The following is a 72089-nucleotide window of genomic DNA, read 5'->3' on the forward strand; positions in this document are numbered from 1 at the left end:
TGTTTCACACGTAATGTATAATATGTAGCCTACGGCAGGTGATCCAATGTCTCGTTATTATAATTTTTCTTATTGTATGTTTGTTTATATAATTATTATTATTTGTTTTGTTGTTACGCTCGTCTGTTACTGTCACTTTGTCCTATCGTTGTCTAATATCTTTTCACTTTTGTTTTGAATGTTCTTAATTGGAAAATGCAAAAATAAAATATATATATATTTTTTAAAGAGTATGGTCTACAGGCAAACTTAAAGAAGTGTGAGTTCTTCAAAGACAAGATTGTCTTCTGTGGACATGAGATTTACTGAAATGGATTGCACAAAACACAGGACAAAATCGAGGCAGTGGTACAGGCACCACGACCACACAATATCACAGAAGTGAGATCTTTCACGGGACTGATCAATTACTACAGAAGATTCCTCCCAAACCTTTCAGCAGTACTCCAGCTGCTAAATCAGCTCCCGGAAAAGAATAGGACATGGCGGTGGACAGAGCAGTGTGAAAATGCATTTCTGGAGGCAAAACGGCTCATAACATCTGAATAGGTCCTGATGCATTACGACCCTGAAATGCCAGTGAAGTTGGCTTGTGATGCGTCCCCTTATGGATTAGGGGCCGTCCTTTCACACACACTGAAAGATGGGTCAGAGAGGCCAGTTGCATTTGCGTCACGAACAATGAATGATGCAGAGAGAAACTACTCACAAATCGACAAAGAAGCACTGGCACTAGTGTGGGGCGTCAAGAAATTCCATGCATACCTATATGGCAAGCGTTTCACACTGGTTACAGATCACCAGCCGTTGCTTTCCATTTTCAGTCCAAAGAAAGGCATTCCGGCAATGACAGCAGCCAGGTTACAGCGATACGCCCTGTTCCTTGCCAGTCATATGTATGACATTGAGTTTAAGCCTTCATCCTTCCACACAAATGCAGATGGATTATCCAGACTGCCGTGTACAAGAGAAAGACAAAGGAGGGTGGATGCAGTGGACATGTTCCATACCGCTCAGCTCGAGGCACTACCGGTCACAAGCACAGTTATCAAACATGAGACAAGGAAAGATGTGACCTTGTCAAAAGTGTACACCTACACCATGTCAGGATGGCCAGCTACTGGCAGAAAGGAGCTGACTCCGTATTTCCAGCGGAGAAACTAAATTACAACGTACCAAGGATGTTTGATGTGGGGAATGAGAGTCATGATACCCCAGAAATGCCAACATCTAGTCTTGCAGCAACTACATGAAGGTCATGTTGGAATTGTCAAAATGAAGCTGCTCGCAAGGAGCCACTTCTGGTGGCCAGGTCTGGACCAACAGATAGAAAATATGGCAAAGAACTGTAGCGGATGTTTGGAAACCCTTCACATGCCTGCTCCTGACCCAGTCCACCCATGGGAATGGCCCGCAGAGCCATGGCAGAGAATTCATGTGGACTACGCTGGTCCCTTTGAAAAGCACATGTTTCTGGTTATAGTTGATGCCCATTCCAAATGGCCAGAGGTGTTTTGCACTGACTCCTCCACCTCAGCTCAGACGATAGAGTGTCTCAGAACAACGTTTGCACGCTTTGGTTTGCCACTGCAGCTGGTAAGTGACAACGCGCAAGCTGTTGTAAGTGACGAGTTTACAAGATTCATGTCAGTAAATGGAATCAAACACTCAACCTCGGCTCCGTACCACCCTGCCACCAATGGGCTGGCAGAACACTTTGTGCAAACCCTAAAGCAAGGACTCTGTGCAGCAAAACGAGACGAAGGGACTTTGCAAACAAAACTGGCCAAGTTCCTGGCCTCCTACCGAAACACCCCACATGCCACGACAAATGAAAGCCCAGCCGCACTGATGTTCGGGAAGCCTCTCCGCACACAGCTGGACAATCATGAAGCCAAACCGGCGTAATGAAGTGCTGAACAAACAAGCCAAGATGCTCTCCGGTGGCCGGGAGCGCCATCTCCAAACAGGACAGGAAGTGATGGTGCGAGACTACAGAAGAGGAGGGAAATGGACAAGAGGGACCATACACACACAAATGGGACCCAGAACTTACCAGGTTCAAGTGAGCCCAGACATAATGTGGCGGCGTCACATTAACCAAATGCATTCCACGGAAAACAGCACAATAATAGAGAGAGAACAGGCACAGAGAGATCCTGAGAGTGACACACAGGGAACTGTAGAGGACGGTGGGGCAGTAAAGAGACCCCAGGCTGAAAGAAGGGAACGTGTTGATGAAGGTGCTGCTATAGCGGAAGCTATAATGGAACAAGCACACACTGAGGATGTTCAAGAGCCTCCAGACAATCCGAGGCGCTACCCAGAACGAAGACACCGTCCACCAGACAGACTAGACTTATAAACAAACAAAAACTAACTGTTCAAGTTCAAATTAAAAGAGCCAAAATAACTACAACAAGTTCTGGGAAATGTTTCAGTTGTGGTTTGGTAAAAGTAACTGATTGTATAAGAGAAGGAATGTTATGTTCTGTTAATTACTGATGTCCCCTTTAAGGATGGAGCACCCTTGGGCATGCGCAGTGTTGTTCTATGTTATTCTGGTACTAACTCGTTTGAGTAAATGTGAAGCTCCAGTTCAATTGCTTGTATTCAGAGTCTTTATTATTACATAAATAAGTACTAAGTGTTAAGACACTACATTTGGCATGTTATCCTACTCAGAAACGGCAAATGCACTAGGTGTCACCATTTCTCCATCTGGCCAATGTAATTATTGTCCTTACTAATTCCTGTTAATTTAATTATTGTTATTATGTTTCCTCAGCATGGCAGCTGCACCAAGTTACATTCCATTAACTCCCACACAGCCTGGATTCAAACCAGGGACTGTAATGACTCCTCTTGCATTGAGATGCAGTGCCTTAGACCGCTGTGTCCATGTGTGTGTGTTAACTATTTAAGTGTACTAGAATGCTTAAAAGGCCGCAACAAATCTTTATATCGCTTACCGGTGTAGTTCGGTATCGGCCAGAAATGTCATATCGGTGCATCAGTAGTTTCCACCACGATTCCATTAAACTCTGCTGCATGTAGCATGGCCAGACACAGACCTTTGGGGATGCAGGTTCTCAAAATGAAAAATGCAGCCAGAAAATTCACAACTCAAAATTCTTAATTTACAAACTGTTTCTGTATCAAGTTGTTTTTTTGTTTTGTTGCAATGACCTACTTATTTCATGCCACAACACACTCTTGCCAGTGACTCCTAGTAGGGTAATAACTAAAGACGTCCCACTGGGCACAGACGTCAATTCAACGTCTATTCCACATTAGTTCTGTCACGTTCTGACCTTTATTTCCTGTGTTCTGTATTTAGTTAGTATGGTCAGGGCGTGAGTTGGGTGGGCAGTCTATGTTTGATTTTCTATGATTTGGGGTTTTCTATGTTTCGGCCTAGTATGGTTCTCAATCAGAGGCAGGTGTCATTAGTTGTCTCTGATTGAGAATCATACTTAGGTAGCCTGGGTGTCACTGTGTGTTTGTGGGTGATTGTTCCTGTCTTTGTGTTTGCACCAGATGGGACTGTTTTAGGTTTTCTCACATTTGTTGTTTTTGTTAGTTATCTCATGTGTAGTTTCTTTATAAATTAAAGAATATGAATAACCACCACGCTGCGCTTTGGTCCACCTCTCTTTCAGATGAAGAAAAACATTACAAGTTCAAAATAATTTCATTCAAATTACGTGTAAACAATGTTATTTGAACCACTGTGTGCCCAGTGGGATAAAGAGTGACATTGGGAAAAAAGGCTATCAGCTGATCATAGCGAATTATGATGTAAATCTGCTAGTTAGCTAGCTAGTCAGCTATGCTGTCAAACCTAACTATTTTTTACTTGATTTGAGTTTGCATCTGCTGCTTACTAACAAACAAGTGAATTGCCCCCTTCTCTGTTCATAACAGTACGAGACATACATGACAGGTCCAACTCAAAAGTAACCTACCAGTATTCAAACTCCCCACCGGTAGCCAATTACTGTACATCACACTAAATGCAGATGTCAGGCAAGTGCGCACTTGAGGTGGGAGTGTGGGGGAGGAGATATTTTTCAAGATTCACGAATATTAAATGCGATGGTTTGTGCAATTCGTTACATATAAAATCTATATTTTTAAAGACACTATAAAGTAATTAATCAACAACAAAAAAATGTACGAGCTGAGGGCAAAAGGCTTGAGCAAGGTGGAGCCCTATCTGTGCACATGTCTGGCATGTAGAGATCATGGATGTCAGACAAGGATGTCCCCTGTCTCTCCTGCTGTATACTTTGATATCGGAATCCCTGGCCCAGATGATAAGAGAGGACCATAGCTCTGGTCGCTGCTTCACACCGCTCAACCTAGATTCTAGAACCAGTCACTTTCTACTTTGTGACACTCACACACAAAAAAACTGAAACAGAAGGTTTTGATGCTTGCAGTTTACTAATGAGCTACTATTGAAAAGGAAATTTTTTACAACAGACCTGGGTTCAAATACATGTTTATTAAAGTATTTACATTTTAAATATGTATTTTCTGCGTATTTTCTAATAATTTTCTATACATTATATTTTAAACTATTTTCAATTACTTGTTTCCAAATCATTTACAAATACCCCTGTGTTCAAACAGACCTGGTTTCAAATGCATAGAGTACTTAAATATTTCAAATAAATATTTCAAATACAGATTCAACATCTTGTATCTTCAAGGAAGAGTTGACTAAATACTTCGAAATATATTTGAAAATAATTTAAAGGCCTGGTAAAGAATAAAACCACAAAGTAATTCACAATCAATACCAAAATCTTGTCATTTTAAATCACTTCCAGCTGCATCTCAAGTAAGGACTTTGGCTCAAAAGGGAACTGAAGAGAAAGGGAAGACAGAGCGAGAGGCGGATATGGACTGTAAAACAGACAGTGTTTCATGGTGACCTAGGACTCAGCAGAAGCCTGTCTGTCTGAGGTTATAGTCTCGTTGATGAAGTCCATGTAGCGTTTCACACGGGTGTAGACTCCAGGGAAGCCTTTCAAAGCACAGCCATTGGTATTCCCAAAACTCACGATTCCCACCTGGACAAACTCACCAGATGAGCGACAAACCAACGGCCCACCAGAGTCCCCCTGTAGAACAAAAGAAAAACAACACAAACATACAACACATACATTTACAACATTCAAGTAAGTGTGTGTGTGTACGTGAGAGAGAACGATAGAGAGAGAGAAAGAGTGTGTGTGTGTGTGTCAGTGATGTGGGTCAGCTGTTTGTTCACCTGCACCCACCCACAATTGCTAATAACCCATCCACAACCAGCTGATTATGTGATAAAGCGAAAAATCTAAGACCCTTACCTGAATCTTACCCAAAAATATAGAGAATGCTCTGTACAGTTCCTTTCTTTCCCTCTTGAACATTTGTTGAATAATTAACAATATTTCATGACCCTAAACCCGCCCGCCTCACGGGGACTGGCGCATCACTAGTGTGTGTGCCCACGTGTGTGTGAGTGAGAGAGAGAGGGAGGGTCTGTGTTTGTATAAAACATGTATACATACCAATCAGGAGACCAGGAAAGAAGACTCACCTGACAGGAGTCTTTCCCTTTTTTCATGGAGCCAGCACACAGCATGTTGTTAGTGAGGCCCGAAAACTTTTTCTTACAGATGCTCCGTTTCACGATGGGCAACTTCAGCTCCTGGAGGGTCCTATTACCAGACAATTCCACTGGAGGGAGGGAAAAAGAAGAAGAGTAAAATGTAGGATAGAAACGGGTGGGGGAGGAAGTGAACGGGCAGGGAGCGGGAGAATTTTAAGGGAGAAATACTCACTAACTACAAACAGAAGCTGGATGAAAACAAAATACATTGTGTAAAGTGCACAAAATACAGTATATCTTATTATAATCTGGCATTCTGATTTAATTTTGAAATCTTTCTTTAACAATGTGCAAATGTTTTAATTGATTATTATAACTTGTTTTTATCTTTTTTGTTGTTGTATTGATTGTGTTTTTGGGGGGTCCTCAGGGCACCATTGTAAATGAGAAACTGGTCTCAATTGGGTTCCTCTGAGTAAATAAAAGTTTATAAATCACACTGCCAGATTATAATTAAGCAATAAAGCACGAAGGGGTGTGAAATATGGCCAATATACCCCGGCCATGCACAACGTGGAGTGCTGGGATACAGCCATTAGATGTGGTATATTAGCCATATACCTCAAACCCCAGAGGTGCCTTATTGCTATTATAAACTGGTTACCAACATAATTAGAAAGGTAAAACATTTTGGGGGGTCACATCCAATCAGCATTTCAGCCAGTCAGCATTCAATGCTGGAACCACCAGCTTTATAATGAGGTGTGTGGTAAATCATTTTACACTACTAAAATGTCGCCCACAGAATTGAATGCTGACATTCAGTCAAGACCAAACCAACCAAAGCTATGCTTTAGAACCTGGCACTGTGAGTCTTTGTATAATCGGTGTTGCTGTGTGTTTGCTCACCATTGTTCCCGACATCGCCCCAGCCAGCGATGAAGCACTTCGACCTTGGGCCAAAGGCATCACTCGGTTTGGGCAGGGACATGGGCTCCACCAGGGAGGAAAAGGACACCTTTTTACTCATCTTCACCAAAGCGATGTCGTGCAGCACGGCCAAACGCTGTTTCTGGTACTGTGGGTGACTGACGATGCGTGAGATGGTTCGATAAAACACTGATGGCTCATTCAGGCTGTGTGTCCCCAGACGAATGAAGGAACGGTCTGGAATAGGGTTGTCATTCCTAATACACATGCAGACAGGTAAAAGAGCCTGGTCTCTTAGACTAGGTGTAACATAGTACATTTAAATCCAGGACACTGAAATTAGAATATGTTACATTTGATATGGTTACATAAGATATGTTACTTAAGGCAAAAAACTAAAGTAGGATGGTTGTAATGTGAATGTCTATTAACCCAAAGGTTGCGTGTTTGAATCTTATCACGGACAACTTTTGCATTTTATCTTATTAGCAACTAGTTACTACTTTTTTAGCTACCTTGCTACTAAACATTTAGAAAATTCATAACATATTGTAGGACTTGCAATTTGTAACATATTGTACGAAATGGATGATGGACATCCACAAATGAATAGATACCATACGAAACGTAACATCATACTAATCGGCATGGTTCAGATTTACGTTTACTCTGTTATGTCTACCCCTGAGTCCAGGTTGGATAGAAACATTACACAGACATTGATATATTTCATACAAACACACACAGATCTTTCGGTTCTATTCCAGCAAGCAAATTTGGCCTTTGAAATTATAATGATGTCATTCTAGTTGGTAAACTGGTTTTCTGCTTGTAGACACGTTAAGAAAATTACAACCATGGAAAAAACGTCATTTTGGTTGCAGACACGATAATGAGTTCAACATGCAAACCTTCACACACAAACACACTTACGGGTCAACACAGTGTGCAGCGGTGAGCACCCATTCCTCAGTAAGGAGGGATCCGCCACAGCTAAAGAAGCCTGTATCATCCGTGATTAAAAGGTAGACTATCCACGGCCAGCTGCCCTTTTGAGCATCCTTTCCCCCCACAATAGAGCTCCGAGCCTGGGGCACAAACGATTCTAGAGAGGGAGGTGATGGAGGGTGGAAAGAATGCCAGACTGTGACACTGTTTCATGTACAAACACTGATATCACAATTACAGTTTTAAACATGTTTTGAGGCTATATAATGTTTGTTTACATTTACTTTGCAAAACATTGGAGTAAAATAAGCTTTGGGTTCTGATGGGTTACAAACTCACCTCATGAGGCATTTATTAAGTGATATTCTTCAAGAATCAGCTTAATTTATAAGTCCTAATTGGATGTAGCAACTGCAGATTTCCCCTTTAAGAGGATATAGTGGTGATATGTATTTATATGTAGTGGTGATATTCGTAGCGCTGAAGAGCTGCACAAAAGTGCAATACATTTTAAGGTAATGTTCCCGCGTTAGCAGAAGCTGCATTCATGCCACGGTAAATGCTACATATGTCGTCTCAGTTGGAAATTACATTTACATTTAAATCTGAGCTATAAATATGGTTTGAATCGAGCCCTTAGTGGTCACTAATGCCAAAACAGAGAGATATGCTTGAAGTTCTTTGTTCTAGTGGATGGCAAAACAATTATGTACATGCCCAAATATGTAGGCTAATGATGCTCAAATTAAAACACCAGTAAAAAAAATGTCACTATCTGATGAATGTAATAGTTACTGTGGACCAAGCAAGCTAAAAACGATTTGATGCTCTTTTAATTAATAAATGTATGTTGACCTCACCTGCAGCATCTTGGACCAGCAAAATTACAGACAGTAGTACCCAAAAACCCATAGCTTTTCCTGTCAGTATCCAACCAACCAGACGGCTGTTTGATGGATAGACACTGACTGACTGATGTCCAGCTTTATAGATGTCCATGCTTAGATTACATCAATGTTACACATGTGCAATCTGATTAACAGTTCCAATGATAGCAGGCTGCTCATCTGGGTTTGCTGATAAAATCATGTTCTATTTTATTTTCAGAATGCAAATTCTCAAAAAGAGAGATGAGGTGATATTTCTATCTCAAGCTATTCAATTAAAGAAACAGTGTCCACTGACATTTCTAGTTTTCAACCAGAGTTTGTGTTTACTATATAGAGGAACCAGGCAAGGCTGAAATTACCTTTAAATGGCTCAGCGCTCCATGGACTGAATCCCGGCCTAAGAACAATTAACCTGCATGATTGCAATATGTACATTATCAGTCAAAAGTTTGGACACACCTACTCATTCCAGGGTTTTTCTTTATGTTTTACTATTTACTATAATAGTGAAGACATCATAACTGTGATATAACACAAAAAAACACAAAAAAAGTGTTAAACAAATCAAATACATTTTATTGTTGTAGATTCTTCAAAGTAGCCACCCTTTACATTGATGACAGCTTTGCAAACTCATTCTCTCAACCAGCTTCATGAGGTTGTCACCTGGAATGCATATCCATTAACAGGTGTGCCTTGTTAAAAGTTCAGTTGTGGAATTTATTTCCTTCTTAATGCATTTGAGCCAATCAGTTGTGTTGTGACAAGGTAGGGGTGGTATACAGAAGATAGCCCTATTTGGTAAAAGACCAAGTCCATGGCAAGAACAGCTCAAATAAGCAAAGGGAAACGACAGTCCATCATTACTTGAAGACATGAAGGTCAGTCAGTCTGGATTTCAAGAACTTTGAACGTTTCTTCAAGTGCTATGATGAAACTGGCTCTCATGAGGACCGCCACAGGAAAGGAAGACCCAGAGTTACCTCTACGGCAGAGGATAAGTTCATTAGAGTTACCAGCCGCAGAATTTGCAGCCCAAATAAATGCTTCACAGAGTCAAGTAACATACACATCTCAACATCAGCTGTCCAGAGGACACTGTGAATCAGGGCTTCATGGTCAAATGTAACCTTTATTTCAACTAGGCAAGTCAGTTGAGAACAAATTCTTATTTACAATGACGGCCCACACTAGCCATACCCGGACGACACTGGGCCAATTGTGCGCCTCCCTATGGGACTCCCAATCACGGCTAGTTGTGACAGCCTGGATTCGAACCTGGGTGTCTGTAGTGACACCTCTTGGACTGAGATGCAGTGCCTTAGACCGCTGCACCACTTGGGAGCCTTATTTGCTGAAATGAAACCACTACTAAACGAAGCCAATAAGAAGAAGAGACTTGCTTGGGCCAAGAAACACAAGCAATGGACATTAGACCAGTGGAAATCTGTCCTTTGGTCTGATGAGTCCAAATTTGAGCTTTTTTGGTTCCAACCGCCGTGTCTTTGTGAGACGCAGAGTAGGTGAATGGATGATCTCCGCATGTGTAGTTCCCACCGTGAAGCATGGAGGAGGAGGTGTTTTGGTGTGGGGGTGCTTTGCTGGTGACACTGTCTGTGATGTATTTAGAGTTCAAGGCACACTTAACCAGCATGGCTACCACAACAGTCTGCAGCTCTACGCCATCCAATCTGGTTGAAAAACAAATGATAGGACAATGAACCAACACACCTCCAGGCTGTGTACGGGCTATTTGACCAAGAATGGGAGAGATGGAGTGCTGTATCAGATGACCTGGTTGAGATCGTTTGGGATTAGTTGGACCGCAGAGTGAAGGAAAAGCAACCAACAAGTGCTCAGCATATGTGGGAAATCCTTCAATACAGTTGGAAAAGCCTTCTAGGTGAAGCTGGTTGAGAGAATGCCAAGTGTGTGCAAAGCTGTCGTCAAGGCAAAGGGTGGCTACTTTTAAGAATCTCAAATATTGTCAGGCTTCGAAGAGTGATGGGTGTGGAGTCAGGCGCAGAGAGCAGAGGATTCTGAAAAACCATTTATTCCGGAACAATCACAGCGAACAAAAGAGGGTAACGCCGAACACAGGCGTAAAACACTCCAAAATGTACAACACCGGTACATACGCCGAACAGCGGAAAATCAATGACAGGACACTCCTGAACCAAAAACAGCAAACAAGCCCGCACGAACACAGGCGGGCTAACTGAACTTAAATAACCCCAACCCAAAACCCCAAACAAGGAACAGGTGAAACCAATTAAACCAAACAAAACGAAAAGGGGACAAGGGATCGGTAGCAGCTAGTAGACCAGTGACGACGACCGAGTGCCACCCGAACGGGAAGGGGAGCCACCTTCAGTGATAGTCGTGACAAATATAAAATATATTTTGATTTGTATAACACGTTTTAGGTTACTACATTATTCCATGTGTTATATCATAGTTTTGATGTCTTCACTATTATCCTACAATTTAGAAAATAGTACAAATAAAGAAAAACCTTTGAATGAGTAGGTGTGTATGAACTTTTGACTGGTACTGTAAGTCAAAATAATGATTTATTATCTTTTGATAAATAATGTTCTGACCTCACCTGCAGCCTCACGGACCAGCAGAACTACAGACAGTAGTCACCAACAACCCATAGCTCTTCCAGTTACCATCCAACCAAATGACAGACACAATGACTTGTGTGTAGCTTACAATATGCACACACACACACACACACACACACACACACACACTATTCTTTTCCCCTCCATTTTGTATGTTAATGGTTGCTTTAGGTGGAGGCCAGTGGCTAATAATCGCTAGATGGGCAAATTAGAAAGGACCAAATCAAAATGTGACTACCGTCAGACTTCACTCAATTCAATACTGTACATTTGAACTGCATTTCCTTAAGCAATTCTCACATGTATTTAACAATGTAATTTATTTAATTTAGTCCTAGAAAGTGGGCTGTTGTTGTGTTTTGTGTCGATTTTGATTGATGAAGGAATGTAACTTTGAGCCGGATGGAGGAAGTTGACATGGTGGAATCAGAAGTGTTATTTGAAGCTGAAAGCACGTCACCTACAGTTAGTGAGAAAGATGAGTGAACAGTGAAGTCCAAGAATGAAACAAAAAGTGCTCAAATTGAAGTTCCTTTGGGAAACCCTTTTGAAGTCACTAGGTAAAGAAGGCGCTGGGAGAAGTGGATGCAGTCAAAGTAACCAGGAGCGGTTTGGTGTTAATATAGCAAAAGGAGCGTGCATTATGGCTCACAAAATTATCAACGCATGAATTGAACAGCTGTGATTTTCGGAGCAAAAGATATTTCTGGAATCCCGGTGGACATTGAAAATCAATATCTTAGGCAAAACAATCCAGGGGTAGTTAATGCACATCGCTTGACCTGTGTGGAGAATGAGAAAAAGTAGCAATTTTATTGATGTTCGATGTAGAGTATCTACCAACCTATGTAAAGTTGGATATACAGTGCATTCGGAAAGTATTCAGACCGCTATAGTGACAAAGAAAAAACAGGTTTTTAGAAATCTTTGCTAAAAAGTAAATAATAGAAATGGAAATCTCATTTAGAATAGTATTCAGACCCTATACTCAGCACTTTGTTGAAGCACCTTTGGCAGCGATTACAGCCTTGAGTCTTCTTGGGTATGACGCTATAAGCTTGGCACACCTGTATTTGGGGAGTTTCTCCCGTTCTTCTCTGCAGATCCTCTCAAGCTCTGTCAGGTTGGAAGAGAAGCATTGCAGCACAGCTATTTTCAGGTCTCCCAAGAGATGTTCAATCGGGTTCAAGTTAGGGCTCTGGCTGGGCCAATCAAGGACATTCAAAGACTTGACCCAAAGCCACTGCTTTGTCTTGGTTGTGTGCTTAGGGTCATTGTCCTATTGCAGGTTTTCATCAAGTAACTCTGTACTTTGCCCCGTTCATATTCCCCTTGATCCAGACTAGTCTCCCAGTTCCTTCCACTGAAAAACATCTACACAGGATGATGCTGCCACCACCATGCTTCACCATAGGGATGGTGCCAGGTTTCCTCCAGACGTCACGGTTGGCATTCAGGCTAAAGAGTTCAATCTTGGTTTCATCAGACCAGAGAATCGTATTTATGATAGTCTGAGAGTCGTTTAGGTGCCTTTTGGCAAACTCCAAGCGGACTGTCATGTGTATTTTACTGAGGAGTGGCTTCCGTCTGTGGCTACTCTACCATAAAGGCCTAATTGGTGGAGTGCTGCAGAAATGGTTGTCCTTCCTGTCTTGGTGGTTCCAAACTTCTTCCATTTAAGAATGATGAAGGCCACTGTGTTCTTGGGGACCTTCAATGCTGCAGAACTGTTTTGGGTACACTTCCCCAGATCTGTCCCTCGACAAAACATTTTCTTTTCGGAGCTCTACGGACAATTGCTTCGACCTCATGGCTTGGTTTTTGCTCTGATATTGAGATAAGATGGTTCTGAGAGGGCTGCCTCGCTTTTAGTTCCTAGGTAAACTTTGCAGTATTTTGTGAATTTATGTATTATTTCTTACATTGTTAGCCAAGAAAATGTTATGTGCTATTATATACAGCTGGGAAGAATTTTTGGATATAAGAGCAGCGGTAACTCACCAGCACTACCAGTATTTCGATCAGGAATACGACTTTCCCGAAGCTGATCCTTTGTTCTCACCACCCAGGGCAATTGAACTGATTCCAGGGGCTGACCAAAACAACGCCGGTGAAAAAGAGGGACTCAAATAGGTCTTCTAGTCTGACTTAGGAGGCACGCACACCACCCACTGCTTCGGAGTATATTAATCGCTAATGTTCAGTCCCTGGATAACAAAAGTTGAGAAGATCAGGGCAGGGTTTCTTTCCAGAGAGACATCAGGGATTGTAACATACTCTGTTTCACGGAAACATGGCTCTCTCGGGAAATACTGTCGGAGTCGGTCCAGCCATCTGGATACACAGTTCATCCCGCCGACAGGTATGATTGTAATAACATATAGGACCTCAATTGCTTTTGTTCACCCAACCTAGAATACCTCACAATCAAATGCCGACCATATTATCTCCCAATAGAATTCTCTTTGGTTATTGTCACAGCAGCGTATATCCCCCCTCAAGCCGATACCACAACGGCCCTCAAGGAACTTCACTGGACTTTATGCAAACTGGAAACCATATATCCTGAGGCTGCATTTACTGTAGTTGGGGATATTAACAAAGCACATTTGAGGAAAAGGCCACCTAAATTCTATCAGCATATCGACTGTAGTACTAACGCTGGAAAAACTCAACCATTGTTATTCCAACTTCCGGGATTCAAACAATGCCCTCCCCCACCCTCCTTTCGTCAAATCTGACCACCACTCCATTTTACTCCTCCCTTCCTATATGCAGAAACTCAAACAGGAAGTACCCGTGCTAAGGACTATTCAACACTGGTCTGACCAATCGGAATCCACGCTTCAAGATTGTTTTGATCACTTCGGACTGGGATATGTTCCGGGTAGCTTCAGAGAATAATATTGAAGTGTACACTAAGACGGTTAGGAGATGTAGGAGATGTTGTACCCACTGTGACCATTAAAACCTACCCTAACCAAAAACCGTGGATAGATGGCAGCATTCACACAAAACTGACACCAACGTCTTGCTTTCCGACAAGCTAAACATGTTATTTGCCCGCTTTGAGGATATCACAGTGCCACCGACGCGGCCAGCTACCAAGGACTGTGGGCTCTCCTGCTCCGTGGCCGACATGAGTAAGACCTTTAAACCTGTTAACTCTCACTAGGCTGCCGCCCCGTGTCGGCATCCCTAGCCGCGTCCTCAGAGCAAGCGCAGACCAGCTGGCTGCTGTGTTAAGAACGTATTCAATCTCTCTCTATCCCAGTCTGCTGTCCCCACATGGTTCAAGATGGCCACTACTGTTCGTGTACCCAAGAGCGCAAGTATAAACACCATGGGACCATGCAGCCGTCATACCGCTCAGGAAGGAGACTCATTCTGTCTCCTAGAAATGAACGTACTTTGTTGCGAAAAGTGCAAATCATTCCCAGAACAACAGCAAAGCACCTTGTGGAGATGCTGGAGGAACCGGGTACAAAAGTATCTACGTCCATAGTTAAACGAGTCCTATATCGACATAACCTGAAAGGCCGCTCAGCAAGGAAGAAACCACTGCTCCAAAACCGCCTTAAAAAAGCCAGACTACGGTTTGCAACTGCACATGGGGATCGTACTTTTTGGAGAAATGTCCTCTGGTCTGATGAAACAAAAATTGTATTGTTTGGCCATAATGACCATCGTTATGTTTGGAGGATAAAGGAGGTAGGCTTTTAAGCCATAGAACACCTTCCAAACAGTGAAGCACGGGGGTGGCAGCATCATGTTGTGGGGGTGCTTTGCTGCGGGAGGGACTGGTGCACTACACAAAATAGATGGCATCATGCGGTAGGAAAATTATGTGGATATATTGAAGCAACATCACAAGACATCAGTCAGGAAGTTAAAGCTTCGTCGCAAATGGGTCTTCCAAATGGACGATGACCCCAAGCATACTTCCAAAGCAAAATGGCTTAAGGACAACAAAGTTGGGGTATTGGAGTGGCCATCACAAAGCCCTGATCTTATAGAAGATTTGTGGGCAGAACTGAAAAAGCGTGTGCGAGCAAGGAGGCCTACAAACCTGACTCAGATACACCAGTTCTGTCAGGAGGAATGGGCCAAAATTCACCCAACTTATTGTGGGAAGTTTGTGGAAGGCTACCTGAAATGTTTGACCCAAGTTAAACAATTTAAAGGCAATACTGCCAAATACTAATTGAGTGTATGTAAACTTCTGACCCACTGGGAATGTGATGAAAGAAATAAAAGCTGAAATAAATCATTCTCTACTATTATCCTGACATTTCACATTCTTAAAATAAAGTGGTGATCCTAACTGACCTAAGACAGGGAATTTTTACAAGGATTAAATGTCAGGAATTGTGAAACTGAGTTAAAATATATTTGGTTAAGGTGTATGCAAACTTCTGACTTCAACTGTATAATAAATTTAAAAGTCTAAATGGATGTAGCAACTAAGGATTCTAGCTTTAATTATGCAATTTATCTTATTTAAAAACAAAGTAGGCCTACAGAACAATAAACCACACATTTGATTCAAAATCTTTTTTTAAATTTTAAATCACTTGTAGAATCGCAGGTCAGTTTTCAAAAGTTGAACATTGATCATACAAGCCCACCACATGTAAACACTGTTAGTAGAGCTAAGTTAGAGCATTCACAATTTTATAACAGTAACTCAACAATAGCAGCAAAGAAAAAGTTAGTGGTTACATTTAAAACAAATATTAGCAGGATACTAGACATTGGAATGTAGTGAGAAGATAAATATATTAAAACATACAATCCTGATAATTATCAAAGGCACATTGACAAATGTCCTTGGTGATGGCAGAAATATTAAAGTTACAGTTGGCTAGTGACCGTTATCTTTTGAAGTGATATGAAACTTGTACCAGTCGTAACAATGTGATTTCTAAGTAAATGGAGGAATCTACCACACACCCAGCAAGGTTGCTAAGGTGCAGGAAGATGTCTGAACAGACCTCTAATTTAAGCATAACAATAATTATCAGCAATTTCCATCCACCCCAGCTGCAGAGAGTCTCTTCTTCAGACCTCCAAGGAAATACCAAGCACTTCAAAACATGATACTACCTCTTTTGCACTTCCCACCAGTCTTTCTCCCTCTACTATCTCTCATAGAGAGCAGAAGTATCTGTGGACTGGGAAAGCTATGAGGCCGGAGATGACGATGCCCAGACAGTCTCCTACACTGGCTGCCACCATGGCAAACTCCCTCTGTCTGTCTCCAGTCTGCAGGGAGAGAGGGGAAAGGTAAGGGGAGTGGCACGCAAACACACACAAACATGTCCGATGGCTGACCCTCCAGCTAATGTTATATATTGACATAAACACAAGCTTATATATGCAGGCTGACAAACACACACACACACACACACACACACACACACACACACACACACACACACACACACACACACACCACACCCTGGTGACTGACCTCCTTGCTGATGAAGTAGAATGTGGGCAGCTCCTCCCAGCAACCCCTCGTAGAGGACTATCACAAACACCAGCCATGCACTGGGCAGGAACTGGTAGTACACCGACAATAACAGCAACACCGCGTTCACACACTGAGGGAGACAGAGCAACACCGCGTTCATACACTGAGGGACCAGGGCCCGTATTCACAAAGCATCTTAGAGTAGGAGTGTTGATCTAGGACGATAAAATGACATGGACAGGGGGGGACCCGATCCTAGATCAACACGCCTACACTGAGATGCTTTATGAATAAGGGTACAAAAGGTAGTGGTGGGGATGGTGGGGGAGCTAGAGGGGAGGAAGAAGAAAATATAAAGCCAGGTGGAGAGAGAGAAAGATCAGAGAAAGTTATAGCTCCACCACTAGGTCTGTTATGCTGACCGTATTACCACCACACCGGCAATCACGAGTCATGACCGCAGTCAAATTCCACATGACAGTTGAGTCACGGTAGCTATGCTTCTCCAAAACTGCACTCTGATGTTGCCGATGGTCATTAGTAGCCTACCAAACTTGCTAACAGCCAGTCGCTAATGACCTGGTACTCAGCGCTCTATTGTCCCTCTAATTCAATGCAAATGCATTCCAAAAATCTAATCAAACACTTATTGAGACTGACTAATATCTCAGTAGCTTTAAATGGCATATCTATCCAAATGAATATATTTCCACGGCTGAATTTCTGTAGTTCAATGCTTCCCCTTCTGGCTATTTGGATAAAATCATAATGCAGTTTCTAAATATATATGGCAGGATAAGCGAGCCCGAACTTTAAATTGTATTTCCAGGCACTAGCATTTCATTCCATCCTAAATTGGTTTAGACATGAATCTTCCGCCCCGTTGCGGAGTATAGAATGAAATATGGTGTCTCCTATTGCCCTGGAAGAGGTGGTCTTCACTGATATAACCCTTAAACAAATGTAAACTACGCTTCGGTCCTATTATTGATCACACAATTTCTATATGGCGTCAAATTGAAAATCGATATAACTGGGATTCAAAATGACATATACTCCAATATTTCACAATAATGCCTTGTGATCTGGAGGGTGGCCTTTTGCATCACCCCCAATGGTCCAAATGTGAAATCCATACCCTTGCTGATATCATGGATAGTAATGGTTCGTGAACATTCCAAGAATTGAAAGACAGATACATACCAGGCAAATCTTTTTTCAATATTTACAATTTAGTTCAGCTTTGCTGGCCTATGGAGTCCCCTGGGAAACCCAACTACCGAACCATCCAATGCTGGGATTTATAAATAAATGATCTGGGCTCCTGAAAAGGACTGATCTCTATAATATAGAAAACTTTTGGAAAGCTCATTCTGAGCTAGTCATTCAAAAAATGGTCCACAGATCTAATTGAAATCGGAAAAACCCTTTAACTGGAACAGAACATTGAAAAACATGACTTTGTCATCCCGTAATCTGAACAATCAATTTATACATTGTCTGTTCACACACGGTATTTAACACCAAGGAATCGTTTTACGATTAAATTGACCCCAACTCCTAAAATCAGGTAGGCACATTCCTCCATATGTGGGTGTACCCTGCAGTTAAATGCTTCTTGGCAAAGATACAAAATTCATTCAGAAGTGCATGAATGTAAATTCAATGCTTTGCATCTATGTTACTTAACGATGAAAGCTCCTTGAATCTCTCAATCAGAGATGATTAATGCTGACAGGCAACACTGCCGCAAAATATTATGTTGGATCTTACACGGCAATCACCTCACTCTCTCCCAATTTGCAAGTGGATACAGTTACTTTTAGAAGTTAGAACATCATTTGTATTTATTATGGATCCCCATTAGCTGCTGCCTTGGCATTGGAAAACCTTTGTGGTTAAATCTATTTGAAATTCACTGCTTGACTGAGGCATCTTACAATTGTCTGTATGTGTGTGGTACAGAGATGAGTAGTCGTTAAACACTTATTGTACACAGAGTGAGTCCATGCAACTTGTGTGACTTGTTCAGCAAATGTTTACTTCTGAACTTATCTAAGCTTGCAAAGGGGTTGAATACTTAACAAGACATTTCAGCTTTTGATTTTTAATTAATTTGTAAACATTTCTAAACATAATTCAATTTTTACATTATGGGGTATTGTGTGTAGGCCAGTGACAATCTCAATTGAATCCATTTTAAATTCAGGCTGTAACACAATAAAAATGTAGAAAAATCTAAGGGGTGTGAATACTTTTTCAAGGCATAGTACCAAATAAAAATGGCCTAGAAGGCCAGCATCCCGGAGTCGCCTTTTCACTGTTGACGTTGAGACTGGTGTTTTGTGGGTACTATTTAATGAAGCTGCCAGTTAAGGACTTGTGAGGCTTCTTCCTCAAACTAGACACTAAATGTACTTGTCCTCTTGATTGATCAGTTGGGCACCGGGGCCTCCCACTCTTTCTATTCTGGTTAGAGCCAGTTGCCACAGATGTCTCAAACTTTTAGGGAGAATGCAATTGGCATGATGACTGCAGGAATGTTCACCAGAGCGGTTGTCAAATAATAAAAATGTTAATTGCTGTACCATAAGCCACCTCCATTGTTTTAGAGATTTGGCAATACGTCCAACCGACCTCACAACCGCAGTCCATGTGTATGGCGTTGTGTGGGCGAGCGGTTTACTGATATCAACGTTGTGAACAGAGTGCCCCATGGTGGGGTTATGGTATGGGGAGGCATAAGCTATGGACAACAAGTGTTAATGCATTTTATCGATGGCAATTTGAATGCACAGAGATACCGTGACGAGCTCCTGAGGCCCATTGTCGTGCACGGCACCATGCCGCAAGGATCTGTACAAATCAAATCAAATCAAATTTATTTATATAGCCCTTCGTACATCAGCTGATATCTCAAAGTGCTGTACAGAAACCCAGCCTAAAACCCCAAACAGCAAGCAATGCAGGTGTAGAAGCACGGTGGCTAGGAAAAACTCCCTAGAAAGGCCAATACCTAGGAAGAAACCTAGAGAGGAACCAGGCTATGTGGGGTGGCCAGTCCTCTTCTGGCTGTGCCGGGTGGAGATTATAACAGAACATGGTCAAGATGTTCAATGTTCATAAATGACCAGCATGGTCGAATAATAATAAGGCAGAACAGTTGAAACTAGAGCAGCAGCACAGTCAGGTAGACTGGGGACAGCAAGGAGTCATCATGTCAGGTAGTCCTGGGGCATGGTCCTAGGGCTCAGGTCAGTTGAAACTGGAACAGCAGCATGGCCAGGTGGACTGGGGACAGCAAGGAGTCATCATGTCAGGTAGTCCTGGGGCATGGTCCTAGGGCTCAGGTCCTCCGAGAGAGAGAAAGAAAGAGAGAAGGAGAGAATTAGAGAACGCACACTTAGATTCACACAGGACACCGAATAGGACAGGAGAAGTACTCCAGATATAACAAACTGACCCCAGCCCCCCGACACATAAACTACTGCAGCATAAATACTGGAGGCTGAGACAGGAGGGGTCAGGAGACACTGTGGCCCCATCCGAGGACACCCCCGGACAGGGCCAAACAGGAAGGATATAACCCCACCCACTTTGCCAAAGCACAGCCCCCACACCACTAGAGGGATATCTTCAACCACCAACTTACCATCCTGAGACAAGGCTGAGTATAGCCCACAAAGATCTCCGCCACGGCACAACCCAAGGGGGTTGTGTACACAATTACTGTAAGCTGAAAATATCCCAGTTCTTCCGTGGCCTGCATAGTCAGACATGGTACCTGTTGAGCATGTTTGGGATGCTCTGGATCGACGTGTACGACAGCGTGTTCCAGTCCCCGCCAATATCAAACAACTTTGCACTGCCATTGAAGAGGAGTTGGACATCATTCCACAGGCCACAATCAACAGCCTGATTGACTCTATGCAAAGTAGATGTGTCACGCTGCATGAGGCAAATGGTGGTCACACCAGATACTGACTGGTTTTCTGATCCAGCCTCTTTTTTTTAAAGGTATCTGTGACCAACAGATGCATATCTGTATTCTCAGTCATGTGAACTCATTTCAATTGACTGATTTCCTTACATGAACTGTAACTCAGTAAAATCTTTGAAATTGTTGCATTTTGTGTTTAGTTTTGTTCAGTATATTATTTAGTATGTAAAGACAACATTAAATTGAGAATAGTCAGATGGGTGAGAATATTATCAAGTACTCAAATTGTGAATGTGAGACTGATGAAGTGTGTGCAACCTGAGCAAGAAACAGCAGAGCGCTTGCCTTTCATCCAACTCTTTTCAAATCATCATTAGTCGCACAACTAAAGTTGCATACATAACTACATATTCAGCATATAGAAGGACCTGTTTCAAATGATCACTTTGTTAACCACAACACAGAATAGCCATATATGGGCACACCCTCTGAAGTCAATATCCTTTCTATTATATTCAAGCTATTTTCAATTATATTCTTCTTCCTATCAAATAATGCCACGGAATTCTAAGAAAATCCTGTAAAAATAATTAGTGTAGCCCACAGCCATATGGCAGAGCCAGATCAGGGCCTAACATGAGGACAACTCAAAATATGCTGTTCTGTTCTTCGGTATAGGCTACATTTTCTTCTTGATGGTGTAGGCTATATTAAATGGATTTAATAGACTTTTTAAAATGCAGATGTTCCAAAGATCTGCATCAGAGTTGCTTGTGGAAGCCCAAAGAGCCCAATGCGTGGAAGCCCAAAGATGCTAAACGTTTTGTTATTTAAAAGGAATATTACCGTGAGACAGGCAGTAATTTGCATAACAGTTACCGGCTGATAAAATGTCATGACCGACAATTTCATTACCGCTTGCTGGTGACACTGATTTATTTAGAATTCAAGGCACACTCAACCAGCATGGCTAAAACGGCATTCTGCAGCGATACGCCATTTCATCTGGTTTGGGACTGTCATTTTTCAAGGGCTATTTGACCAAGAAGGAGAGTGATGGAGTGCTGCATCAGATGATCTGGCCTCCACAATCACCCGACCTCAACCCAATTGAGATGGTTTGGGATGAGTTGGACATCAGAGTGAAGGAAAAGCAGCAAACAAGTGCTCAGTATATGTGGGAACTACTTCAAGACTGTTGGAAAATCATTCCAGGTGAAGCAAGTTCAGAGAATGCTAAGAGTGTGCAAAGCTGTCATCAAGGTGGCTACTTAGAAGATTCTCAAATATAAAATCTATATTTGTGTAACACTTTTGTTTACTACATGATTCCATGTGTTATTTTGTAGTTTTGATCTCTTCACTATAATTCTACAATGTAGAAAATAGTAAAAAGAAAAGAAAAACCCTGGAATGAGTAGGTGTCCAAACTTCTGACAGGTACTGTATCTCATCTAAGCAGAGAGAGAGCCCAGATTCTCCTGAACTTCACACAGCAGAGAGAGGATCGCGAGACCAACACCCCCACCTGGTACAGTGTCTGGTACCTGAACACACACACACACACAAAGAATGTTAATAGCTTTACACCACTTAATCAGAGAAGTTTACGTTCACCTGAGCCAAATACATTTTAACTCAGATTTTCATAATTCCTGACATTTAATCCTAGTAAAAATATATATATATATAACATATAGGAATAAAATTCCTTTAACAACAGGGAGTACAGGAGGGTGCTGAGCACGCAACCTTGTGGTGTCTGTGGGGTCATTTTGCACTTCCTAAGGCTTCCACTAGATGCTAACAGTCTTTAGAACCTTGTTTGAGGCTTTTACTGTGAAGGGGGGCTGAATGAGAGGGGAATGAGCCAGGTGTGTGGCAGAGTGCCATGGGCTTGTGACTTCACGTTCATGTGAGAGTTACCTCGCGTTCCATTGCTTTTCTACAGACAAAGGAATTATCCAGTTGGAACATTAATAAAGATTTAGGTTAAAAACATCCTAAAGATTGATTCTATTCTTTGTTTGACATGTTTCATACGACCTGTAACGTAACCTTTCGAGTTTTTGTCTGGACGTAGTGCTCGTGCCTCATGAAGATGGATTACTGGGTCTCTATTTGGACATAAATAATGGACTTCATGGAACAAATCAGTCATTTATTGTCGAACTGGGATTCCTGGGAGTGCCTTCTGATGAAGATCATCAAAGGTAAGTGAATATTTATAATGTTATTTCTAACTTCTGTTGACTCCAACATGGCAGATATTTCTTTGGCTGGAAAAATGGCTGTTTTTTTTGACTTGGCTATGCCTTAACAATCATATGTTGTGCTTTCGCTGTAAAGCCTTTTTGAAATCAGACACGATGGGTAGATTAACAAGAAGCTTCTTTCATTTGTTGTATTGGACTTGTTAATGGGTGAAAGTTACATATTTCAAAAAAATATTTTTGAATTTTGCACACTGCCTTTTCAGCGGAATGTTGTCGAGGGGGTTCCGCTAGCCTGCCCTAGAAAGGTTAAGCCATTTTGCCAAAACTTTGGAAGTATGCTTGGGGTCATTGTCCATTTGGAAGATCCATTTGCATCCAAGCTTTAACTTCCTGAATGATGTCTTGAAATGTTGCTTTGAAATATCCATATAGATGTCATCATGACGGAGGATTTTTTTTTTTTAAGTGCACCAGTCCCTCCAGAAGCAAAGCACCCCCACAACATGATGCTGCCACCCCCGTGCTTCACGGTTGGGATGGTGTTCTTTTGCTTCCAAGCCTCCCCCTTTCTCCTCCAAACATATCGATGGTCATTATGGCCAAACAGTTATATTTTTGTTTCATCAGACCAGAGGACATTTCCCCAAAAAGTACAATCTTCGTCCCCATGAGCAGTTGCAAACCGTAGTCTGGCTTTTTTATTCCTTGCTGAGCGGCCTTTCAAGTTATGTTGATATAGGACTCGTTTTACTGTGGATATAGATACTTTTGTACCCGTTTCCTCCAGCATCTTAACAACGTCCTTTGCTGTTGTTCTGGGATTGATTTGCACTTTTCGCACCAAAGTACGTTCATCTCTAGGAGACAGAACGCGTCTCCTTCCTGAGCGGTATGACGGCTGTGTGGTCCCATGGTGTTCATACTTGCGTACTATTGCTTGTACAGATGAACGTGTTACCTTCAGGCGTTTGGAAATTACTTCCAAGGATGAACCAGACTTGTGGAAGTCTACAATTTTTTCTGAGGTCTTTGGCTGATTTCTTTTGATTTTCCCATGATGTCAAGCAAAGAGGCACTGAGGTAGGCCTTGAAATACATCCACATGTACACCTCCAATTGACTCATATGATGTCAATTATCCTATCAGAAGCTTCTAAAGCCATGACATTTTCTGGAATTTTCCGAGCTGTTTTAAAGGCAGTCAACTTAGTGTATGTAAACTTCTGACCCACTGGAATTGTGATACAGTGACTAAGTGAAATAATCTGTCTGTAAACAATTGTTGGAAAAATGTCTTGTGTCATGCACAAAGTAGGTGTCCTAACCGACTTGCCAAAACTATAGTTTGTAACAAGAAATTTGTGGAGTGGTTGAAAAATGAGTTTTAATGACTCCAACCTAAGCGCATGTAAACGTCCAACTTCAACTGTATATATTCTGAATGGTACTGACCAGCGATACTGCTCTGCATGGGAGAGAGAGAAGTTTGGGAAATATAGGAGTTCCAACTGTAAAGAAAGTTGAAAAATTAGGAAATGAGTTCAACTGTAACAAGAAGTTGGGGGTCATCCATACTATACAATGAGAATGGAAGTGATGGTGAGAATATCAACTAATTGCAGTGACACTATAAACTGCCAAGGGGCGACAGAGGCCTACTCACCAGGCCCTGGTTGATGAAGTACTTCGCGAAGTAGACAACTCCTAACGGAACCACAAACCTCAGCAGACCCTGAGGGGAGGCGGTAGAATTGATATTAGCAGATTGGAAATAACACATGGAGCACATCAAGACTGAGTAAAACTTACTAGGCCAGGGTTAAACTGATTATTTAGCACATGTGAAAATGAAATTAAAGTAAAACTGTTCTGTGTCTATCACATTGGGGAATTGAGTTTATATCGACTGGGAAAAAATGATATTTATGAGATTTTGGCCTGGCTTACCCTGGTCTGGGCCAACTTTGAGAGAGTATAACTTTTTAATCTGAAATTGGTACAGACCAAGTCCACTTTTCTAAAGTGACTTCAAACTCACTTTAGTGATGTGTAGTTTCTCAATACATGTCAGTGGTCCAGTGACCTTGTCTTCTGTTATATTCAGAAGGAAGGAAGTGAAGATGGGCTGTTTGGTTAATCAATGTCCTACAAAATATTTAATAATTAAAATGTAATATTTCATTACTTAAAAATATATTGTGTTGAACATCCATATTACCACACATCACTTTCCTCAAAATTCTTTACCTACCACATGCTGACATGATAAACACACCTTCAGCACCTTTCTCCCGCTCCTCCTCTTCATCAGTGTCATCCAATAGGGGCTGCCTGCTCTGTGAGTCTCTGCCCCTCACAGACTCCACCTCCCTGCACTTCCACTGTGGGAAGGATGGGGGGAAGACTAGCAGGAAAAAATAGCTGAGGGGAAAGTGGGGGAAAAGGAAGAGACAAGAAGGGGGTGAAGGGTTCAGATAAACTGACAGAAAAGGAGTGATCCTTTCCCACTCACCTAACACATTAACTTATCACATCCACATTGTTTATGAGACCGACCAGGGGTGAAAGCATACCGAACAAAAATATAAACGCAACATGCAATTTCAACAATTTTACTGAGTTATTGTCCATAAAAGGAAATCAGTCAATTGAAATAAGGCCCTAATCTATGGATTTCACATGACTGGGCAGGGGGGAAGCCATAGGTGGGCCTGGGACGGCCACCCACATGGAAGCAAGGCCCACCCAATCAGAATGTGTTTTTCCCCACAAAATGGCTTTATTACAGACATAAATACTCATCAGTTTCATCAGCTGCCCAGGTGGCTAGTCTCAGAAGATCCCGCAGGTGAAAAAGCCGGATGTGGAGGTCCTGGGCAATGGCTGGCATGGTTACACATTGTCGGCGGTTGTGAGGCTGGTTGGACGTACTGCCAAATTGTGCACAACCTTTTCGAGAAATACGCTTTTTGTGCGTATGGAAAATGTCTGGGATCTTTTATTTTCAGCCCATGAAACATAGGACCAACACTTTACATGTTGCATTTATATTTTTGTTCAGTATAGAACTAATTTCTTCCCGGTATGGGACCTCCTGTGTGTGCATGCGCTTGTCAAACTATCACTTAAAAGGGCTCCTTTACTAGACTACCGACACACACTCATCCACTCACAACATATTTCCAGCCTCCAAACTGGTGAATGGAAAGAGACATCGGTTACACAAAACGCCTAAAAAATGTAATGACATTTGGAGAATTGATGCACCCACTGCTGTCCTCGCGCGTCTCAGCCACTCATCTCTGCCTTGGCAAAATGTTAGTGTTATCGTGGAACCACATCACAGTTTTGAGCGTAGGTTATACCACCATTCGCAAATGTTTCATGCCTCTGACGTACGGTAATGATAAATAATGGCATAAAAGCCAAAAGTTTCATTTCCATTTTCTTGAATTATTGTGATAGGCTCATGTTTCTGGTACAGCGTACCCCCACTATTTATTTTGCCAGTACGCCGTACCGAACTACCTTACATTCACCCCTGGGACTGACCTGATCACCATGGCTACAGGGACGACCAGCATGATGAGCAGCGTGTTCCTGGGCGAGAGGCCAGCCTGCGTGAGACCAGAGTACAGCAGAGCCCCGGCCACACCTGCTCCACCGGTGCCCGAGCCCCAGCCCCCCAACACATCTCTAAGAAGGCGGATAGAAAGAGACACGTGGTGAGAGTGTCGGAAAAAAACTATTGAGAGGGGTTTGAGTGAGAATACCTTTTATGTAAAAAAAGAGCTGCAAAGTAAACAACTTACAGAACTGTTAGTAAATCAGGGAGATAGTCTACCTGCTAAAGAAGACAGTGAGAGAGAGGAAGGAGAGCTCTCCCAGTCCAGCGCTCACACTGGCAAAGATCACACCTAAAAGATACACAGTACTTTAATATGGATGCAAATATGTACTCTAATACGATACACATAATAATAGGGTTTCAAAAATGGTTAAAATACCGTCTCACAGTATATCGAGTAAGGGTGAAACAATTGTAATACAGTGCCTTATGAAAGTATTAATTTCCCTTGAATTATTCCACATTTTGTTGTTACAGCCTGAATTCAAAATGGATTAAATAAAATAAGTAATACCCCATAATGACAAACTGAAAACATGTTTTTAGAAATGTTTTGTTAATTTATTTTAAATGAAATACAGAAATCTCATTTCCTTTTCCTCTAGGATTTTGTCTGTGCTTAGTTCCATCCCGTTTATTGTTTATCCTAAAGTACTCCCCAGTCCTTAACGATTACAAGTCTACCCATAACATGATGCAGCCAACACTATGCTCGAAAATATAGAAAGAGGTACTCAGAAATGTGTTGTATTGGATTTGTCCAAAACATAATACATTTTATTCAGGACAAAAAAGTAATTGCATTGTCATTTTCTTCTTTTTTGCAGTATTACTTTAGTGCCTTGTTGCAAACAGGATGCATGTTTTGTAATATTTGTATTCTGTACAGGCTTTCTTTTCACTCTGTCAATTAGGTTAGTATTGTGGAATAACTACAATGTTGTTAAACATTAAACACTAACTGTTTAAAAAAAGGTCACAATTGGCCTAATGGTGAAATCCCTGAGCTGTTTCCTTCTTCTCTGGCAACGGAGATAGGAAGAATGTCTATGTTTAGTGACTGGGTGTATTGATACACCATCCAAAGTGTAATGAATAACATCACCATGCTCAAAGGGATATTCAATGTCTGCTTCTTTTTTTTACCATCTACCAATTGGTCCCCTTCTTTGCGAGGCATTGGAAAACCTCCCTGGTCTTTGTGGTTGTAATTCACTGCTTGACTGAGGGATCTTACAATTATCTGTATGTGTGGGGTACAGAGATGAGGTAGTCATTAAAAAAACATGTTAAACACTATTATTGCACACAGAGTGAGCCCATGTAACTTGTTGAGCAAATGTTTACTCCTGAACTTGCCAAAACAAATGGGTTGAATACTTATTGACTCATGACATTTCAGCTTCTAATTTGTAATGAACATAATTCCACTTTGACATTATAGGGTATTGTTTGTAGGCCAGTGACAAATTCTCAATTCAATACATTTTAAATTCAGGCTGTAATACAACAAAATGGAAAAGGGGTGTGAATACTTTCTGAAGTCACTAAGTTCTGCCTTTCTTGTGAGTTGAAAGGGTCTATCTGGGATTGGTACATTATGTTTAAACTATATACAGTATATAGCCATGGATTCTGGAAGAATACTTATAAATGCTTCATGAGCTTAGTTCAACTGTCCTAACCCATCAAAACCCCAAATGTAAGTCTGTTTTACTCCATTGTTGGTAAACAATATCATTGTAAACAAATAAGGTTAAGATTCAAAACATGGTTAAAACTACAGCACCTTCAGAAAGTATTCAAACCCCTCGACTTATACCACATTTTTGTTGTGTTACAGCCTGAATTCAAAATGTTTCTCACCCATCTACCTCATAATGCCAAAGTGAAAATATGTTTTGACATTTTTGCAAATATATTGAAAATGAAATACAGATACATCTAATTTACATAAGTATTCACACCCCTTTGCTATGACACTCCAAATTGAGCTCTGGTGCATCCAATTTCACTTGAACATCCTTGATATGTCACAACAACTTGATTGGAGTCCACCTGTGGCCAACTCAGTTGTTTGGACATGATTTACAAAATTAAAAAACGATATAAAAAAGGTCCCACAGTTGACAAGCTCATGTCAGAGCAGAAACTATACCATGAAGTCCAAGGAACTGTCCATAGATCGTCGAGATTTGTGATGAGGCATACATCTGGGGAAGGGTATACAACTATTTCTAGAGTGTTGAAAGTTTCCAAGAGCACAGTGGTCTCCATCATTGCGAAATTGAAAAAATATGGAACCACCCACTCTGCCTAGAGGTGGCCGTCTGACCAAACTGAGCAACCAGGCAAGAAGGACCTTGGTCAGGGAGGTGACCAAGAACCCAATGACCACTCTGACAGAACTACAGAGTTCCTTGTCATAAATAGGAGAACCTGCCAGAAGGACAACGGTCTCTAGAGCACTTCACCAATCTGGGCTTTATAAGAGAGTGGCCAGCCAGAAGGACAACGGTCTCTAGAGCACTTCACCAATCTGGGCTTTATAAGAGAGTGGCCAGACAGAAGCCACTACTTAGAAAAAGGCACGACAGCACACCTGGAGTTTGCAAAAAGACATGAAAGACTCAGATCATAAAGTAAAGGATTCTGTGGACTGATGAGACAAAGAATGTACTCTTTGTCCTGAATGCAAAGCACCATGTCTTGAGAAAAGGATATTTGAAATTGGATGACAACTTGTTTTTAACCAAGAAAGAATCATTTATAACGGACTTTTTCCAACATAACATAGGTACTGCAAATCCCCTTATTGTATGGGACACTTTTAAAATGTTCCTTTAGAGGACATGCAATTCAACACTCATCTTTAAAAAAAATTGCAATTTAGGTCAGGAGTTCATATTAACAAAGGAAATAGCAGGACTAACAGTACAGATAGATAGCAATAAAAACTGTACCATAGGAGGCACAGAATATGTGGAAAACAAAAACAAATAGAGGAACTTATTCAAGGAAGATCAAGTGTAATATATTATAAAAAATAAAGCAAACTGCTAAAAGCTTGGAACACCTGTATTTGGGGACTTTCACCCATTTTTCAGGTTTAAGTCCGGGCTCTGGCTGGGCCAATCAAAGACATTCAGAAACTTGTCCCGAGGCCACTCCTGTGTTGTCTTAGCTGTGTGCTTAGGGTTGTTCTCCTGTTGGAAGGTGAACCTTGCCCCAGTCTGAGGTCCTGAGAGCTCTGGAACAGGTTTTCATCAAGGATCTCTCTGTACTTTGTTCCGTTAATCTTGCCCTCAATCCTGACAAGACTCCCAACCCCTGCCGCTGAAAAACATCCCCACAGCATGATTCTGCCACTATCACAGTTCAACGTAGGGATGGTGCCAGGTTTCATCCAGGTCACCTCCTTGACCAAGGCCCTTTTCTCCCGATTACTCAGTTTGGCCGGGCCGACAGCGCTAGGAAGATTCTTGGTGGTTCTAAACTTCGTCCATTTTTGAATGATGGAAGACACTGTGTTCTTGGGGACCTTCAATGCTGCAGACATTTTATGGTACCCTTCCCCAGATCTTTGCCTTGACACAATACTGTTTCAGCGCTCTACGAACAATTCCTTTAACCTCAAGGCTTGGTTTTTGCTCTGACATACACTGTCAACTGTGGGACCTTATATAGAGAGTTGTGTGCGCCTTTCCAAATCATGTCCAAACAATTGAATTTACCACAGGTGGACTCCAATCAAATTCTAGAAATATATCAACGATGACCCACAGAAACAGGATGCACCTGAGCTCAATTTCTTGTCTCATAGCAAAGGGTCTGAATACTTATGTAAATAAGGTTTTTAAGTTGAAATAAATGTGCTAAAATGTCTAAAAACCTGTTTTCGCTTTGTCATTATGGGGTGTTGTCTGTAGATTGCTGAGGATTTTAAAAAATGTATTCAATCAATTTTAGAATAAGGCTGTAACGTAACAAAATGTGGAAAAAGTCAAGGGGTCTGAATACTTACCGAAAACACACACACACACAGTACCAGTCAAAAGTTGACACACCTACTCATTCCAGTGTTTTTATTTGAACTATTTTCTACATTGTAGAATAATAGTCAAGACATCAACAGTATGAAATAACACACACATGGAATCACTTAGTAATCACAAGTGTTTTTTTTTTTTATCTAATCTTTAAAGATTTTTAAGTACCCACCCTTGACAGTTTTGCACACACTTGGCATTCTCTCAACCAGCTTCATGAAATAGTCACCTGGAATACATTTCCATTAGCAGGTGTGCCTTGTTAAAAGTTCATCTGTGGAATGTATTTCCTTCTTAATGCGTTTGAGCCAATCAGTTGTGTTGTGACAAGGTAGGGGTGGTATACAGAAGATAGCCCTATTTGGTAAAAGACCACGTTCATATTATGGCAAGAACCGCTGAAATAAGCAAAGAGAAATGACAGTCCATTACTTTAAGACATGAAGGTCAGTCAACGTGGAACATTTCAAGAACTTTGAAAGTTTCTTCAAGTGCAGTCGCAAAAACTATCAAGCGCTATGATGTAACTGGCCCTCATAAGGACCGCCACAGGAAAAGGAAGACAGAGTTACCTCTGAATCAGGCCTTCATGGTCAAATTGCTGCAGAGAAACTACTACTAAAAGTCACCAATAAGAAGAGACTTGCTTGGGCAAGAAACACGAGCAATCAACATTAGACTGGTGGAAATCTGTCCTTTGGTCTGATGAGTCCAAATGTGAGATTTTTTGTTCCAACCGCCGTGTCTTTTTTCAGACGCAAAGTCGGTGAACGGATGAACTCCGCATGTGTGGTTCCCACCGTGAAGGAGGAGGTATGAGGGTGTGGGGTCCTTTGCTGTTGAGACTGTCTGTGATTAATTTTGAATTCAAGGCACAATTAACCAGCATGGCTACCACAGCATTTAGCAGCGATACGCCATTCCATCTGGTTTGCACTTAATGGGACTATCATTTGTTTTTCAACAGGACAATGACCCAAAACACACCTCCAGTCTATGTAAGGGCTATTTGACCAAGGAGAGTGATGGAGTGCTGCATCAGATGACCGAGGGGTTAGAAAAGTCTGATCTTTCCAAAACTTCATATATGTGATTAGGCAACCCCCATGAACTGTAAATCAGTCATTTTTCCCATAAAATTTTGAAGGAAAACTAAATCACACACACACACACAGCTTGGAAGGAGGGACACATTGGGGTGCGTAGAGACATACACTGCCTGCATTAGTTAACCTTGTTGGAACTTTTAAAGAACCGTCAGACCTAGAGTTCTGAAACTTTAGAATCCTGTTCTAGACCTCAGGTCGATAGTGCGTGGTGAGTTACGTCGCTCTAGAAGGTTATCGGACCGAGAAACAGCCTCGTACATTTGCAATGACTTCAATTCATTTTTGCATCACGAAAATGACGACATTTAGAAATGTCCCAGAGTCGCAAGACTAGGTTCATTGCGACTGTCTCGGCCCATATAGACGGACCCCAACGTTCCTGTCCAATAGCTCATTCAAGGACCCCGTAGCAAGTCATGGAAAAAAGTGGATTTTAAGCACCAATTAGGGTCTTGCTCAGACACCAAATGACCTATCGAGCCGAAACTTGTGATTCGGGGTCGCCTCAGCTAGGCCTACACATAACATAAGAAATGGACCCGCAGCTAGAACGTAACTACGTGTATTATGTTTTTTTTATGGTTTGAGCCGAAGGCGTTGTGAATTTTGGGCCAGCTCTGAAGTATGTGATAGTGGGTTTGGTGTCAGTTTGTATCAGTTTGGTGTCAGAATGATATCTAATTGACTGATGGATGGTGACTTGCTGGTGACTCTTGTACATTTGCAATATGTTTAAACAGTGAGGTACCATCACCAAAGTGACATTCTGAAATCAACCCTAACGAGCGATTGAGATGAACCAGAATCACTGCCCAGCCATCCCGAGTTCATCGGGCCAGTCAATTTCGCATTCCTGCAGGATTTTTATAGCATGACAAATTCGTGATGGTAAATGCCCATTGAACCATATTGCAAATGCACAGCGACTTAGCAAAAGTGAGAAAACATAAACAAATGGACATAATGAAATCAACACAACGAGCGATGGAGAAGACCCACTATCAATGCCCGGCCATCCTGTGTTCATCAGGCCAGTCAATGTTGCTTTTCTGCAGGATTTTTGAGCATGACAAATTCGTGATGGTAAATGCCCATTGAAACATATTGCAAATGCACGTGCATTTGCAATATGATTATATAGTGAAAAAACATCACCAAATGGACATGATGAAATCAACACAACGAGTGATGGAAATGAACAACTATCACTGCCCGGCCATCCTGTGTTCCCATAGCTGGCATTAATATCAGAATGACCGGTAAATGCATTAACAACCATATTTTTATTTTTGGGTTACCAGGTGCCTATTTTCAATCACCAGTTGCACAACAATGAGTATCCATCAAAATATTTTAAACAGTCCATAAAGCACTCAGGACGGCCCCCATGGATAGAGGGCCATAGTAGGGTACTCCCATAGCGGGCATGAACAATAGGAGTCCCGGTAAATGCATTTACAACCATATTTTTATTTTTGGGTTACCAGTTGCCTATTTTCAATCACCAGTTGCACAACAATGCACGTGCATTTGCAATATGATTCTATAGTGAAAAAACATCACCAAATGGACATGATGAAATCAACACAACGAGTGATGGAAGGGAACAACTATCGCTGCCCGGCCATCCCGAGTTCATCGGGCCAGTCAATTTTGCATTTCTAAAGGATTTTTGAGCATGTCAAATTTCTTATGACATTTGGCCCCAAAAAGAGTGACTTTTGACTTCCTATGAAATCATATTGCAAATGGACAAAACATATGCCTTATGCACAAGTAAAATAAATTTAAAAAATGATAATAAAAGTTGACAAAAGTATAGTTTGAGCAAAGTATAGTTTGACTTTTGAGCATGCCAAATTCGTGACGGTAAATTCCCATTGAAACATATTGCAAATGCATGTGCATTTGCAATATGATTCAATAGTGAAAAAAACATCCCCAAATGGACATGATGAAATCAACACAACGAGTGATGGAAAGGAACAACTATCACTGCCCGGCCATCCCGAGTTCATCAGGCCAGTCAATTTTGCATTTATGCAGGATTTTTGAGCATGTCAAATTTCTTATGGCATTTGGCCCCCAAAAAAGTTACTTTTGACTTTGACCTTCGACTTCCTGTGAAATCATATTGCAAATGGACAAATCATATACCTTATGCACATGTAAAAAAAAATATATGATAATAACAATTTACAAAAGTATATTCATACAGTTCTTACACATGATTAATTGACATAAAGTCGAAACAATTTCGAAACGGGTCCAGAAAGCACTTTTTTACGAGGGTGATACGTTTTTTTTTTGTTCACATTTTCGACTTTTGACTTCCTATGAAATCATATTGCAAATGGACAAAACATATGCCTTATGCACAAGTAAAAAAAAAATGATGATAATAAAATACGACTAAAGTTTGTTGATACAGTTCTTATACGTGTGTAATTGACACAGAATTCGAAAGAATTTCGAAAAACGGTCCAGAAAGCACTTTTTTAAGGGGTGATAAGTTTTTGACAAAAAAATCATTTTTTCTAAATTTTGCTTTTGGATGTTGACTTGGGTTACATTTCCAATATGAAAAACCAAGGTGGAGCGCACTCGCCACCTGTTGAATTTTTGAAGTGTTACAACTTCAGGGGGGGGGGGTATTTCCTCACATAATTTAGGGAATTCAACAGTCCAGTTCATTAAGAAGTCAATAGTAATCATCCGCGAGTCATTTAGGCTCGTAACTATTTATCATAAATTGTGAAAGAATACAAACAGTGAATGGTTATACAATCTATAATCCCCATTATCAAAGTCAATCACTTAGCAAACAATGACGTTTCTCATTTCACTCTTTCAATTGTCTTCATGTATACATATAATTAATTTCAATTACACATGAACCATATCGAATGCATAATTGGCCTATGAGGATCCGTAGGGACGTGATCATTGACAATTCACATTACACAATACGTTTGAAGCGTGCGCTCCAAGCCGCGCTCCGTGGTAATAACTATTAACAGTAACTGAATGGCCCACTCTCCCGATCGCCACAGATAATTCAGATGAAAGGTAAGAGTCGGTGGATTCATGGACGCACAGAACTTCTGGATCAGATGGAGTTAAGGAAGAGAAAGCAGCGAGATCAGGCGATGGCAATTTCCTCCTTTTATGGAGTTGAGATCTGTCAGACATTTCCACCTGACATAATTAAAGCGCCCCTGGCCCAGCTGAGTAAATGGCGATGAATTAAAGGATCATTCCACCAACTCCATGGGCCTTTTCTACATATACTGTGGCAAAGAAGGGGGTCGAGTGATAAATGGCAGATATGTGAGAGCAGAACTAATAAACAAACGGGCTCTGCCCGATCACTAAATTGGCCACCCGTGTCAGAACTACAGATCACAAAATGGCCGACCGCCAAAACTACAAGTCCCAGAAGCAAGGGGAACCCTCAGAAGGTGGAGCCGACCCACAGATAAAGGGTCCAGAAAAACCAGGAAGAGGGAGAGAGAGGGCTGGAAGGATCTATGAACAATAGAGAAAGAGAGAATAGAGATTGGCTGGATTTACCGTGTATGAGCTGGATTGTTTTGGATTTACCTGTTGGCGTTTGGACCTGGACCTACCGAGAACCCGATTCGTGTACCGAACCCTGCTTTCCTTGACCTCGCCTACGGACTGGGTGGACCAGGACGGAGAAACAAACACACAGGTACTGTCCTGTTCGAAAGAACTCTCATTCTTGGGTGATTTGGTGACAGTTTACCACTTAATTTGTGACAAACGCTCCTAACCTTGAAGAGGTTTGCCACAATAGACTGTATTTTAGTCAATGCCACTCCGACATTGCTCGTCCTAATATTTATATATTTCTTAACTCCATTCTTTTACTTTAGATATGTGTGTATTGTTGTGAATCGGAAAATATTTCTGCACTATTGGAGCTAGGAACACAAGAATTTCGCTACACCCGCAATAACATCTGCTGAATAAAATAAAATTTGATCACACACACTTTCACAGCTGCAGTTTATCTCTATTTACCGCGGTAGAAACAGGGCTGCAGTCGTAACGACTTCTTTTTCCACCTTCAACGTCCAAGGCAACTGTGGATGGGGTCTGAAGAAGGACATGGTGAGAGAATGAAAGAATATTGCCAATATAGTACTTTGATACTAACAATAGATACAAATGCTATGGTGATACATTCTACAACTCATTCTTACATGCGGTGTGGAGTTGTGAGGCCCTTGTTGTTTTAAGATGTCATGGGCTGCACTCAGCATCACCACGTACGCAAAGTTATTGCACAACCCCAGCAACCTGAAGACAAGGGTCAGGAGGAAATGTGGGAGACACAATGTTGAATTTCAAATCATTCATTTCTATTGCCTGCATTTCAGAACAGGGGGGGGGGAAGGAAGAGATGATGATAAGTATCAGTGGGCCAATGAATGATCGCAAGTTCACTGAGGCTAGGCAATGATGTTGTAGGGCAAACTGCTGATTTGTTGATCCATCCTCAGTTGTATCCAATCACAGCCATTAAACTAACTGCTTTTAAGTTACCATTGGCCTCATGGTGAAACCCCTGAGCGGGTATCCTTCCTCTCCGGCAAATGAGTTAGGAAGGATGCCTGTATCGTTGTAATGACTGGATGTATTGATCCACCATCCAAAGTGTAATTAATAACTTCATATTGAATGGATGCTTTTTTTTACCCATCTAAGAATAGGTGCCCTTCCTTGAAAGGCATTGGAAAACCTCCCTGGTCTTCGTAGTTGAATCTGTGTTTGAAATTCAATGCTCAACTGAGGGATCTTACAATTATCTGTATGTGTCAGGTACAGAGATAAAAAATGTTAAACACTATTGCACACAATGAGTCCATGCAACTTATTATGCGATTTTTACTCCTGCAATTATTTAGGCTTGCCATAACAAAGAGGTTGAATACGTATTGACTCAATACAATTCAGCTTTTCATTTTTAATTACATTTGTTTAAAAAAATTATTGAAAACATAGCACTTTGGAGGTGCTCATGAGTGGCGCAGAGGTGTGACGACCGACCCTGGTTCGATCCCAGGCTGTACCACAACCGGCCGTGATCGGGAGTCCCATAGGGCGGCGCACAATTGGCCCAGCGTCGTTAGGGGAGGGTTTGGCCGGCATTGTAAATAAGAATTTGTTCTTAACTGACTTGCCTAGTTAAATAAAGGTTAAATAAAATACAATTATGGGGTGTTGTGTGTAGGCCAGTGACAACACATCTCAAATGAATCCATTTTAAATTCAGGCTGTAAGAACAAAATGGGGAAAAAGTCAAGGGGTGTGAATACTTTCTGAAGGCCCTGCAGCTTGCCTGCCCTATTCCATACAGTACTTAACATGCGCACCAATTATTCAATATTCAACTGATTATGGCGTAAGGCCGGCGAGTATGGAAGTCGTCATGTAAACACCTTACTCTGTTTATCTATATCGGGGTGAGGTCATAATCGACGTAAACATAAGCCGATTAAAACACTTGGTTTTATGAGCAATCTTTCGAATTATTAGCACATATTAACAGTTTAATCGGCGATACACTGGTGCATTTGCGCGAGTGAAGTGAGTTAGGAAAAACATATATGCATCTTATAAATTGTCCGAAATCCGAATCAAATAGTCTACGCAAAAACAACATGGTCACTGTGGTAGAATGTTTCTTGATTGGCAACTTTCTGCATTTATCAAAAGTCCCATCAGCAGCCTGATTTCATGTGTCGAACATGTAAACACATTTAAACAAACTATTGTATTAACCTGACTATCCACAGTAATCGCAAGATTGTGTGCATGTAACTGTGTTCACTGTAGATAGCTAAATAGGTTTGATTCAAATAACGTTACATTTAAAGAAATGAAACACTGGTAGCTAGGCTCGTTTCTGATTTCACATCACATTCACCACAGTCGAACATATTCCCAAAACTAAACTTATGGTGTTAATAAAATAAACAAATTAAATATAAATAGTGAAAAAGCCTACTAGCTAGCCATCCACACAGCAGTGTGATCTGGCTGATCGGTATAACAAATCATAAGTGACACACGATTTACCTTCACTATCAGATGGCATATCTGGGTCTGCATTGACGCTGACTGCTTGGTCCATGATTAAAAACAAATTAAATTGATTATTAAACAGCAGCTATCTAACGTTATTCTTACACAGCTGTCCTATTAGCTAGCAATCTAGCTAGCTACTTCCTCAATGTTATCTTGTGGTGTTCCGCAAATTTTCATACGTCACAGATTTGACAGACAGAAAAATGTTATAGCTAACGGACTAGTATAAAACGTTTTTCTTATCGCTTTAATTTTGGTTCATAGGTGTTTACGACATTGCAACTTCGGACCGATTCAAGGAAAACAACAAACATCGCGTGTAGCAGCGAAATATCCCCCCCTTGAAAATACTACAGCGCACTGCTGGTTCCACATATTGCAAGTGGAGTACCACAGTATGGTCGGAGACCTGCGGCAACTTCCCGTGTTTACCGGAGAGAGAGAGGGACCGGTCAGGCACGGTGTTATGCCGTGAGGCGGACGGTGTCCCCGGTGCACGTGCATAGCGGAATATTCCACCTCGCCGCACTGGCCTGGCTACGGGGAGCATTCAACCAGGTAAGGTTGGGCAGGCTCGGTGCTCGAGACCTCCTGTGCGCCTTCACGGTCCTTCCTCCTGCCCAGCGCTGCCGGAGTCTCCCGTCTGTCCGGAGCTGCCGGAGTCTCCCGTCTGTCCGGAGCTGCCGGAGCCACCAGTCAGCCAGGAGCTGACGGAATCGCCCTTCACTCCGGAGCTGCCGGAATCTCCCATCCGTCCGTTGCTGCCGGAATCTCCCGTCCATTCGGGACCCGTGACTATGGTCCCCAGTCCGAAATCGGCGGCGAGGGTCGCCACTCTTAAGAGGCCACGGAGGCGGAGAAAAACTATGGTGGAGTGGACCGCCACCGCGGACAGGCACCCACCCAGACCCTCCCCTACAGGTTTTGCGGCCGGAGTCCGCATCTTGGGGGGGGGGGGGGGTACTGTCACGTTCTGACCTTAGTTCCTTTGTTTTGTCTTTGTTTTAGTATGGTCAGGGTGTGAGTTGGGTGGGTTGTCTATGTTAGTTTTTCTATGATTTTCTATTTCTGTGTTTGGCCTGGTATGGTTCTCAATCACAGGCAGCTGTCAATCGTTGTCCCTGATTGATAACCATATTTAGGTAGCCTGTTTTCGGTTGTGTTTTGTGGGTGGTTGTTTTCAGTCTTTGTGTGTGTACACCAGACAGAACTGTTCCGATGTTTCTTTGTTTTGTTATTCAGTGTTCAGTTTACTTTATTAAAAAGATGAACACGTACCATGCTGGGCATTGGTCCTCACCTTCTTCCCAAGACAGCCGTTACAAAAGATTGATTCTATACTTTATTTGACATGTTTCTACGACGTGTAATATAACTTTTTGGACTTTTCGTCCGACCTTTCGGCTGGACCTGCCCGCGCTTCGTGAGTTTGGATTTGTAAACTGAACGCGCCAACAAAAGGAGATATTTGGACATAAATGATGAACTTCATCGAACAAATATATATTTTTTGGTGGAACTGGGATTCCTGGGAGAGCATTCTGATGAAGATCATCAAAGGTAAGTGAATATTTATAATGATATTTCTGCCTAATGTTGACTCCACAACATGGCGGATGTCTTAATGGCTTGTTTGGGCTCTGAGCGCTGTACTCAGATTATTGCATGGTGTGCTTTTTCTGTAACGTTTTTTTTTTATCTGACACAGCAGTTGCACTAAGGAGAAGTTTATCTCAAGTTCCATGTTTAATAGTTGTATCTTTAATCAATGTTTATTATGAGTATTTCTGTAAATTGATGTGGCTCTCTGCAAAATCACTGCATGTTTTGGAACTACTGAACATAACACGCCAATGTAAAATTAGATTTTTGGATATAAATATGCACTTTATCGAACAACACATACATGTATTGTGTAACATGGAGTCCTATGAGTGTCATCTGATGAAGATCATCAAAGGTTAATTTGATCTATATTTCTGCTTTTGTTGAGTCCTCTCTTTGGCTGGAAAAATGGCTGTGTTTTTCTGTGACTAGGTGCTTACCTAACATAATCGTTTGTTGGGGTTTCGCTGTAAAGCCTTTTTGAAATCAGACACTGTGGCTGGATTAATGAGAATTTTATCTTTAAAATGGTGTACAATACTTGTATGCTTGAGGAATTCTAATTATGAGATTTTTGTTGTCTTGAATTTGGCGCCCTGCACTTTCACTGGCTGTTGGCGAGGTGGGACGCTACCGTCCCACATTTCCCAGAGAGGTTAATGATGAGCTTGGAGGGTACAATGGTGTTGAATGCTGAGCTATAGTCAATGAACAGCATTCTCACATAGGTATTCCTCTTGTCCAGATGGGATAGAGCAGTGTGCAGTGTGATGGCGATTGCATCGTCTGTGGACCTATTGGGGTGGTAAGCAAATTGAAGTGGGTCTAGGGTGACAGGTAAAGTAGAGGTGATATGATCCTTGACTAGTCTCTCAAAGCACTTCATGATGACAGAAGTGAGTGCTACGATAGTCATTTAGTTTAGTTACCTTTGCATTCTTGGGTACACGAACAGTAGTGGCCATCTTGAAGCATGTGGGGACAGCAGACTGGGATAGAGAGAGATTGAATACGTTCTTAACACAGCAGCCAGCTGGTCTGCGCTTGCTCTGAGGACGCGGCTAGGGATGCCGACACGGGGCGGCAGCCTAGTGAGAGTTAACACGTTTAAACGTCTTACTCATGTCGGCCACGGAGCAGGAGAGCCCACAGTCCTTGGTAGCTGGCCGTGTCGGTGGCACTGTGATATCCTCAAAGCGGGCAAATAACGTGTTTAGCTTGTAGGAAATCAAGATGTTGGTGTCTGCGACGTGGCTGATTTTTATTGTGGTCCGTGATTGTCTGTAGACCCTGCCACATACGGCTTGTGTCTGAGCCGTTGAATTGCGACTCCACTTTGTCTTTATACTGATGTTTTGCTAGTTTGATTGCCTTGCAGAGGGAATTACTAGTCTGTTTGTATTCTGCCATATTCCCAGTCACCTTGTCATTAATCACGGTACTCCATTCTGCTTGTTTGTTCTATCTGTTGGCCCCGTTGCCTAGTCTACGCCATTTTACCTGCTGTTGTTGTGCTAGCTGATTAGCTGTTGTCTCACCTACTGTTTTAGCTAGCTTTCCCAATTCAACACCTGTGATTACTGTATGCCTCGCTGTATGTCTCTCTCAAATGTCAATATGCCTTGTATACTGTTGTTCAGGTTAGTTATCATTGTTTTAGTTCACAATGGAGCCCCTAGTTCCACTCTTCACGCCCCTGATAACTCCTTTGTCCCACCTCCCACACATGCGGTGACCTCACCCATTACTACCAGCATGTCCAGAGATACAACCTCCCTCATCATCACCCAGTGCCTGGGCTTACCTCCGCTGTACCCGCACCCCACCATACCCCTGTCTGCGCATTATGCCCTGAATATATTCTACCATGCCCAGAAACCTGCTCCTCTTATTCTCTGTCCCCAACGCTCTAGGCGACCAGTTTTGATAGCCTTTAGCCGCACCCTCATACTACTCCTTCTCTGTTCCGCGGGTGATGTGGAGGTAAACCCAGGCCCTGCATGTCCCCAGGCACCCTCATTTGTTGACTTCTGTGATCGAAAAAGCCTTGGTTTCATGCATGTCAACATCAGAAGCCTCCTCCCTAAGTTTGTTTTACTCACTGCTTTAGCACACTCTGCTAACCCTGATGTCCTTGCTGTGTCTGAATCCTGGCTCAGGAAGGCCACCAAAAATTCAGAGATTTCCATACCCAACTATAACATCTTCCGTCAAGATAGAACTGCCAAAGGGGGCGGAGTTGCAGTTTACTGCAGAGATTGACATTACTTTGCAGGCTTACTTTCCAGGTCCATACCCAAACAGTTCGAACTACTAATTTTGAAAATTACTCTCTCCAGAAATAAGTCTCTCACGGTTGCCGCCTGCTACCGACCCCCCCCCCCCCCCCCCCCCCCCCCCCTCAGCTCCCAGCTGTGCCCTGGACACCATTTGTGAATTGATCGCCCCCCATCTAGCTTCAGAGTTTGTTCTGTTAGGTGACCTAAACTGGGATATGCTTAACACCTCGCCAGACCTACAATCTAAGCTAGATGCCCTCAATCTCACACAAATCATCAAGGAACCCACCAGGTACAACCCTAACTCTGTAAACAAGGGCACCCTCATAGACGTCATCCTGACCAACTGGCCCTCCAAATACACCTCCGCTGTCTTCAACCAGGATCTCAGCGATCACTGCCTCATTGCCTGTATTCGCTACGGAGCCGCAGTCAAACGACCACCCCTCATCACTGTCAAACGCTCCCTAAAACACTTCTGTGAGCAGGCCTTTCTAATCGACCTGGCCCGGGTATCCTGGAAGGACATCGACCTCATCCCGTCAGTTGAGGAAGCCTGGTCATTCTTTAAAAGTAACTTCCTCACCATTTTAGATAAGCATGCTCCGTTCAAAAAATGCAGAACTAAGAACAGATACAGCCCTTGGTTCACCCCAGACCTGACTGCCCTCGACCAGCACAAAAACATCCTGTGGCGGACTGCAATAGCATCGAATAGTCCCCGTGATATGCAACTGTTCAGGGAAGTCCGGAACCAATACACGCAGTCAGTCAGGAAAGCTAAGGCCAGCTTCTTCAGGCAGAAGTTTGCATCCTGTAGCTCCAACTCCAAAAAGTTCTGGGACACCGTGAAGTCCATGGAGAACAAGAGCACCTCCTCCCAGCTGCCCACTGCACTGAGGCTAGGTAACACGGTCACCACTGATAAATCCATGATTATCGAAAACTTCAATAAGCATTTCTCAACGGCTGGCCATGCCTTCCGCCTGGCTACTTCAACCTCGGCCAACAGCTCCGCCCCCCCCCCCCCCCGCAGCTCCTCGCCCAAGCCTCTCCAGGTTCTCCTTTAACCAAATCCAGATAGCAGATGTTCTGAAAGAGCTGCAAAACCTGGACCCGTACAAATCAGCTGGGCTTGACAATCTGGACCCTCTATTTCTGAAACTATCTGCCACCATTGTCGCAACCCCTATTACCAGCCTGTTCAACCTCTCTTTCATATCGTCTGAGATCCCCAAGGATTGGAAAGCTACCGCAGTCATCCCCCTCTTCAAAGGGGGAGACACCCTGGACCCAAACTGTTACAGACTTATATCCATCCTGCCCTGCCTATCTAAGGTCTTCGAAAGCCAAGTCAACAAACAGGTCACTGACCATCTCGAATCCCACCGCACCTTCTCCGCTGTGCAATCTGGTTTCCGAGCCGGTCACGGGTGCACCTCAGCCACACTCAAGGTACTCAACGATATCATAACCGCCATCGATAAAAGACAGTACTGTGCAGCCGTCTTCATCGACCTTGCCAAGGCTTTCGACTCTGTCAATCACCATATTCTTATCGGCAGACTCAGGAGCCTCGGTTTTTCGGATGACTGCCTTGCCTGGTTCACCAATTACTTTGCAGACAGAGTTCAGTGCGTCAAATCGGAGGGCATGCTGTCTGGTCCTCTGGCAGTCTCTATGGGGGTGCCACAGGGTTCAATTCTCGGGCCGACTCTTTTCTCTGTATATATCAATGATGTTGCTCTTGCTGCGGGCGATTCCTTGATCCACCTCTACGCAGACGACACAATTCTATATACCTTCGGCCCGTCTTTGGACACTGTGCTATCTAACCTCCAAACAAGCTTCAATGCCATACAACACTCCTTCCGTGGCCTCCAACTGCTCTTAAACGCTAGTAAAACCAAATGCATGCTTTTCAACCGGTCGCTGCCTGCACCCGCATGCCCGACTAGCATCACCACCCTGGATGGTTCCGACCTAGAATATGTGGCCGTCTATAAGTACCTAGGTGTCTGGCTAGACTGCAAACTCTCCTTCCAGACTCATATCAAACATCTCCAATCGAAAATCAAATCAAGAGTCGGCTTTCTATTCCGCAACAAAGCCTCCTTCACTCACGCCGCCAAGCTTACCCTAGTAAAACTGACTATCCTACCGATCCTCGACTTCGGCGATGTCATCTACAAAATGGCTTCCAACACTCTACTCAGCAAACTGGATGCAGTCTATCACAGTGCCATCCGTTTCGTCACTAAAGCACCTTATACCACCCACCACGGCGACTTGTATGCTCTAGTCGGCTGGCCCTCGCTACATATTCGTCGCCAGACCCACTGGCTCCAGGTCATCTACAAGTCCATGCTAGGTAAAGCTCCGCCTTATCTCAGCTCACTGGTCACGATGGCAACACCCATCCGTAGCACGCGCTCCAGCAGGTGTATCTCACTGATCATCCCTAAAGCCAACACCTCATTTGGCCGCCTTTCGTTCCAGTACTCTGCTGCCTGTGACTGGAACGAATTGCAAAAATCGCTGAAGTTGGAGACTTTTATCTCCCTCACCAACTTCAAACATCAGCTATCTGAGCGGCTAACCGATCGCTGCAGCTGTACATAGTCTATTGGTAAATAGCCCACCCTTTCTCACCTACCTCATCCCCATACTGTTTTTATTTATTTACTTTTCTGCTCTTTTGCACACCAATATCTCTACCTGTACATGACCATCTGATCATTCATCACTCCAGTGTTAATCTGCAAAATTGTAATTATTTGCCTACCTCCTCATGCCTTTTGCACACATTGTATATAGACTCCCCCTTTGGTTTCTACTGTGTTATTGACTTGTTAATTGTTTACTCCATGTGTAACTCTTTGTTGTCTGCTCACACTGCAATGCTTTATCTTGGCCAGGTCGCAGTTGCAAATGAGAACTTGTTCTCAACTAGCCTACCTGGTTAAATAAAGGTGAAATAAAAAATAAAAAATGTAAATGGTTAAATGCGGTGGTTCGCGCTTTCAGTTTTGCGTGAATGCTGCCATCTATCCACGATTTCTGGTTAGGGTAGGTTTTAATGGTCACAGTGGGTACAACATCTCCTACATCCCCTATCCGTCTCAGTGTACACTTCAATATTATTCTCTGAAGCTACCCGGAACATATCCCAGTCCGAGTGATCAAAACAATCTTGAAGCGTTGTTGGAGGAAATTATAGTTGAAATGATTAACTATGTATACATTTATTTAAGAACCATTTATTTTAATACTATAGTGTTATGGTATGAAATGTATGGGTTCTAGGTTAAGCTGTTACTGAAAATGTAAGTAGAACAAATTAATTGTCTGTACCTTGCGGGTTTAAGGGAGAAAGGACGGCATATATCTTTTCAGACAGATAAGAATGTTTGTTTGATGTTCCATTAGTGGAGAAAAGTATATCTTTTAGACAGATTGGAATGTTTGTTTTATGAGGGGAGTAGAAGACAGGCTCCAGACCTGAAGACACTGCGCTATTGTGAGGATCGGAGAGAGTGTGAGAAACTGATGACGTCATTTTATGTTCTCTCCTTAAAATGTAATGTTCTTTGTATTTGGAGGGAGTACTCTCTTGAATTAAACGCTGTTACCTGACTTTTAAGACCGGGGTTCTGTCCATTCTTATAATAATATGGGTTTTACAATCCCATAGAATGCATTGACAGAGTAATGAATTCTGATTGGGAAATAATACAGAGGAATTTAGAATTCCACTAACAAGCGTGGATTCCGATTGGTCAGACCAGTGTTGAATAGTCCTTAGCACGGGTACTTCCTGTTTGAGTTTCTGCATATAGGAAGGGAGGAGTAAAATGGAGTGGTGGTCAGATTTGACGAAAGGAGGGTGGGGGAGGGCATTGTTTGAATCCCGGAAGTTGGAATAACAATGGTTGAGTTTTTCCAGCGTTAGTACTACAGTCGATATGCTGATAGAATTTAGGTGGCCTTTTCCTCAAATTTGCTTTGTTAATATCCCCAACTACAGTAAATGCAGCCTCATGATACATGGTTTCCAGTTTGCATAAAGTCCAGTGAAGTTCCTTGAGGGCCGTTGTGGTATCGGCTTGAGGGGGGATATACGCTGCTGTGACAATAACCAAAGAGAATTCTATTGGGAGATAATATGGTCGGCATTTGATTGTGAGGTATTCTAGGTTGGGTGAACAAAAGGAATTGAGGTCCTATATGTTATTACAATCATACCTGTCGGCGGGATGAACTGTGTATCCAGATGGCTGGACCGACTCCGACAGTATTTCCCGAGAGAGCCATGTTTCCATGAAACAGAGTATGTTACAATCCCTGATGTCTCTCTGGAAAGAAACCCTGCCCTGATCTTCTCAACTTTTTTTATCCAGGGACTGAACATTAGCGATTAATATACTCCGAAGCAGTGGGTGGTGTGCGTGCCTCCTAAGTCAGACTAGAAGACCTATTTGAGTCCCTCTTTTTCACCGGCGTTGTTTTGGTCAGCCCCTGGAATCAGTTCAATTGCCCTGGGTGGTGAGAACAAAGGATCAGCTTCGGGAAAGTCGTATTCCTGATCGTAATACTGGTAGTGCTGGTGAGTTTCCGCTGCTCTTATATCCCAAAATTCTTCCCAGCTGTATATAATAGCACATAACATTTTCTTGGCTAACAATGTAAGAAATAATACATAAATTCACAAAATACTGCAAAGTTTCCTAAGAACTAGAAGCGAGGCAGCCCTCTCGGAACCATCTTATCTCAATATCAGAGCAAAAACCAAGCCATGAGGTCGAAGGAATTGTCCGTAGCGCTCCGAGGCAGGATTTTGTCGAGGAACAGATCTGGGGAAGTGTACCCAAAACAGTTCTGCAGCATTGAAGGTCCCCAAGAACACAGTGGCCTTCATCATTCTTAAATGGAAGAAGTTTGGAACCACCAAGACAGGAAGGACAACCATTTCTGCAGCACTCCACCAATTAGGCCTTTATGGTAGAGTAGTGTAATGAAGTGCTATTTTCCTATGCAAATGACCAGCTTACTGCTATTGCATTGCTATAACTGTGACAACACATAGCAACGTATTTTCACAGTAAAACATGGAAGGGCCATACAGAATCTCTCACACAGACACTCACTGAAAAGACACACAGACTTGCCAAGACAGGAACTCACACACACGCAGCCCCTCCCCTTCTGGATGGGCTCCAAAGACAAAGAACTCCGTCGAGAACCAATGGGATACTGACACCAGGCTGGAGGAGACTGTCTATCATCTGCAAACAACCTACCAGAATCTACCTACGTCATTTCCATGTATAAAGTGAACTGTACGATTGTGACCGGCCTCTCTTTCTTTTTTCCAATGGTTCGCATGAGAACTTGACGAAACGGAGCCGTGCACGTAATTGCCAGATATCATTACTCTTGAATAAACGGCCTTTACTATACCGTATCCGCCTTGTCCAGCGTCTCGACTTGGTCTCGTTTCTCATATACCTATTCATCAACAGTAGCCACAGACGGAAGCCACTCCTCAGTAAAATACACATGACAGTCCGCTTGGAGTTTGCCAAAAGGCACCTAAACGACTCTCAAACTATCATAAATACGATTCTCTGGTCTGATGAAACCAAGATTGAACTCTTTAGCCTGAATGCCAACCGTGACGTCTGGAGGAAACCTGGCACCATCCCTACGGTGAAGCATGGTGGTGGCAGCATCATCCTGTGTAGATGTTTTTCAGTGGAAGGAACTGGGAGACTAGTCTGGATCAAGGGGAATATGAACGGGGCAAAGTACAGAGTTCCTTGATGAAAACCTGCAATAGGACAACGACCCTAAGCACACAACCAAGACAAAGCAGTGGCTTTGGGTCAAGTCTTTGAATGTCCTTGATTGGCCCAGCCAGAGCCCTAACCTGAAAATAGCTGTGCTGCAATGCTCCTCTTCCAACCTGACAGAGCTTGAGAGGATCTGCAGAGAAGAACGGGAGAAACTCCCCAAATACAGGTGTGCCAAGCTTATAGTGTCATACCCAAGAAGACTCAAGGCTGTAATCGCTGCCAAAGGTGCTTCAACAAAGTGCTGAGTATAGGGTCTGAATACTATTCTAAATGAGATTTCCATTTCTATTATTTATTTTTTAGCAAAGATTTCTAAAAACCTGTTTTTTCTTTGTCACTATAGCGGTCTGAATACTTTCCGAATGCACTGTATATCCAACTTTACATAGGTTGGTAGATACTCTACATCAAACATCAATAAAATTGCTACTTTTTCTCATTCTCCACACAGGTCAAGCGATGTGCATTAACTACCCCTGGATTGTTTTGCCTAAGATATTGATTTTCAATGTCCACCGGGATTCCAGAAATATCTTTTGCTCCGAAAATCACAGCTGTTCAATTCATGCGTTGATAATTTTGTGAGCCATAATGCACGCTCCTTTTGCTATATTAACACCAAACCGCTCCTGGTTACTTTGACTGCATCCACTTCTCCCAGCGCCTTCTTTACCTAGTGACTTCAAAAGGGTTTCCCAAAGGAACTTCAATTTTAGCACTTTTTGTTTCATTCTTGGACTTCACTGTTCACTCATCTTTCTCACTAACTATAGGTGACGTGCTTTCAGCTTCAAATAACACTTCTGATTCCACCATGTCAACTTCCTCCATCCGGCTCAAAGTTACATTCCTTCATCAATCAAAATCGACACAAAACACAACAACAGCCCACTTTCTAGGACTAAATTAAATAAATTACATTGTTAAATACATGTGAGAATTGCTTTAGGAAATGCAGTTCAAATGTACAGTATTGAATTGAGTGAAGTCTGACGGTAGTCACATTTTGATTTGGTCCTTTCTAATTTGCCCATCTAGCGATTATTACCCCCTGGCCTCCACCTACAGCAACCATTAACATACAAAATGGAGGGGAAAAGAATAGTGTGTGTGTGTGTGTGTGTGTGTGTGTGTGTGTGTGTGTGTGTGTGTGTGTGTGTGTGCAAATTGTAAGCTACACACAAGTCATTGTGTCTGGATGGTAACTGGAAGAGCTATGGGTTGTTGGTGACTACTGTCTGTAGTTCTGCTGGTCCGTGATGCTGAGGTCAGAACATTGTTTATCAAAAGATAATAAATCATTATTTTGACTTACAGTACCAGTCAAAAGTTCATACACACCTACTCAGTCAAAGGTTTTTCTTTATTTGTACTATTTTCTACATTGTAGGATAATAGTGAAGACATCAAAACTATGATATAACACATGGAATAATGTAGTAACCTAAAACGTGTTATACAAATCAAAATATATTTTATATTTGTCACGACTATCACCGAAGGTGGCTCCCCTTCCCGTTCGGGTGGCACTCGGTCGTCGTCACTGGTCTACTAGCTGCTACCGATCCCTTGTCCCCTTTTCGTTTTGTTTGGTCTAATTGGTTTCATCTGTTCCTTGTTTGGGGTTTTGGGTTGGGGTTATTTAAGTTCAGTTAGCCCGCCTGTGTTCGTGCGGGCTTGTTTGCTGTTTTTGGTTCAGGAGTGTCCTGTCATTGATTTTCTGCTGTTCGGCGTATGTACCGGTGTTGTACATTTTGGAGTGTTTTACGCCTGTGTTCGGCATTACCCTCTTTTGTTCGCTGTGATTGTTCCGGAATAAATGGTTTTTCCGAATCCTCTGCCCTCTGTGCCTGACTCCACACCCATCACTCTTCGAAGCCTGACAATATTTGAGATTCTTCAAAGTAGCCACCCTTTGCCTTGATGACAGCTTTGCACACTCTTGGCATTCTCTCAACCAGCTTCACCTGGAAGGCTTTTCCAACTGTATTGAAGGATTTCCCACATATGCTGAGCACTTGTTGGTTGCTTTTCCTTCACTCTGCGGTCCAACTAATCCCAAACGATCTCAACCAGGTCATCTGATACAGCACTCCATCTCTCCCCTTCTTGGTCAAATAGCCCTTACACAGCCTGGAGGTGTGTTGGTTCATTGTCCTATCATTTGTTTTTCAACCAGATGGGATGGCGTATAGCTGCAGACTGTTGTGGTAGCCATGCTGGTTAAGTGTGCCTTGAACTCTAAATACATCAGACAGTGTCCAGGCTGTCACAACTAGCCGTGATTGGGAGTCCCATAGGGAGGCGCACAATTGGCCCAGTGTCGTCCGGGTATGGCTAGTGTGGGCCGTCATTGTAAATAAGAATTTGTTCTCAACTGACTTGCCTAGTTGAAATAAAGGTTACATTTGACCATGAAGCCCTGATTCACAGTGTCCTCTGAACAGCTGATGTTGAGATGTGTATGTTACTTGACTCTGTGAAGCATTTATTTGGACTGCAAATTCTGCGGCTGGTAACTCTAATGAACTTATCCTCTGCCGTAGAGGTAACTCTCCTTTCCTGTGGCGGTCCTCATGAGAGCCAGTTTCATCATAGCACTTGAAGAAACTTTCAAAGTTCTTGAAATTGTCCAGACTGACTGACCTTAATGTCTTCAAGTAATGATGGACTGTCGTTTCCCTTTGCTTATTTGAGCTGTTCTTGCCATGGACTTGGTCTTTTACCAAATAGGGCTATCTTCTGTATACCACCCCTACCTTGTCACAACACAACTGATTGGCTCAAATGCATTAAGAAGGAAATAAATTCCACAAATGAACTTTTAACAAGGCACACCTGTTAATGGATATGCATTCCAGGTGACAACCTCATGAAGCTGGTTGAGAGAACGAGTTTGCAAAGCTGTCATCAATGTAAAGGGTGGCTACTTTGAAGAATCTACAACAATAAAATGTATTTGATTTGTTTAACACTTTTTTTTTTGTTACTACATGATTCCATATGTGTTATATCACAGTTTTGATGTCTTCACTATTATAGTAAATAGTAAAAATAAAGAAAAACCCTGTAATGAGTAGGTGTGTCCAAACTTTTGACTGATAATGTACATATTGTAATAATGCAGGTTAATTGTTCTTAGGCCGGGATTCAGTCCATGGAGCGCTGAGCCATTTAAAGGTAATTTCAGCCTTGCCTGGTTCCTCTATATAGTAAACACAAACTCTGGTTGAAAACTAGAAATGTCAGTGGACACTGTTTCTTTAATTGAATAGCTTGAGATAGAAATATCACCTCATCTCTCTTTTTGAGAATTTGCATTCTGAAAATAAAATAGAACATGATTTTATCAGCAAACCCAGATGAGCAGCCTGCTATCATTGGAACTGTTAATCAGATTGCACATGTGTAACATTGATGTAATCTAAGCATGGACGTCTATAAAGCTGGACATCAGGCAGTCAGTGTCTATCCATCAAACAGCCGTCTGGTTGGTTGGATACTGACAGGAAAAGCTATGGGTTTTTGGGTACTACTGTCTGTAATTTTGCTGGTCCAAGATGCTGCAGGTGAGGCATGTACATAATTGTTTTGCCATCCACTAGAACAAAGAACTTCAAGCATATCTCTCTGTTTTGGCATTAGTGACCACTAAGAGCTCGATTCAAACCATATTTATAGCTCAGCTTTAAATGTAAATGTAATTTCCAACTGAGACGACATATGTAGCATTTACCGTGGCATGAATGCAGCTTCTGCTAACGTGGGAACATTGCCTTAAAATGTATTGCACTTTTGTGCAGCTCTTCAGCGCTACGAATATCACCACTACATATAAATACTTATCACCACTATATCCTTTTAAAGGGGAAATCTGCAGTTGCTACATCCAATTAGGACTTATAAATTAAGCTGATTCTTGAAGAATATCACTTAATAAATGCCTCATGAGGTGAGTTTGTAACCCATCAGAACCCAAAGCTTATTTTACTCCAATGTTTTGCAAAGTAAATGTAAACAAACATTATATAGCCTCAAAACATGTTTAAAACTGTAATTGTGATATCATGGATGATCAGTCCTTGCATCCAGAGCTCTGTCTGTGAATTTGAAAGTGGTTACAATCCTCCAGCCCAATCCCTCCACTTTTTACCGAGACAGGGGTGGGGAGGATCACTTTGTTATTATTTCAACTGCTCAGATGTTCTGGTGCGGTGGCACTAATTTCAGAGTTCTGACAGGAGCAAAGTATCAAATGCAGAGTGTTTGTACATGAAACAGTGTCACAGTCTGGCATTCTTTCCACCCTCCATCACCTCCCTCTCTAGAATTGTTTGTGCCCCAGGCTCGGAGCTCTATCGCGGGGGGAAAGGATGCTCAAAAGGGCAGCTGGCCGTGGATAGTCTACCTTTTAATCACGGATGATAGCTTTTAGCTGTGGCGGATCCCTCCTTACTGAGGAATGGGTGCTCACCGCTGCACACTGTGTTGACCCGTAAGTGTGTTTGTGTGTGTGAAGGAGGTTTGCATGTTGAACTCATTATCGTGTCTGCAACCAACATGACGTTTTTTCCATGGTTGTAATTTTCTTAAAGTGTATACAAGCAGAAAACCAGTTTACCAACTAGAATGACATCATTATAATTTCAAAGGCCAAATTTGCTTGCTGGAATAGAACCGAAAGATCTGTATGAAATATATCAATGTCTGTGTAATGTTTCTATCCAACCTGGACTCAGGAGTAGACATAACAGAGTAAACGTAAATCTGAACCATGCCGATTAGTATGATGTTACGTTTCGTATGGTATCTATTCATTTGTGGATGTCCATCATCCATTTTGTATGATATGTTACAAATGACAATTCATATGATATGTTAGTAATTGCAATTCGTACAATATGTTATGAATTGCAAGTCCTACAATATGTTATGAATTTTCTAAATGTTTAGTAGCAAGGTAGCTAAAAAAGTAGTAACTAGTTGCAAAGTTGCTAATAAGATAAAATGCTAAAGTTGTCCGTGATAAGATTCAAACACGCAACCTTTGGGTTAATAGACATTCACATTACAACCATCCTACTTTCGTTTTTTGCCTTAAGTAACCCATCTTATGTAACCATATCAAATGTAACATTCTAATTTCAGTGTCCTGGATTTAAATGTACTATGTTACACCTATATGAGACCAGGCTCTTTTACCTGTCTGCATGTGTATTAGGAATGACAACCCTATTCCAGACCGTTCCTTCATTCGTTTGGGGACACACAGCCTGAATGAGCCATCAGTGTTTTATCGATCCATCTCACGCATCGTCAGTCACCCACAGTACCAGAAACAGTGTTTGGCCCTGCTGCACGACATCGCTTTGGTGAAGATGAGTAAAAAGGTGTCCTTTTCCTCCCTGGTGAAGCCCATGTCCCTGCCCAAACCAAGTGATACCTTTGACTCAAGGTCGAAGTGCTTCGTCGCTGGCTGGGGCGATGTCGGGACCAATGGTGAGCAAACACATAGCAACACCGATATACAAACACTCACAGTGCCAGGTTCTAAAGCATAGCTTTGGTTGGTTTGGTCTTGACTGAATGTCAGCATTCAATTCTGTGGGCGACATTTTAGTAGTGTAAAATGATTTACCACAAACCTCATTATAAAGCTGGTGGTTCCAGCATTGAATGCTGACTGGCTGAAATGCTGATTGGATATGACCCCCCAAAATGTTTTACCTTTCTAATTATGTTGGTAACCAGTTTATAATAGCAATAAGGCACCTCTGGGGTTTGAGGTATATGGCTAATATACCACATCTAATGGCTGTATCCCAGCACTCCACATTGTGTATGGCCGGGGTATATTGGCCATATATCACACCCCTTCGTGCTTTATTGCTTAATTATAATCTGGCAGTGTGATTTATAAACTTTTATTTACTCAGAGGAACCCAATTGAGACCAGTTTCTCATTTACAGTGGTGCCCTGAGGACCCCCCAAAAACACAATCAATACAACAACAAAAAAGATAAAAACAAGTTATAATAATCAATTAAAACATTTGCACATTGTTAAAGAAAGATTTCAAAATTAAATCAGAATGCCAGATTATAATAAGATATACTGTATTTTGTGCACTTTACACAATGTATTTTGTTTTCATCCAGCTTCTGTTTGTAGTTAGTGAGTATTTCTCCCATAAATTCTCCCTCTCCCTGCCCGTTCACTTCCTCCCCCACCCGTTTCTATCCTACATTTTACTCTTCTTCTTTTTCCCTCCCTCCAGTGGAATTGTCTGGTAATAGGACCCTCCAGGAGCTGAAGTTGCCCATCGTGAAACAGAGCACCTGTAAGAAAAAGTTTCCAGAACTCACTGACAACATGCTGTGTGCTGGCTCCATGAAAAAAGGGAAAGACTCCTATCAGGTGAGTCCTCTTTCCTGGTCTCCTGATTGGTACGTATACATGTTTTATACAAACACGGACCCTCCCTCTCACACACTAGTGATGTGCCAGTCCCCGTGAGGCGGGCGGGTTTAGGGTCATGAAATATTGTTAATTGTTCAATAAATGTTCAAGAGGGAAAGAAAGGAACTGTACAGAGCATTTTCTATATTTTTGGGTAAGAGTCAGGTAAGGGTCTTCGCTTTATCATATAATCAGCTGGTTGTGGATGGGTTATTAGCAATTGTGGGTGGGTGCAGGTGAACAAACAGCTGACCCACACACACTCTTTCTCTCTATCGTTCTCTCTCACGTACACACACACTTATTTGAATGTTGTAAATGTATGTTTGTGTTGTTTTTCTTTGTTCTACAGGGTGACTCTGGTTGGCCATTGGTTTGTCGCTCATCTGGTGAGATTGTCCAGGTGGGAATCATGAGTTTTGGGAATACCAATGGCTGTGATTTGAAAGGCTTCCCTGGAGTCTACACCAGTGTGAAATGCTACATGGACTTCATCAGCGAGACTATAACCTCAGACAGACAGGCTTCTGCTGAGGCCTAGGTCACCATGAAACACTGTCTGTTTACAGTCCATATCCGCCTCTCGCTCTGTCTTCCCTTTCTCTTCAGTTCCCTTTTGAGCCAAAGTCCTTACTTGAGATGCAGCTGGAAGTGATTTAAAATGACAAGATTTTGGTATTGATTGTGAATTACTTTGTGGTTGTATTCCTTATCAGACCTTTAAATTATTTTCAAATATATTTCGAAGTAGTTAGTCAACTCTTCCTTGAAAATATAAGATGTTGAATCTGTATTTGAAATATTTATTTGAAATATTTAAGTACTCTATGCATTTGAAACCAGGTCTGTTTGAACACAGGGGAATTTGTAAATGATTTGGAAACAAGTAATTGAAAATAGTTTAAAATATAATGTATAGAAAATTATTAGAAAATATACAGAAAATACATTTAAAATATAAATACTTTAATAAACATGTATTTGAACCCAGGTCTGTTGTAAAAAAAAAATGTCCATTTCAATATTAGCTCCTTAGTAAACTGCAAGCATCAAAACCTTCTGTTTCAGGTTTTTTGTGTGTGAGAGTGTCACAAAGTAGAAAGTGACTGGATCTAGAATCTAGGTTGAGCGGTGTGAAGCAGCGACCAGAGCTAGGGTCCTCTCTTATCATCTGGGCCAGGGATTCCGATATCAAAGTATACAGCAGGAGAGACAGGGGACATCCTTGTCTGACATCCATGATCTCTACATGCCAGACATGTGCACAGATAGAGCTCCACCAGTGCTCAAGTCTTTTGCCCATACTATGAGTAAGGGCCCTTTTGCCCTCCTATCAGCTCGTACATTATTTTTAGTTGATTAATTACTTTATAGTCTCTTTAAAAATATAGATTTGAAATGTAACGAATTGCACAAAATATCGCATTTAATATTCGTGAATCTTGAAAAATATCTCCTCCCCCACACTCCCACCTCAAGTGCGCGCACTTGCCTGACTTCTGCATGTAGTGCGATGTACAGTAATTGGCTACCGGTGGTGAGTTTGAATACTGGTAGGTCACCTTTGAGTTGGACCTGTCATGTATGTCTTGTACTGTTATGGACAGAGAAGGGGGCAATTCACTTGTTTGTTAGTAAGCGGCAGATAAAAACTCAAATCAAGTAAAAAATAGTTTGGTTTGACAGCATAGCTAACTAGCTAGCTAACTAGCAGATTTACATCATAATTCACTATGATCAGCTGATAGCCTCTTTTCCCAATGTCACTCTTTATCCCACTGGGCACACAGTGGTTCAAATAACATTGTTTACACGTAATTTGAATGAAATTATTTTGAACTAATGTGGAATAGACGTTGAATTGACGTCTGTGCCCAGTGGGACGTCTCTAGTTATTACCCTACTAGGAGTCACTGGCATGAGTGTGTTGTTGCATGAAATAAATAGGTCATTGCAACAAAACAAAAAACAATTTGATACAGAAACAGTTTGTAAATTATGAATTTTGAGCTGTGAATTTTCTGGCTGCATTTTTCATTTTGAGAACCTGCATCCCCAAAGGTCTGTGTCTGGCCATGCTACATGCAGCAAAGTTTAATGGGATCGTGGTGGAAACTAGTGATGCACCGATATGACATTTCTGGCCGATACCGAACTACACCGGTAAGCAATATAAAGATTTGTTGCTGCCTTTTAAGCATTCTAGTACAGTTAAATAGTTAACACACACATGGACGCAGCGGTTTAAGGCACTGCATCTCAATGCAAGAGGAGTCATTACAGTCCCTGGTTTGAATCCAGGCTGTGTGGGAGTTAATGGAATGTAACTTGGTGCAGCTGCCATGCTGAGGAAACATAATAACAATAATTAAATTAACAGGAAGTAGTAAGGACAATATTACATTGGCCAGATGGAGAAATGGTGACACCTAGTGCATTTGCTGTAGGATAACATGCCAAAGATTACATTAAGCTAATGTACATGAGTACATTCGCCAAGGACAAAATTACATTTGTTACACCTGGACATACTAATGTCAGGAGTACGTGGAGAGAGGATGGTAGCAAAATGACCAACATGTGAAACATAAGTGTGCAATACATGTATTCTTTTTTTGTACGACATAAGGGGTCCCGCCACCATTATAATCTAACCCGAAGCAGATGTGGGCATTATTGGGCGTGAACAAGCAAAGAACTTGGACTAAAAGATAATGGTGGCGAGAGGACAAGGGAAGTGATTTAATTTACATATGGGATGTACCATATGTTGTATGTAAGGATGAAAAGCTATAAAGGAAAAGCTCTGTGCTCAGAGAGGTTGGTTGTTCCGCGGATCAGCACGGCTTTGTTACTTTGTATGAAAGTCCATTTTGAATTCACAAGTTCTAAGTAAGAGTGTTATATTCTGAGGCAATATTCCACACCATATTTTGGCGAGCTTGCCAGGAGTTGAAGGGACCATAGGACAGTGGCGTTTTTGGCTGGCTACGTTTTTTCTGGGCAATCCCACAAACGTGTGGCCACCCAAGTATATCAGATAAGCTTGTTCTTACATAGTTGAATGTTTGTGTAAAATGCTTCAGGGATTCTGTCTCAGCGGGAACGGCGTCATGTAGGTCTCTCCTTACATTTCTAAAAAACCTAGTAATGCTTAGAGCTTTTGAATTCAATAAACTGCATGCATGCTTAAGCTTTGGGAGTTGTTAAACATAATTTTGTATGTGCATTTGTGAGGACTAAGTGCGTGGGGAGTTTTGGACCTCGCTGGTTTTGGCTGTTTGGCAGAGGGGGCTTGCACCTGCTCTGGTCGGACGGTACAACGGACCCGCATGGGTGACCTGGTTGGGTTGGGTTGTCCCGGCTGATTCTACTTGGCCGAGCGCGACTGTTTCGGGACCTGTTTTGGGATGTGCATTAACACAGCCCATTCAACCTGATCAGGCTCGTGTTGGGTGTGTGATTCGGGTTGCCCCTCTCACCGGTCCGTTCATCTGGGGACCTTGTGTGGTCTGATTGGTGCATTTGTTTGTTCTCTTTGGCTGGACTGTCTGGCCTGGTGTGGGGCTGCGGCTACCTGGATATATTGTCAACACAAATAATATAAAAGTCCACGATACTGCTCTTAAACAATTCTAAAAAGGTCTGCTAGGTTGGGTTATTCACGAAACCGCCCCAACGACGGGGGTCTGCTTGGATGAATAGATAGGGCGCCATAGGAACGTTGACCTGATTTAGGCAAGGTTCAAATGCACAACAAATCCTGCGAATAAACGCTCCGTCTGGCTAAACAGGGGTCTGTAAATTAGTAGGTCACACCACAATTACTACTCTTTAGAACAGAGGTCCAAACGTAGTGTGTGTGAACAAATGTGAATAAAAGCCTGAATGATTGTGAATAAAAGCCTGAATGAGTAAAAGTTTAATTGTGTAGCGGAAGTGCATCAGAGTAAGTTAAGCAGCAAGGAAGAATTGTGTGTGTGTGTGTGTGTGTGTGTGTGTCGTTGGTCCAGAGAAAGGATTACGCAGCCTCTCTGTGACAGTTAATTGAATTAAGTTGAGAGGAGTGCGTCTAGCTCTCACTGGGAAGAGGGATTAAAATCAATAGATGTTGGATAAAAGGAACTGTGTAAAGATAGGACATTGACATAATAGTGTGTTAAGTGACTATTTTGTCATACATAGTGTTAAAGTATTAAACAAGGCATATATAGTACATGACATTGTATGAAGTGGAAAGATAAAACATACAGATGAGCATAAGCTATACTATATGGTTAAAATAAATAGTAATAACGAATACATAAAGAACAGTACCGTGGCATAGTTTATAGTACCTACTAGAGATACTATAGCACCGTGAAGGACGGTAGGAGGAAACAGTGGGTAATTAAGTACTCTGTAGCAGCAGAACCTTTAGGGAATATAGCCTAAGGAGAGGACAGACGTGTAAGGTTACAGAAACTAGAAGAGAGGGTGGGTTTTGAGTAAATTCAGTAAAATAGGAAGTAGTGCAGAGGAAATAATAAGATCAAATAGGAATAAAAAACAATAAGTTACAGTAGGATAGAATATAAGTGAATAAATAAAGATAATACCAGCAACAGTGTGTGAAAACCTTGTGAAGACTTACACGTTTGACCTCTGTCATTGCCAACAAAGGGTATATAAAGTATTGAGATAAACCTTTGTTATTGACCAAATATGTATTTTCCACCATTCATTAAAATTAATAAAAAATCCTACAATGTGATTTTCCGGATTTTTTTTCTAATTTCGCTGTCATAGTTGAAGTGTACCTATGATGCTAATTACAGGCCTCTCTCATCTTTTTAAGTGGGAGAACTTGCACAATTGGTGGCTGACTAAATACTTTTTTGCCCCACTGTACCTATTGTGGCAGATCTCCCTGACGGAAGCCCTCTACAGTCGTTTGGGACTCGAAAGGATGCAACTTGACAATAACTAAAGGAGAAGCCACTTGGCCGATCACCATGGACAAACATGACCAAGAGGAAGGTGAAGAATATATAGAAGAAATAGTGAGTACTAAAAGGACTGAAGGGAATAGTGTAACTATCATCCGAATTGGCCCCACTCTGGCACCAGGCCAGGAAAGGACCGTGACAACAGGAATGACAACAAAAGTAACAGCTGCCTTGAACACCACTGCTGTTACCACTAGGGTACGATCTACTGCTCTTACCAAGCAGTCCACTGCAACTACAAAGAAACCTGAAGCATCAGATTCAGGGGGGTTCTTTACTGACATTTGGAACTTTCTGACAAACTAACAATCTACCTTGAGACAAGAACACTGTATCTGTAACTAACGTCTTAGAGTCAGAAACACTCAAGGACAATTCGTTGGAAGAAATAGTGAAGAATGACTGGTATAAATGGGCTAGTTATACAGCAGCCAAACATAGGCTGGACAATTGCATTTTGTGTAGCAAATTACCTTTGTCTGATCTTTTAATAGTACCTGAACCTGCATCATTTGAAGACTGTGCTAATTGTAAAAATGTTCAATGTACTCATAGAAAGTACTATATTCCTTTGTGCAACATAGAATGTAGAATTGCCCTAGGTAGCACTAGCGGTAGGAGTATGTTGAATGAAACTATGTTGGGAGATAGGGAATGTGCTGCCTATGACATTAGAACTGAGTTAAATGGACCTCAACTGGACAAAATTACTATTGTTAAAGGAAAATATGAATGTTTCTATAGCTATGGTACTGATGGAATTGATGTAGGAAACACTACTGTCAAGTGTGCTACTATTTGGGTGTTAGAATCTGCAGGAGTTTGTAAATTTGATGAGAAAGGTGAATAGGAGAATAGGAAAGGTTTGTGTGGGCACATAACTCACAGCTCACAACTCAAAATCAAATCAAATCAAATGTTATTTGTCACATACACATGGTTAGCAGATGTTAATGCGAGTGTAGCGAAATGCTTGTGCTTCTAGTTCCGACAATGCAGTAATAACCAACAAGTAATCTAACTAACAATTCCAAAACTACTGTCTTATACACACAAGTGTAATGGGATAAAGAATATGTACATAAAGATATATGAATGAGTAATGGTACAGAGCGGCATAGGCAAGATACAGTAGATGGTATCGAGTACAGTATATACATATGAGATGAGTATGTAAACAAAGTGGCATAGTTAAAGTGGCTAGTGATACATGTATTACATAAAGATGCAGTAGATGATATAGAGTACAGTATATACGTATACATATGAGATGAATAATGTAGGGTATGTAAACATTATATTAGGTAGCATTGTTTAAAGTGGCTAGTGATATATTTTAAATAATTTCCCATCAATTCCCATTATTAAAGTGGCTGGAGTTGAGTCAGTGTGTTGGCAGCAGGCACTCAATGTTAGTGGTGGCTGTTTAACAGTCTGATGGCCTTGAGATAGAAGCTGTTTTTCAGTCTCTCGGTCCCAGCTTTGATGCACCTGTACTGACCTCGCCTTCTGGATGATAGCGGGGTGAACAGGCAGTGGCTTGGGTGGTTGTTGTCCTTGATGATCTTTATGGCCTTCCTGTAACATCGGGTGGTGTAGGTGTCCTGGAGGGCAGGGAGTTTGCCCCCGGTGATGCGTTGTGCAGACCTCACTACCCTCTGGAGAGCCTTGCGGTTGTGGGCGGAGCAGTTGCCGTACCAGGCGGTGATACAGCCTGCCAGGATGCTCTCGATTGTGCATCTGTAGAAGTTTGTGAGTGCTTTTGGTGACAAGCCAAATTTCTTCAGCCTCCTGAGGTTGAAGAGGCACTGCTGCGCCTTCTTCACGATGCTGTCCGTGTGGGTGGACCAATTCAGTTTGTCTGTGATGTGTATGCGGAGGAACTTAAAACTTGCTACCCTCTCCACTACTGTTCCATCGATGTGGATAGGGGGGTGTTCCCTCTGCTGTTTCCTGAAGTCCACAATCATCTCCTTAGTTTTGTTGACGTTGAGTGTGAGGTTATTTTCCTGACACCACACTCCGAGGGCCCTCACCTCCTCCCCGTAGGCCGTCTCGTCGTTGTTGGTAATCAAGCCTACCACTGTTGTGTCGTCCGCAAACTTGATGATTGAGTTGGAGGCGTGCGTGGCCACGCAGTCGTGGGTGAACAGGGAGTACAGGAGAGGGCTCAGAACCCACCCTTGTGGGGCCCCAGTGTTGAGGATCAGCGGGGTGGAGATGTTGTTGCCTACCCTCACCACCTGGGGCGGCCCGTCAGGAAGTCCAGTACCCAGTTGCACAGGGCGGGGTCGAGACCCAGGGTCTCGAGCTTGATGACGAGCTTGGAGGGTACTATGGTGTTAAATGCCGAGCTGTAGTCGATGAACAGCATTCTCACATAGGTATTCCTCTTGTCCAGGTGGGTTAGGGCAGTGTGCAGTGTGGTTGAGATTGCATCGTCTGTGGACCTATTTGGGTGGTAAGCAAATTGGAGTGGGTCTAGGGTGTCAGGTAGGGTGGATGTGATATGGTCCTTGACTAGTCTCTCAAAGCACTTCATGATGACGGAAGTGAGTGCTACGGGGCGGTAGTCGTTTAGCTCAGTTACCTTAGCTTTCTTGGGAACAGGAACAATGGTGGACCTGTTGAAGCATGTGGGAACAGCAGACTGGGATAGGGATTGATTGAATATGTCCGTAAACACACCAGCCAGCTGGTCTGCGCATGCTCTGAGGGCGCGGCTGGGGATGCCGTCTGGGCCTGCAGCCTTGCGAGGGTTAACACGTTTAAATGTTTTACTTACCTCGGCTGCAGTGAAGGAGAGGCCACATGTTTTGGTTGCAGGCCGTGTCAGTGGCACTGTATTGTCCTCAAAGCGGGAAAAAAAGTTATTTAGTCTGCCTGGGAGCAAGACATCCGGGTCCGTGACGGGGCTGGTTTTCTTTTTGTAATCCGTGATTGACTGTAGACCCTGCCACATACCTCTTGTGTCTGAGCCGTTGAATTGAGATTCTACTTTGTCTCTATACTGACGCTTAGCTTGTTTGATTGCCTTGCGGAGGGAATAGCTACACTGTTTGTATTCGGTCATATTTCCGGTCATCTTGCCCTGATTAAAAGCAGTGGTTCGTGCTTTCAGTTTCATGCGAATGCTGCCATCAATCCACGGTTTCTGGTTTGGGAATGTTTTAATCGTTGCTATGGGAACGACATCTTCAACGCACGTTCTAATGAACTCGCACACCGAATCAGCGTATTTGTCAATGTTGTTGTCTGACGCAATACGAAACATATCCCAGTCCACGTGATGGAAGCAGTCTTTGACTGTGGGATCAGATTGGTCGGACCAACTCACATCTCTCGCTATGTTGAAAAATCAGGACAGAGGTATTGCTGATAGATTTGGATGTGTGGGAAAAACAGAATATTGAATGTTTTACCTGAAGGTTGGACTGGTCTTTGTGCTTTAGTCAGAGAAATTCAACAGGTTACCATTATTAAATCACAACAGGATGACTATGTTAAAACTAGAGTTAGAAGGGCTTATGAATCAGATCCTAAAGTATACCTTGATGCAATTGGACAACCTAGAGGAGTACCTAATAAGTTTATGGCCAGAGATGAGATTAGATTGGATTTGAATCTATATTCTTGTGGATAACACCTAACAAGAATTTAGAGTGGATTAATTATATTTACTATAATCAACAGAGATTCATTAACTATACTGACTCTGCTTTAACTGCATTGGAGTAGCGAGAAGGATCGGAGGACCAATGCGCAGCATGGTAAGTGTCCATAATGTTTAATAAAAAATGAACACTGAAATACAAAAACAATAATCGTGACTAAACGACACAAACAAAACAGTCCCATGTGGCACAAACACTGACACGGAAAATAAACACCCACAACTCAAAAGTGAAACCAGGCTACCTAAGTATGATTCTCAATCAGGGACAACGATTGACAGCTGCCTCTGATTGAGAACCATCCTAGGACGAACACAGAAATCACAAATTATAGAAAAACAAACATAGACAACCCACCCAACTCACGTCCTGAACATACTAAAACAAAGATATAATAACAGAACTAAGGTCAGAACGTCACAGTACCCCCCCCCCCCCCCCAAAGGTGCGGACTCCGGCCGCAAAACCTAAACCTATAGGGGAGGGTCTGGGTGGGTGTCTGTCCGCGGTGGCGGCTCTGGCGCATGACGTGGACCCCACTGCACCATAGTCCTTCTCCGCCTCTTCAACCACCTCCGTGGCCTCTTTAGAGCGGCGAACCTTGCCGCCGACCTCGGACTGTGGACCCAAGCCACGGGTCATGAATGGACGGGAGATTCCGGCAGTGCCGGACGGACGGGAGATTCCGGCAGCGCCGGACAGGCGGGAGGCTCCGGCAGCGCCGGACAGGCGGGAGGCTCCGGCAGCGCCGGACAGGCGGGAGGCTCCGGCAGCACCGGACAGGCGGGAGGCTCCGGCAGCGCCGGACAGGCGGGAGGCTCCGGCAGCGCCGGACAGGCGGGAGGCTCCGGCAGCGCCGGACAGGCGGGAGGCTCCGGCAGCGCCGGACAGGCGGGAGGCCCCGGCAGCCCCGGACAGGCGGGATGCTCCGGTAGCTCCAGAGTGAAGGGCAATTCTGGCAGATCCTGGCTGACTGGCGGCTCTGGCAGCTCAGGACAGACGGGCGGCTCTGGCAGCTCAGGACAGACGGGCGGCTCTGGCAGCACAGGACAGGACAGACGGGCGACTCTGGCAGCTCAGGACAGACGGGGGACTCTGGCAGCTCAGGACAGACGGGGGACTCTGGCACCTCAGGACAGACGGGGGACTCTGGCACCTCAGGACAGACGGGGGACTCTGGCACCTCAGGACAGACGGGGGACTCTGGCAGCTCAGGACAGACGGGAGACTCTGGCAGCTCAGGACAGACGGGAGCACGTGTAGGGAGGAGACGGAGAGACAGCCTGTTGCGGGGGGCTGCCACCGGAGAGCTGGTGCGTGGAGGTGGCACCGGATGGATCAGACCGTGAAGGCACACTGGAGGTCTCGAGCACCGAGCCTGCCCAACCCTACCTGGCTGAATGCTCCACGTAGCCAGACCAGTGCGTGCTATTCCACCTCTCCGCACTGGCCTGGCTACGGGGAGCATTCAGCCAGGTAGGGTTGGGCTGTGCTGGCGAACCGGGGACACCATGCCTAGGGATGGTGCCATGTGCCCCGGCCTGAGGAGATGCACTGGAGACCAGATGCGCTGAGCCGGCTTCATGGCACCTGGCTCGATGCCCACTCTAGCCCGGCCGATACGAGGCGCTGCTATGTACCGCACCGGGCTATGCCTGCGCACCGGGGACACCGTGCGCCTCACGGCATAACACGGTGCCTGCCCGGTCCCCCTCTCTCCACGGTAAGCATGGGGAGTTGGCTCAGGTCTCCTACCTGACTTAGCCACACTCCCCGTGTGCCACCCCCCAATATATTTTTGGGGCTGCCTCTCGGGCTTCCAACCGCACTGCCCTGCTGCCTCCTCATACCACCGCCTCTCGGCTTTCGCTGCCTCCAGCTCTGCCTTGGGGCGGCGATACTCTCCAGCCTGTGCCCAGGGTCCCTTGCCGTCCAGAATCTCCTCCCATGTCCAGGAGTCCTGAGATCGCTGCTGCTGCCCGTTACCACGCTGCTTGGTCCTTTGGTGGTGGGTGATTCTGTAACGATTGTCCTCTTCTTCTGACGAGGAGTAAGAGAGGTCGGACCAATGTGCAGCGTGGTAAGTGTCCATTTTAATATATAAAACTGAACACTACAAAAATACAAAATAACAACGTGAATGAACAAACGAAAATCGAAACAGTCCCGTATGGTACAAACACAGACACAGGAAATAATCACCCACAACTCAAAAGTGAAACCAGGCTACCTAAGTATGGTTCTCAATCAGGGACAACGATTGACAGCTGCCTCTGATTGAGAATCATACCAGGCCAAATAGAAAAAGGAACATAGACAACCCACCCAAACTCACACCCTGACCATACTAAACAAAGACATAACAAAAGAACTAAGGTCAGAAAGTGACATGAAGTATGATTCCCAATCAGAGACAACGATAGACAGCTGCCTCTGATTGGGCACCACACTCGGCCATAAACAAAGAAATAGACAACATAAAATGCCCATCCCAAATCATACCCTGACGTAACCAAATAGAGAAAAACATCTCTCTACGGTCAGGGCGTGACAGTACCCTCCCCCCAAAGGTGCGGACTCCCGGCCACAAACCTGAACCTATAGGGGAGGTTCCGGGTGGACCGTGTATCATTGCCGGAGACTCCGGACCATGAATCGTTGCCAGAGGAACCGGGCCGTGGATCATAGCTGGAGACCCCGGACTGGGGACCGTCACTGGAGACCCCGGACAAGGGACCGTCGTTGGAGACCCCGGATTGGGGACCGTCGCTGGAGGCCCCGGACTGGGGACCGTTCTGGAGGCCCCGGAGATGGAAGGAGATGGTCGAAACTCATTTACATGCATACTTTGAGGTTCTTATCCTTACTGGGGTTTTCAGATCCAATGGGGAATCCACAGAATCCCTGTGGGATGCAGAAACTGTCAGAGAACTTTTCTGTGCAACAATGTCTCTGGAAAACTTCCCCATTCTTTCCAGGATCATCCGGTTTGATAAGCGAGACACCAGACCAGCTCTGCAGCAAAGAGACAAGCTTGCTGCAATCAGGTCTATGTGGGACAAGTGGCTTGACCTCCTTCCCCTGTTTTACAACCCTGGGCCCAATGTTACTGTTGATGAGCAGCTTATACAATTTATGGGCCGCTGCCCCTTCAGGCAGTACATACTGTCTAAACCCTCAAAATATGAATGCTGCTGCTTCATCATATGCGTGGAACTTGCAAGTGTAGACGTGGATGCCAGGAGGAGGACCCCCTGAGAAGAACTAAGGGATGCGGGTTGTCCTGGACGCGGTCACAACATCACAGGAGCTGCTCAAGAGGAAGCTGACGATGGTAGGAACAGTACAAGAAAAAAGCCAGAGCTCCCACCCCAGCTGATGAATACACAGAACAGGCCTATCAACTCCTCTAAGTTTGTGATCACGGCTGACACATCCCTAGTGTCCTACATGCCAAAGAAAGGCAAAAATGTGCTACTCATGAGTACACTGCATAGGGATGGGAGAATCTGTGGCCAGGAATATCAGAAACCAGAAATGATAATGGGCTACAATGCCACAGAAAGGGGGATGGACAATTTAGACAAGCTGGTGATTGGCTACAAAAGGGGAACCCTACGCTGGCTACTGATATTCTTCAACATTTTGGACATCTCAGCGTACAACACATATGTCATCTGGATGGCGTTGAACACAGATTGGAACAGAGGGATTCTCCAGAGTAGACAGCTCTTTCTCGAGGAGCTATGCAAGGTATTGGTAAGACCTCAAATCCAGACGAGGCAACATATCACAAGGACCCCAACTTCTGCAGCGATTGTGATTTGTTAAAGATAAACATGATTTATTCCACCTATATCTTCATTATAATAAAAAAATCAACAAAAACACATGTTATTTTTAAAAAAACGAATAGCCCTTTTATTGATGAACGTGACATAGCAGAGGTAAATGGCAAATATTAACCATGTATGCTGTCTACATTGCTTGTAATTGATATAAGTCAACATCTAAGTTTTGAGTATTTTTACATTAATTGTTATGGCTGTATTGTTAAAAAAAATATATAATGTTGTGGGTCCATCAGACCAGCGAACATTGGGTGAATAACAAAAACATGAACACCACACAAGGGTTGGTGGTCGTGATGCACGAGTGTAGTCATGTAGGATTCTTAATGGGCTGAGAGAACTTTAGCATACAATTTAACCTAAGAGCACAACAACGACAAAGGTCTATAGTGACCAGTTTACATTATGAAAACATTCAACAGAAGTCCGAATTATATTGTGTAAACATATTATGTGATTCTTCATTGGAAACATAAGGAAGATCTAGGTTCTGAAAAAATTCAGCTGAGGCATAATTATCCAAAGTAAAATCAGATTTATATAATATAGAGTAAAAAGAACCAAGCCGCATTGATTTCCAAAGGATTAGTTAACAGGTGTGCCTTGTTAATAGTTCATTTTGGAATTTCGTTCTTTCTTAATGTGTTTGAGCCCATCAGTTGTGTTGTGACAAGGTAGGGGTGGTATACAGAAGATAGCCTTATAGAGGGTAGAGTGTTGGGCTAGTAATCGAAAGATTGCTGGATCGAATCCCTGAGCTGACAAGATAAACATTTATTTTTCTGCTGCTGAATAAGGCAGTTAACTCACTGTTCCACAGTAGGCTGTCATTGTAAATAACAATTTGTCCTTAACTGACTTGCCTTGCTAAATTAAGGTTAAAACATTTTATGGCTAGAACAGTTCAAATAAGGAAAGAGAAACGGCAGTCCATCATTACTTTTAGACAAGAAAGTCAGTCATTACGGAACATTCAACGTTTTTTCAAGTGCAGTCGCAAAAACCATCAAGTGCTATGATGAAACTGGCTCTCATGAGGATCCTCACAGGAAAAAAAGACTTACTTCTGCTGCACAGGATAAGTTCATTAGAGTTATCTGCACCTCATATTGCAGGCCAAAAAAAATGCTTCACAGAGTTCAAGTAACAGACACGTCTTAAAAGCAACTGTTCAGAGGAGACTGTGTGAATCAGGCCTTAATGGTCGAATTGCTGCAAAGAAACCACTACTAAAGGACACCAATAAGAAGAAGAGACATGCTTGGGCCAAGAAACACGAGACCGGTGGAAATCTGTCCTTGGGTCTGATGAGTCCAAATTTGAGATTTGGTTCCAACCCCTGTGTCTTTGTGAGACGCAGAGTAGGTGAACTGATGATCTCTGCATGTGTGGTTCCCACCGTGAAGCATGGATGAAGAGATGTGATGGTTGTTACCAACAAGAGAGGTAACTAACTACAAGGCACAGTACATGAACACACGTTTTATAATTGTAATCATCTATGGATTATGCCGAGAGACCAAGGATTAAGCTGTCAAAAGCTGACCATCTTCCGTTATTTGTGTAAATTTGGTAAGTTATACAACTAAATGAATTAGTTTCTTTCTTCATTATTCCAATTCAAAAATCACTCCTTTTCATATTCAGATTTGACAAATACGTACCCTTGTTTTTTAATATTTCATTTATTCTACTTTCCTGCACTAGTAACACATCTGACAGAATGATTTAGAACAGTATTTGGATTGGATTTTATTGAGGTGTTTTATACAGGTGTTTCTGGAGATTTGAGGAACTGCTGAACACTGTTGGTTTAGACGTTTCTGGATACAATACTGCCTCCTAGTAGTATTGCCTCTTATTGGAACCCTCACAGATTCCAAGGTAAAAGTCCTAATTTGGGCAGCAGGTGGTTTACCAGTCACTGTATGTCTGTCTGTTCAATACAAAATACAAAAGAGTGACAGACTCTCAGGTCCCTTGGTGCATCACACCACTGATCGCTTCACGTAGCCAACCAGTACAGTGCCTTTAAGCCGGTGCTTGGTGGAGTCATAGACCCCCCGTCTTGAGCTCTTGGAGGAGAGCTTGGCACAGATCTCACTGTGTTTCTCCAGGCGACTAGGATCAAAGCACCGTCCGCAGTGCTCACACTGCTTCAGCTTGGAGTTGGCTGCACTCATCCCAAATTGACGTTTCACCACCACCTGAATGAATGGATGTTATAAGATGGGCCAAATAATGGGTAGCTGGGCAACAGAGACAAGATATACAATATGTACAAACCAGATGAGGCTGATGGGAGGAGCTCATTGTAATGGCTGGAATAGAATAAAAGGAACGGTATCACACACATCAATCACATGGAAACCACGTTTGTTTCGAACAATTCATTTCATTCCAGCCATTACAACGATCCTATCCTCCTATAACTCATCCTATCAGCCTCCTCTGATACAAACACACGTGATCACCAACACTATACTAGATCAGCAGTTAGCATGGCTTTGGAATGTCAAGCTACTTTACCTGTCTGTCCTCCTTTTTCTCTTCCATGTTCAAACCCTTCTTGACTTCCTTTGGCTTGATCACAGTATATCTCATGGCTGTCTGCTTTGGCTTACTTGCCACACTGCTTTGTTCTTCATTTCTCCTCACCTCTTTACTCCTTTCTTCCTCTTCTTCGTTATCTCTTATCATCTCCCATAGGTCAGAATCCACCTTCATCAGGCAAATCTCCTGGATGAACTTCTCCACCTTTTTTCTCAACCGCACTTTTGCGTTTTTCTCCTCTAAAGCCTGAGCATCCAACTTGGCCCCACTCTTAATCAGTTTCAATTCTTGGGTGACACTGATCAGCTTGGCCTTCATATATGCCATCACCTGCTCAGCCTCTGAGTTAAAGACGTCCCATACCATATCATCGGGGCATGGCGGTAGATCCTGTACAGTTAGGGTCTGAGTCTTGAACTGAACGTGTTTCTTCACAACCTGCCTTCTGTACTTTGAAGCAGCAGGACGAGGGCTGCCCTCTGGTCTGACTGGCTGGAATGGCTTCTTCTTGGCGTCATTGTTTGGCACAGTGACTCTGGCTCTAATGGGAGGCAGTGGCATCTTGGTGACCATATTGGCTCCATGGACTGCCTTCAATGGCTTGGCACTATGGAGGTAGATGTCTTTCACCATGCAGGTTTGATCCCTCTTGGTACGGATGGGTTGCAGTGGAATATGGATGGGAGGAACAGAAGCCTTTCCTGACTGCTGAGATGTTGGAGCTACATGCTGTCCTTGACTCCTCCCATTGCAGATGGACCTCTTTTTCTGCAGTACTGGGATTCTGGAGGGAGGATGTGGTTTCTTTTCCACAGCCTTCAAACTGGCAAGTCGCTGCAGAGCACCCTTTCTTTCTTCAGTCAACTCCAGTACTGTGATTCTGGAGGTGTTAAAACGGTTTTGTTTGAGCCCTGGAAGCTTCTCAGTGGCCTTGGGTTGAGATGGCAGGGCAGGCTGAACGGAGTTGCTACTGGCAGCTCCAAGATTTCCTGTTAAAGCATTATCTTCCTGTAGCGGCCGCAAGAATCTCCTCATCATCAAGGAGATTGACAGTGGCATTCTTCTAACCTCGTTCTGCAACTAAGTTTTCGTCTAGTAGCACTTTCTATATTTTATGGTGATCTACTGTGTTAACTATATCTCAGGAGGAATCTGCTAGATTGTCTTAGATACTGGTGTTCTATTTTTAGCAACCAGACACCAGAATGTTCAAACAGAACATTTGGAATTTATTGATCAGTTGTGACATCATAATTAAAATAATCCTTATTTTAAGTGTTTCTAAAAATCCCTATGGGGAGAAATGAATGGTGGAAATACGGTTGGAACCATTTCCTTGTTTGACCGCTATGTTTTATGGATATTATGACTCATACTGTGGTACTCTATTGTACTTACACAAATAACTGGAGTTGGTCAGCTTTTGACAGCTTACTCCTTTGTCTCTGCATGATCATTTGCCTCCAACTACTCACTAGCATGAGAAATCTGCAGATTATTTTAGTTTTAGCGTACTGGCTTTAGATTTTTTTTAAATGTGGGTGTTAGCAGCTGTAGATGTTGCACCAGTTTCTTTCATACCCCTCAATAAATAAATACCTGGGGGTTTGAGGTTTAGCGCACCTTTTTCTGTTATGGGTCAGGATGGATGTCGAGAAGGGTAAGATTGAGGACAGGGGAGGCAGCGGCGGCTCCTACTCCATCAAGCCCCAGTTCAACTCAGAGGAGCAGTGGACCAAGGCGCTCAAGTTAATGTTGACCGACCTCAAGTGGGGCTTGGCGTGGGTGTCGTCTCAGTTTTACAACCGATTGAGGAGGAAGATGAGGACTCATCCTGGGTGTGCCCCTTAAGCCTTCTAAAACCACCATTTTGTCACAATGTGTGACTCTCAAAAGTTATTCTTCTACAATGCGCTCCTTCATGTTTTGAGGGTGGGGAGAAGACTGGAGGAAGGACTTTTGAGATTCACCACTGGTGTGAGTTCCAATCCAATAAGTCTTGTTTCCATGTTTGATTTCCATATTGACCATTTGAAAGGACAATATAAAACCTGTTAAATTGTACACATTCAAGTCCACCTAGACTCGTAGGTGTTATGAAGGGGAGCTATCTGAGACTTTTGGAGCACTCAATCCAGGATTGAGTCCTAATAGTAGCTAAGTGTCTTCTGGTTGTGTCTTTTCCTTCATATGCACATATTTTATGACACTGGATAGGTGAAAGCTGTTGTTTCCAATTTTCTTGTTGAGTTCTTAAAGATCAGTACACATGATGGGAAGAAGAGAAGGACATGTTGAACTATTGAGATGCAGTACTGGAATGGGTTCTTATGTATCACATGCTTCTTACTTTGCTCCAGAACAAAAACTGGAGAGTCACAAATCTGGTTTTCTGCCTATTTCTCTTCAATTGGTTTGTGTCTTTGTGGTTCAACTCCACTCTAGCTGCAGAATAATGTACATTGATTATGTTTTAATAGTTTTTCTTTTACTGTGCTGACAATGTAAAGATGGTTTAATTTCACCATGCATTGGAACAGCATTGGAATGTTTGCCTTGTCTGTTCAGTCTGCCCACTCGCAGGGAGCACCAAGGGTCTACCGAAAGCTTTGGCGTCGGGATTATGCTGTGCTTTTGTTCATTGGCAAATTCAACAAGGCAATCCTTTTACTACAAGTGACTTCTTGGTGTAGATTTAAATGTAGACAAGGAGGCTTGTGGCTGTGTTTAATGCCCATTTCACTGTATGATTTGGTTTTTCAAGTTCATTACACATATGAACATGCCAATAATGGACCCACACAGAACACCTTATGTAAAAGGATATTTCCAATTCTAACATTTGTATAAAAAAAGGTCTTCAAAATGTATAGATAGATGGATTGATTGATTTATTGATACGTAAGTATTCAACCTCCTGGGTCAATACATGTCAAACTCACCTTTGGCAGCGATTACAGCTGAGAGTCTTTCTGGGAAAGTCTTTAAATGCTTTTCACACCAGGATTGCATGTTAGTCTTCAAGCTCTGTCAAGTTGGTTGTTGATCATTGCTACAAATCTATTTAAGTCTTGCCATTGAATTTCAAACCAATTTAAGTAAAAACTAAGTCGGGTGCTCTGGAACATTCAATGTCGTCTTGGTAAGCAACTCCAGTGTATATTTGGCCTTGTGTTTTAGGTTATTGTCCTGCTAAAAGTTGAACATCTCCCAGTGTCTGTAAAGCAGACTATGGCATAAGGGCGGATAAGAGACCATGCGGAATTTAAATTTAAGACATTAATGA

At 42.8% G+C, this 72089-nt stretch overlaps 2 protein-coding genes and 1 pseudogene across 3 annotated transcripts; 1 reads left to right on the forward strand and 2 right to left on the reverse strand.

Moving 5' to 3' along the window:
- Positions 1 to 4430: 4430 nt before the first annotated feature.
- On the reverse strand, positions 4431 to 8847 carry LOC116374425 (tryptase-2). 2 transcript variants are annotated; one of them, XM_031827074.1, is made up of 5 exons: positions 8733 to 8847; positions 7469 to 7640; positions 6515 to 6792; positions 5594 to 5733; positions 4431 to 5132 (listed from the first exon to the last, which is right to left on the reverse strand). In XM_031827074.1, exons 1-5 carry the CDS (start codon positions 8806 to 8808, stop codon positions 4944 to 4946), a joined length of 855 nt encoding a protein of 284 aa, XP_031682934.1. In that variant the 5' UTR covers positions 8809 to 8847; the 3' UTR covers positions 4431 to 4943. The 2 variants fall into 2 exon arrangements, with proteins under 2 accessions (XP_031682934.1, XP_031682933.1); XM_031827073.1 differs by lacking the exon at positions 8733 to 8847 and adding an exon at positions 8344 to 8691.
- Positions 8848 to 15547: 6700 nt separating this feature from the next.
- Positions 15548 to 27047, reverse strand: LOC109893121 (battenin-like; annotated as a pseudogene).
- A 24651-nt stretch (positions 27048 to 51698) lies between these two features.
- Positions 51699 to 54792, forward strand: LOC109891871 (tryptase). The gene is made up of 4 exons (XM_031825957.1): positions 51699 to 51772; positions 52499 to 52776; positions 53556 to 53695; positions 54090 to 54792. Exons 1-4 carry the CDS (start codon positions 51699 to 51701, stop codon positions 54276 to 54278), a joined length of 681 nt encoding a protein of 226 aa, XP_031681817.1. The 3' UTR covers positions 54279 to 54792.
- The last annotated feature ends 17297 nt before the right edge of the window (positions 54793 to 72089 follow it).

This window comes from Oncorhynchus kisutch, linkage group LG6 (assembly GCF_002021735.2).
Source record: "Oncorhynchus kisutch isolate 150728-3 linkage group LG6, Okis_V2, whole genome shotgun sequence".
NCBI classification, from domain to species: domain Eukaryota; kingdom Metazoa; phylum Chordata; class Actinopteri; order Salmoniformes; family Salmonidae; genus Oncorhynchus; species Oncorhynchus kisutch.

Excerpts from the sequence above, each read along its gene's own strand:
- LOC109891871 (XM_031825957.1), top strand. The coding sequence starts at position 51,699 with ATGATAGCTTTTAGCTGTGGCGGATCCCTCCTTACTGAGGAATGGGTG. Across the intron at positions 52,777-53,555 it reads GGGCGATGTCGGGACCAATG|TGGAATTGTCTGGTAATAGG; the intron begins GTGAGCAAACAC and ends CCCTCCCTCCAG. Across the intron at positions 53,696-54,089 it reads AAGGGAAAGACTCCTATCAG|GGTGACTCTGGTTGGCCATT; the intron begins GTGAGTCCTCTT and ends TTTGTTCTACAG.
- LOC116374425 (XM_031827073.1), bottom strand. The coding sequence starts at position 8,482 with ATGGACATCTATAAAGCTGGACATCAGTCAGTCAGTGTCTATCCATCA. Across the intron at positions 6,793-7,468 it reads GCTGCACACTGTGTTGACCC|GAATGACAACCCTATTCCAG; the intron begins GTAAGTGTGTTT and ends CATGTGTATTAG. Across the intron at positions 5,734-6,514 it reads GGGCGATGTCGGGAACAATG|TGGAATTGTCTGGTAATAGG; the intron begins GTGAGCAAACAC and ends CCCTCCCTCCAG.